The sequence below is a fragment of the Pezoporus flaviventris genome, unplaced genomic scaffold (genome assembly GCF_033815535.1).
Source record: "Pezoporus flaviventris isolate CSIRO_AGI_PZ_B2104156 unplaced genomic scaffold, CSIRO_AGI_Pfla_v1 ptg000001l, whole genome shotgun sequence".
Lineage (NCBI taxonomy): Eukaryota > Metazoa > Chordata > Aves > Psittaciformes > Psittacidae > Pezoporus > Pezoporus flaviventris.
In genome coordinates this window covers 35,701,984-35,774,072 of record NW_026892549.1, presented here as the reverse complement: position 1 = coordinate 35,774,072, position 72,089 = coordinate 35,701,984, and the positions used below count along the sequence as shown (strand labels likewise).

The 72,089-nt window shown below is 37.9% G+C and overlaps 1 protein-coding gene across 4 annotated transcripts; it reads right to left on the bottom strand.

The window, feature by feature from the left end:
- Nucleotides 1–24,707: 24,707 nt before the first annotated feature.
- Nucleotides 24,708–53,707, bottom strand: TANK (TRAF family member associated NFKB activator). Of its 4 annotated transcripts, XM_061451757.1 has the most exons (11): nt 53,589–53,707; nt 52,858–52,991; nt 49,300–49,473; nt 48,603–48,676; nt 46,179–46,287; nt 45,220–45,332; nt 36,908–37,087; nt 35,968–36,044; nt 33,697–33,815; nt 31,210–31,793; nt 24,708–26,927 (listed from the first exon to the last, which is right to left on the bottom strand). In XM_061451757.1, exons 4-11 carry the CDS (start codon nt 48,672–48,674, stop codon nt 26,760–26,762), a joined length of 1,422 nt encoding a protein of 473 aa, XP_061307741.1. In that variant the 5' UTR covers nt 48,675–48,676; nt 49,300–49,473; nt 52,858–52,991; nt 53,589–53,707; the 3' UTR covers nt 24,708–26,759. The 4 variants fall into 4 exon arrangements, with proteins under 4 accessions (XP_061307741.1, XP_061307760.1, XP_061307750.1 ...); XM_061451776.1 differs by lacking the exon at nt 48,603–48,676; XM_061451766.1 differs by lacking the exon at nt 52,858–52,991 and having other exon boundaries at nt 53,589–53,700.
- Between the last annotated feature and the right edge of the window lie 18,382 nt (nt 53,708–72,089).

Here is a 72,089-nt window from a genome sequence, read left to right as displayed (position 1 = left end):
ACATAATCTTCCTCTTCATAATTATGCAAGCTATTGATCAGAAGGTGTTGACTCTTCCCTTTAGGATGGTTTCAGTTCTTGCAGTCCACCAAGATACATCCCACGGCATTTTTTCCTTTCACTGTCCTGACTCTTTCTTCCAGCTCCTCCTTAGTAGAATTCTGTGCTATGCTTATAAACATTAAAGCGTGATGGAGCCTTATTGTGTTTGGAAATTTTCTGAGATAATACAAATTGTAAACAGCTAGCTAGATAGATATTTCTCTGTCTTGGTTGGTTTAGAAAATACCTATTTTATTGATCAAACATATACATCAGACTTCAGTTGGTTCAGCTCTTTGTAACATAAGGCACTATTAGAAGGAAAAGGAAAATAAAATACAGCATAATTTTTTCTTGACTATGCATTATTCGTACAGTTGTGATCATGTTTTTTTCTCTGCATTGATCAGAATAAAAATATTAGAAGCAGCAGAAAAGGTTTTTTTTATACTTGTAGCATCTGAATTGTCAGAAATATGATTTTTCAGGGTTTTATTCTACTGAATAGGCAAGCTCCTTACAAACATTGATAAAATTGTAATTTGGATAGGCAGAGTACTTGCAATTGGCAATGAACTATTACAGGTAAGCCAAGATCCTTATTTTAGTTATATTGGCCGTGTGCCATAAAATCATAGAATACCATAAATAAATACAGTAGCAATTTATCTCATCTCACTAGCTATCTTGATTCAGTTGATTTAAGGTTATAAACTGACTTTAATTATATGTTGTAACAGTTGGTATTTGGAGACCTAAATATTTGGAACCATGTGGTAGCTGTTTGAATCTCCATTGCAGAAATGATCTGAAGAAGCTCTTAATACTGCCCAGATATTTAATTTCAGTGATTTTTTTAAAAAATCATATGCTTCCAGATTTTTTTCTTCATCTAGGGAGTTCTGATTCTTTTAGCTTGAGCAACTAAGCACTTTCCCCCCCTCCTCCCCACCCCCATCTTATTCCAGGTCCTGAGTTCAGTCCAAGCACCAACTGAACCTGAGTTTTCATTGCAAAGGTAAATGTGGAAATATGATCCATTTCAGCTATTTTTTGCTAAGATAATAAAACAGTAAGACATCTCTATCTCTTGCAGAGAAGGCAGATGTAAATATTACACTTGCACATACTACTTTTTATTGAAATATTTGCATATTTGTCATTTGAGTTCCTGATAACTAATGAAGCAGCACTCAGTATCAGTTAAGGCATTATTAATGTGTTCCATGAAAAGTTCATGTTAATTTTAAATTAAATTAAATTTAACTAAATTTAGTTTATTTTAAACCATATTTTATGATTGTATTTCAGATTTAGTTATTCTGCTAAAAAATAGGACTTGCTCATTTATTCTTGCTTTTAAAGTGTTGTCACAGCACTGTCTAAATGACTAAAATTTTGTTTCACTGATAAAAAATGTATCTAAATCCAGATAAGCAGAATATCACACAGATAAGCAAAATGTTTGAGGCAAAAGTAAATACAAAAAAGCTGGTTGTAATTAAACAAAAATATTGAAACTAGAAGATGAAAAATTGATATTCATTAAGTTTTTCAAACTATTGTATTGCTGGTATCTAAGTTGTTGGGTTGTTAAACGTAATACAATACACAATATGTAGATGTGGTTTTGAGCCTTTTGAAGATCATGGATTTTAGTTAATATAGCAGAGAAACTTTTCCATAGTCTGCAGTTCACAAAGTTGACTCTAGTGCTTTAAAAATGCTTTAGAGTTTTTGAGTAGTTTTGAGCACTGTTTAAAATATCCGAAATACAGTATGATGATTCATATGGTATTCGTGCAATAGAGAATTTTGGGTGTAATAAATGCAATTGTTAGTCTCAATAATCTTTTCCTTACAGTAACTGCACTCTGTAGAAACTACCTGAGGGCATTCAGGGCCTTATTATGTTTGTGTATTTTGGAAGCTTGGGGATTTTGACTAGTGTTTGTAGATTTAGAACTCCCACTGTGTTGTCCTTTCTGTAGTACCCTGTTCAGCACCTGTCCAACAAGCTAACATAATTACTTGCTTCTTTCAGTTTAGTTTTATGCTCTGTATTGTGAAGAAGTTTCCCTTCTCCACAAAAATTGGATATAGAAATTAATTGACATATTTCCAAGTAACCTGAAAGAATCAGTTTAAGGAAGAGTGATAATCTCATCTAGCTAACAATCAATCATTTTTTGTATTCAACATCCTTCACTTGCTGTTTTCAGCAACTCTGGACAGCCTCTGAAAGATCATCAGTCCTTTGTTGCATATTTCTTTATGAGCACAGATGCTTACAACTTCTATTGAGTGACTGTAAATAACGTCATTTTTAATTAGAAATGCGTTGATTTAAAACTGCCTGCTCATCTTAGCTCCATCTTTCAGGTAACTGGAGCTGCTAATTACTTTCAAAAAACCTGGTCAAATGGTCACTATCTGAATTTATTAACCACTAAGCAAAATATGTTTCTCTCTCTAAAACCCAGGAAAACTTTAAAAATATTTTTAAAGGTCAAATTTTGTGCTTTACTTTACCCATTGACTTTGTTCTTGGTAATAGACATAGGATTTTGTAATAGCAGTAATACATGAATAGTTAATATTCTTTAAATGAGTGGTAGGTAAACTAGCTCTGTTCTTTTGTAATGGAAGATGGCAAAATGTGTTCTTAATGGTATACATAAACAGTAACCTTAAGGATCTCCATCCCACTCAAAAACTTTCCAAAACAGTTCATTCAGATTTTCTCCTTACAATCTTTTATGGTTTTGTTTCTCAAGTAAGTAAAGAGAAAAATAATCCCCACTAGTGATCATCACATGTAGGCTGCCAAATAATCTGTTAAAATAACCACCAAAATCGTGTATACAGGCCAGGTCTTTTAACTATGTCTTCTGACACTCTGCATGGGACACAATTTTTAAGGAAATATTTTCTAGCTTTAATTTTGAGAAAACAAATCAAATAGTGTGAATGTTGTCCAGTCTAGATCTATACTTTTTGTAACTGCTACTGTTATACACACAGATACTTAAGTGACAAAATTTTATAAATGCAAACCACCTTTACTGTCTTGAAGCACAAGAATAGGTTGCCTGCTGCATGAAAAGTAACCATGCTTCTAATTATTTGAGGATATCTTTGATATTGCAGTCATTTTTTAAACAACCAGTAGACTTAAAAGTTGGTGAGCTATTTACAATATTAACATGGTGTAAGCCTTTTATTTTATAGTATTTCTTTCAGCTCTTCTTCATTTTCTGAATATTTGTTAAATTTTAGTCACTGCTTACCAGTAAAATTCTATCTAGCTTTGATATTTCCATTATAATTTAAAATTGGCTTCAGACTTGACTGATGTGGATTACATTAATGTAATGAATGAAGCAGTGTAATGTTTTCACACTCATGTGTTGTTACAATTATTATGTGTTGTTACAATGCAGGTAAGTTTTGTTCCTTGTTACTTTTAGCATTATGCTTTACTATACAAATAGAAAAATCCCTTAAATAATATCAAGTCTTTCTTATGACAGAGAAAGCAGCTGCCTCTTATACATTTTGAACAAAGTGGTATTTTTAGGGAAGAAGAATCCACTCTGCTTAAATTTGGGCACACAGATCTATAGCCTCTTGAGGTCTTTGTCATTTTGCCAGTTGAATAAGCAGGGTGGGATTTTTTTTTTTTTGTGGAAGCAGCTAAGAGTGCTAAATATGCTGTTTCATAAAGCTTACTAAAGAACGATGGGTTTATTTTATTTTTTACATCAACTGATGCAAGTAGGAGGGGAAGACATATTATCAAGTAGGATTGCACACATTTTTTTCATGTTTGCATGGAGTATATACTTATTATTTCTTTAGAAAAATATGGTTAAGATAGATCTTCAAACACAAGGAAATGTTGTGAATAATGCTGTCTTTCCCTTTTAAGAGTTGCAAACATGTTCTGTATGACTGGAGGCATCTTGGCATAAACCATTCTACTATGACCAAGGAATAAGATGAGTGTTTGGTTTTATTGGTCTGTATTTGGTCAGTATTTGTCTTTAAAGCTCAGAAATTCCAGAGTGGCATTGTCAACTCATTTGGCAGTCCACTTATTTTAGACCAGAACTGCTGTTACCTTTAAGAACTGCATATAGTAAAGGTCCTGACTATAAACAGTCATCACAATTCTATGGTATGTTCTGTAATAGCTAAATGCTAATTTTTCTTTTAGTTAATTCTTCATCTAAATCATGATATTACAGTCAATGGGAATACTATTGCTAGTATCAGCTAACAGCAAGAACTTTTTTTTTGGATCCTCTTTGTGTATTAAACTATTACAGCTAATGTCTGTTTAGCAGGTATGCCTCAATGTAGACAATACCATTCCTCTGTAGAGCAGTATGTTAAAAAATGAAGTGATGAACTTTATCTTTTATTTAGATGGAAAAAAAAAAAAATCACAAGATTATTAGTATTTATTACCATTTACATTAAATATCTATGCTACTTCATGCATTTGTTCTGCAAATGTTGGTGAAAAATAAGGCCATGCATATTCCTACAACAAAGCTGTTCATTGTATAATTTAGTTTTCAGCTGAGTCTGAACTTACTGCAGGTGAAAATAAGATGATCCAGATCTGTCAGCACTGATATACATGTAGGTGGTTCCATTATTATAATTTGTGAAATGCTCACAAGCTGTCTTTGTGAGGGTGCTTATATGGAGTAATGTATTAAAAAGAAGCAAGATGTTCAACCTTATGATGGCATTGCAGTTGTGCAGTTTGTGTAAAGTGATTAAATGTTCCTGAAATACACATGAAAAGTTTTTGAAGAGGAAAATTGAGTGTTGTTATTGTATGATTTTGTGTGGAAGGTAATACTACATACTTTTAGAAGGAATTTTCTGCTTTTTATTTGACAGATATGTTTCAATCAAATGGAACTTATAAGTATTTATAAGCCAGATGCTCTTTTCATGAGCTGTAAGTTACTATAACACTGTTGTTCTTAGATGGAACACTGGCATTAGTTGCAGAACTGTCACTCTTGAATAAAGAGTCAGAGTTATTGCATTAATACTAATAGAGTTTCAGGACTTTTTTTACTGTTTTGAGAAGACCACTCTTCTTTTTTCCATTTTTTCTTATATTTTACTTTCAGCTGTGGTTTAAATTTGCAGTGATGAGCATGTGTAATATGTGTAATAGGTGTTAGAACCAGTCCACAACTCTGATTAAAATAAATGATTGGGAAAAAAACCCAAACCTTACTTAAAATACCTACTTTTGAGAAGCTTATTAAAAATAAGTTTAAAAAGTATAATATGATAATGTAAGTGGGTATAAACCAGTACTTTATAAGCTGAATTTCAGTCCTCTCCCCTTCTCCCATGTTCAGAACAGTAGCAAAATGATGCTTTTATTAAGAAGTTTTATTAAGACTGGCTGATACACTTAGAAAAAGAAAAAATACATGAGGTTTTGGACTCATGGCCTTTTCGTAGAGTCATTCGGTTTCATTTACTTCCAGTGAAGCAAAAAGGAAACAATTATTTTTGAAATTACACCAGTTTAAGTTTGCGCTCTTGTAACTGTATGGATATGCCATTTCAGAGCTCTGCTTGGGATGTTTAGTCCACATATGAATCTATGTTTGAGCTTGAATAAGGAAAAGGGCCAGCTCCACGTACATTCTTTATGAAAAGAGAATGAGCTGTAGTCATGTAAAATGCGCCAATCCTGTGAATGCTTAACCATATATCCTACTTCAGTTTTGGATTAACAGAATATTCCTCATCTGTAAAAAATAGCTTAATGGGCACCTAAACAAGCAGGGTATTCCTCATCATGTGAAACTAAGGGCAAAGAATGTATTATCTATCCCTGAAAACAAAATTTGTGCAGTGAAGTGTAATCAACTGTATTGATTAAAATAAGGTATTGAAAAAATAGCTTCCAATTGTGTAGCCCTTTTTATCTACCTGAAATGTGAATATTGGAACCATCAATTTTTTATAGAAATAGCAGCTCTGCTTTTCTCCTCTACAGTTCTGGCCAGTGTGCCATTTTTGAAATATTCAAACAAAGAAACCACAAACCGCTAGTCACACCACAATACCAGCTTGTGTTTACATTTTCAGCTCTCCAGATCATGATCCTATTGAGTGCACATAGAGCGAGTGCGTGTACACGCGCCCATCCACCATCAGGAGAAACGAAACTGTAAACACAAGCTGGTATTTTGGTAGGGGCACACTAATATGGCGGTTGGTGGGGTCAGAAGGTGGAGGGTGAATTATGGATCCAGAATTCCCTTGTATTTTTCTCTTTAAGTCAGGCTGCTTGCACAGTAGTTGCTTTTCAAACTGAAATGTTTAGTTGTTTAAAAAAAGTAGGACCTACTTTCATTAATTTTAAACTACGTATTCAGACTCGAAAGAAGATGGATGGAAGCACTAATACTGGACATATTTAAACTAGACAATGAGTTAGAAACTATTACAGGAAGTTCTGCTTGCATGAGTGAAGGGTGGGCAAGAATGATCTCCCAGATTTTACCATTTATGGAATTCTTTGCTGAACTCCTTAGCGAATCATATTGCTTATTATTAAGCTAAATGCTAAAGGAATTCTTAAAAATAGTATGGTAAGAGAAAAGTGACTTGTCTTTACATTTGGAGGATCTACGATATATATTTGAATATAAACTCTTAAGGTATAGAGCATTTGAGGGATAGACTGAAGAGATTAAATGCATTTAATTAGTTATCTCTGAGAACTTCTTATGTTATCTATTGCCTAATTGAAACATGCCTGCAAGATTTTTTTTTTGTTTGTTTATTGTTTGTGGTTTTTTTTAATCAATTAAATAGTATTATTTAACTAAAGCTAGAAGCTAGAGTGCCTGAAAAAACACTTTTACCTGGAGAATATTTGCTGGTTACAGATCATCTGTTGCCATTAATCTTAATGGAAATCTCATATTTGCAGCTATTTGAAACTGATAAAACTTCCTTACTGACCATTTGTAGCCATTTTATCCTGCCTTCTCCAGGAAAAAGGAGTATTGCTGCAAGAAGGGGTATATTGCTATTTTGAGATAACAGAACACTGGAATGCATGATCAAGCCATGGCTTTAAGGAGCAGAACAGAATATGAACAAAAGGGAGGCTGTTGTCTTCAAAGGGTAAATAGTCTTCCACTAAAACCTAACTAGTCTGATAGCTTCTCCTAGGGTGACAGCAGCATGTCCTAATTTTCAGTCCCATCATATTAGCATGTTGTGTTAACAACAGCATTTCTGAGCTTTAAAAGCTACCTTTAAAAGCTACATGTTGTTCTTAGTTCCATAGTAGACATTTAAAGCATTGCAAAATAAATCAGATTATAGATACTAAAATAGCTGGTTTATAAATTGTTAAAAAATAAATAGCCTTAAAAATAGTAAAAAGCAGAAATCTTTTTTCTTTCTCAAAAATTATAAATGCATTTTATTAGTTGCAAGTTTGGTTACTTAGCACACAATGCCCATATTTACCTTATCCCTTTTTAAAAAACAAATTGTACATTAGAGGGAGCACAGGACTTTAAAAAAAAGCCAACAGACCAACCAACCAAGCACAAGCTAACACAAACCAAAACAAAAACCCCACAACAATAGGCTTTGTTGTGAACTGTCTACAATTTATGGAAATTACATAACATCTTAGTTCTTAGTACATGTCTGGTTAAATAGAGTGAAGAAGTCTGTTCACCTGCAATTAAAGGACTTGTGAAATTTGATATGTATCTCTTTTGAGCATTTGGAATTGCTAACTGAAGAGACTAAATATAGTAATTGCTTATGCTTATAATTATGGTGATCCTTTTGAAACAATAATATTCAGGAGACTGTAATTCAGCCACAGGATCTGAAAAGATATCACAAAGTTTTAAAAACAAACAACAAACCCAAACAGGCTCTTAATGTAATTTAGCAAGTCTGAAACCAACATATCTTCATCTGCACCTTGAGATAGTTCATAGAATATCAGAGAAAGATTGGAGAAAGTGCCAAAGAGGGATACATTTTCTTTCTTACTGCTGTCACATTTGTGCTATTAAATCACTGATATTTTTTTTCAGGTAAACTTTAAGTTATTTGTGTGAAAAATCATTTTTAAAATTTTATTTAATGGAAGTTGAGATTCTCAATGTAATCCATCACACAATATTGGGAAATTTTCAGTAAAATCATGACCAACTGCTGACAAACAGCAAACTGTTGAAAGCTTAGTGAACTAAAGCTTTAGTAGAACAAGTTGGTAGTCGGAGGGAGGTCCCATCTTACCCTCTCATATAAATAAATGGTTGATGTTCTTTTGTTTCATCAAGTTTCTTGTCTGTCATTTTTTGAAATGTAGATCCCCTTCTCGCTGGTACGTACTAAGGTATACCTTGTTTTAGGGGTGACTTCCATCCATCTAGACTTGCTACTTATTTCTGTGGACCTTTCATCTCACTTTGATCTCTCTATTCATAGCCCGAGAACCCATTTGACAGCAAAAAAGAGCTAACCTATCAAAGACTTATCTAGCCTTAAGATAACAAGTTCCTGTAGGGCAGAGAAATAGAGATCCACCAGGCAACCCATCAGTACACAAAGATATGTAGTTGTCAGAGATCTGCTCAGTGTTTTTCCCAGACCTTAAGGGAGAACTAGATTGCGAGAAATGATGAATGTTTCCCCCATATGCATGTTTTCTACTAGTAGCCACTTTACTATATTTTACTCTAAAACATTGTGTTTCTATGAAATCTTGTCCATCCAATCCATAATCTTCTGATTTATGGCTTCATAATTTTCTTTTACAGAATTCCCACAGAATTCTTATGGTATCATATGAATGAACATTAGATATTACTAACCAGTAAAGACAGTGTAGCTGCAGTAGTAACTATAGCTGTATAGCTATTAGTAATACAAAGCTACAGCCCTGTTTTGTAGCATAAATTCCTTCTTTAATACAGAGCAGGAAAAGAAAATTGGGAAGATTATATTTCTGAATGCCACAGCCAAGGGAATTAGCAAAGATCAGTCACTCTTCAATTCCAGTTTAAAATGCACCAAAGATTAAAAAAAACCCAAACAACTAAACTAATGAGAAGAAAATTTCTAGAGTTGGTATGTGATTGAATCATTGGTGTGAATAGAAACCATGTAGCCAGATCCCACCTATGCACACTTTTGCATTCTGCCAACACACTGCAATGACAATTACACTGTATTTATTATTATTAGCATAATTTTTAACTGTCAAACTGCGGATTGTCTTTCATATTTACTATGTGTCCATTGCATATGTTTTAATGTAGTACATGGAAGAAAATTGCTTTGAAGTTATCTACATAATTTCAGATTTGATATTCAAATTTAGAAGTAGGACTGAAAATGTGCATGAAGTATATAAATAGTAGATAATAAATAACTTCATAATCATAATATATAAACTGATTTTAACAGCATAGCACTCAATAGAGGATTACTTTCATAATTATTTAACTGAAAAATTTCTTCCACAAGAGCTATTCTTTTAAAAGGCTTTTACTGACATTTCAAAGTAATATGATGTATATTTGCATATAGTAAACAGTTAAACACTTTACAAAATGTACCACATTAAATTTACAATTGTTTTTTTAAATATTCTTTCAAGGGTCAGATTAAATCTTGCATGGGTAAAACTCTGTTCAGCATCAAGTATAATAAACTGGTGGACTCACACGCCGTATGCCAAATGGTTGAAAATACATTAGATGAAGTAAGTTATAACTACTATTACTATCACTGTAATTGCTGCAGTTTTGGGGTATTTTTCTTGGGGGAGGAGTATGGAATGACTTGCCTTATGTTTGTTTTGAGGAAGTTCCTTCAGAATTGGTTCTTATTTACAGTAAATCCAAGGCTGTGGTTCCACTAAAGCTGAAGCCAATCTAAATGTTGATTGCTGCAAACCCTACTTTTGGCCATATGTTACCACCGCTTTCCCTTGAGCTCTCTTTGCTGTGCTCTTCTCTAGCATTTTCATTGGCACCTTCATTCATCTGACTTTAAACTGAATCTCTTTTAGCTCAATGTCATGCTACTAACCCAAAGTAGTATATTTATAATACTGGCTTTCTGTCTCTTTGGCTTCCCTATGGGGTCAGATCAATATTTATGCCAGGAAGGCATGCAACCAGGTTCAGAAACAAAAAAGGATCTCTTTTGATAGTGGCTTGTTTTTAAACCAGCCTAGTTGTATTGTCAGGCTGCATTCTGAATAGTATTCTGCCATGAAACAACTCACCTCTGTGGGAAGGCGGTGGGGGGACGGAGTCATCCAAACAGTACTGCTAATGCAAGGGAGTAGGCAAACATGCTTGGGAGAAAGCACACTAGCAGCTCTGATGCAGAGTGGTTCAAAGTGTCATGAAACTGCAGCTTTACCTAATAAAATTGGATACTTGGCTATGTGTTGCTTGGAAATTGTCAGGATATGTTAGCTTTTAATTTCAAACAATGTCATGCTTCTATTTAAAATGAAGCAGTGTAGTAGTAGGTTAAATGTGTTGGTTTAGGTGGCACATTGGATGAGTTTGACATTAGTCTTGTAACATTTTTCAGTTACTAAATTATGGTACACTAATTGTTGTGTAATTAATGGGTTTAAAATATTTAAGAGTGGGAATCTGAACCTGATTTCTTCACATCCATAGAAGTTCTGTTTCTCAGGATTAGACATACTCTCAAACTCCCTAACACTCAGGAGTGACAGCATCTTACCACAGAATTGGTCACTCAGCTGTGTGTTATAGCAGTAGACCCCAGCAGATTTTAAACATTTAGATCTGTCTGCCATCAAGGCTTTCTTCTTATGTAAGAAAGGTCCTGTTACTGCATTAGTTGTTCCAAGACTACTAGTACTTCTAAAGTGAGACAGAGAGTCTTTTTAAAGTATAATACATAAAGACTTATTTTCAAAGTATTTACAGAAACTCAGTAACTTCAATTGTGCCATATTAGATGTGCAATATTGCATCATTTTAATTATCTTGAAGCGTTGTTTCTAAATAGTATTAATGAGGTTAATATCCATAAGAAGACAGATTTAGAATCTCATTGCTAAAACTGGTCAAATAATTCATAATGAATTATTCACCTTGTTTTTTTCATGAACTCTTGGTGAACAGATTGTGATTTTCTCAGAATGATTAATTATTCAAAGTTATTCACCAAAAAACTTGAAATTCTTGGGCTCAGTTTCTTGGTGAGCAATATATTGTGAACATCTGACCAGCCTCAGTATTACAGATCTTACAAAAGTGGGCTTTTTTCCCATTGTGACCTTTCCCGATTAGTCCAGGTCTCCCTGAGATTAAATACTTCTAACTTTTTCTCTCATTCCCTTTAAGGAATATACCTTTAAATCAGACAGATACATCCAGTAGCAGTCCTAAAACTAATACAGTATTGTCTCTGCCTCTAAGTTATTGAATATTGTATTCTGTACTACACATTTACCTTGTTTTCCATTCTTATCTTCAAGAGATGACTCATCATCAGTTATATACAGATGATGTGGGTTTATATATTGAATTATACATTCAAAAGTTCCTTAGAATTAATGCTGAAAACATTCTGTATAAGTGAATATTATTGTAAATTGCTTATCTAAATGAAGTGAATTAAATTTAACATGTTTTAATATTATCTAATTTGTGCACTATTAAGAACAAGGCTTTTTTTTTTTTTTTCTGTAGTAGTTTATATCCATAGGCACATTGCTTTCTCCAGCTCTCAAACATGGAAGTTATCAATCGCCACTGTGATTTCTTCAATTTCTACAAAAACATCTCCAGTGGAATGGCTACGGTTGCTGAAACAGCCATGGATTAGCCAAGGTTTTGCAAATATTATCCAGAAATGTTGGTTCAGTCCCACCTTCTACTACTTTCCTGATAGTTCTTCCTTTCTTTCTCCAGGAAAATCCAATTCTAAAGTTCACTCTCACTGAGGAGCAATTCTGTCTTCCAATGATGCAGTGTTCTGGAGATTCTTCTTGTGGCTCTTGTTTCCTGTAATTCTCCTTTCTTTTTATTTCTAACTTTCATAAGCAATTTGTTCTAGAATGTTCAAATCGTGTCCTTCAAATGCAATAATACAGAATCATCTTTTAACACTGGAAGACTCCATCTCACTAAAAGTGCTTAAACACTATGAGGAAAACAAAAGGAAGAAAACAAAGCCTTTTTTTTTTTTGTGGTTCTTATTAATCAAATGGAAATAACCAACACAGACAGCCTTACTGCCACAGTGACTCTTCTATTACTATCACATTTAACTGACTTGTTCTTCTTCAACCTTTGCTGTTTATAGCTTCTCTTTAGTAACGTCAGGAGAATGTACTTGTAAAAGTGCATCAAATTATCTTTTGCCCAACTGTACTGACGTAAAAATTAAAGGACTGCTTTCTACAATACAAAAACTGGTGGACAAAGTTCTGAAATTAATTGTGAGTGATTTGTCATTCATATCTTTTGTCTCAGAAACATGGAGAAGAATACAGTAATGATAGAATACCCGGGTAAAGCTTTCCAATTAACATCAAAATTGATTTCTTGTAGTTGTTTCCTATATCCCCCTATATTCTTTACTTGTGTCTACTCCTATCCCCTCAGTATCCCACGTAATCCTTAGATTACCCCTCTATCTTAAAACCTCTGAGATATCCTCTGTTTCTTTGATGGGACATCCCCAGGATATTTCTGATTTTTCCCATAACCTCTAGTTTTGAGTTCTGGCCTGCCAGGTTGGTAAGAGATATCACATGGTGAGAATGGTTCAGGAGCTGATGAAGGCTTTTGAGTCAACAAAATGGTGCCGTATAAAGCAAATAATGGTTGGCTTTTTTGTGCCTTTTCCCTAGTATTAATAGTCTTATTTATAACATTGAAAACAAGCAAACAAACCAGTATCTTAATGTATATTTCTAAGTAAAAAATGGTTGCACTTTGCCAACATACTTCCAAATTATTAAGAGATAGGCCAAAACACACGCACCCTTTTTCCTTATTTTATGGAGACCAGAATTTAAAAAAAAAACAACCACCACCACCTCATCTCCTAAAGCAGGATAAATGCACACATAAAAATGCCTGAGTAACATGGTACTGTTAAAAAAATAATACTGTTAAAAGGGGAAATATATATGTATACATACTATTTGCATAACTGTACATATAGCTGTATCTGATGCAAATGTTGTCCCAGATGATGCAAACCATACCCAAAGCTGGGAGAGAACAGAACTCTCCATGCCATGCATGCAGTTGTATAGCACTACATGTTTTCCAGTGTGATGCTTTAATTAAGTGAACTGAGCATGAAGGCCCAACCCCTGTTCTCCTTAATTGTAAAAATAATCCCATTATTTTTGTTCTGAATTTCCTGGATACAGTTGATTCCCATGAAACTGTAATCATCAGGATTATTTTTATTAGGTTGTTCCTTACATTATTTGAGATTATATGTTCAACATTGTCTAAGGTGTTCTTTAAATTTAACTGATTAAGCAGATTTATGCCATCATTAGAACAGAAGAAGCAAAGTTACATGACTGCAAAGCATTTTATTTTTATGGATTCATATATATATATTTACAAGAAGGCTTGAAGGCCATTCCTTGTCCAAAGTAAAACTTGAACAGCAAATTCTTGAATGGGAGAAATTATCAAGATATTTTATATAAACATTGGGGTACTGATTTGCGTAATTGGTATGAAACTTTAAAACACAACTTAAACTACAGCAGTTTTAAAGATTAATTATGTTTTGTGTGTTTATGAGACCCTGGAAGAAAATAAAAGAGTGGCTCAACGAAGGTATTAAATAAGTGTTTGCAGTCTGGAAAAAGGCACTGCAAATAGTAATCCAGACAAGCGCAGAGATGGGAAACTCATGTGACTGTAAGTACTGCTTGTTGGGCAGCCTACAAACAGATTTTCCTGCGTGTGTCCAGTTGAACTAATACTTTAGTCAGGCTGGTCTTCTTTTTGCCGTAGTCGACTTTAGATGAGGATTTATATCATCCTGCCTTTGGGACCCCAGTATTTTGAGGAAGAATATCCCTCCCAAAGATCTGACTTTTTTAGGATCTGTGAAGATAAATGTCTATATATTCCAGTTCTAGATGAAACCCAGAACGTATGGATCTGTTTATATCCCCACTTTTCTCTAACTCGTGTGCGATATTGATTTAATGATGTAACAGGATCGTGAAGAATTACATTCTAGATCTGACTATATTTTCTTTGTCTGACGGGATAGTCGGGTGCTGTTTAGAAAGCCGCCGTTGGACTTGGGTAGGGAGAGCCTCTTTTGGAAACAGAGGGGAGGGGGCCGTCAGATTCCAGGCTGCTGCGTGACTACTGAAGTAGTAGTACGGAGCAATCCCTGGCTGCTGCGGTGGCAGGTGCTGCTCAACAGGGCAGTGCTGCCGCGCCCGCCGCTGCGGCGGGAGCCTCTGCTCCGCGCTGCGCGGAGCTGCTGCATGCTGCCGGCGGGCTCAAGCGGCGCCTGGGCGGGAAGGACACCTCGCTACCCGCCTGCGCCGCCTTCCCAAGCAGCCTCTGTTTGGAGACGAAATATAGCTCAATGATAGCAAGACAAAGGGTTTCAACTCCAAATGTAATTACTGAGTAATAAAATGGAGAGGGATTGGCATAGGAGAGGGAGTGAGAGCGGACAAGGACGGCAGTCGTAGGGAGGTCCGGGGCAGGCTCCCATCGCACGGCCGGCTGCAGTATAGGCGGGCCTGAGGCAGGTCCTGAGGCACCTGCCCCTGGAGAAGAGAGAACTGCCTGGCCTGCCTTCGTGCAGAACCAGCTTTTTCTTCCTAACCCTAAACACTCCAGAATCTTTATTCGTGAAAACAGGACTGTTAAAACCTCACAGATTATCTAGAACGTAGCTAATCACCCCACACCTGTCCTAGAAGAGACACACACTGGGGTAAGCGCTGGGGACGGGCTGCTGTGAAATGCAGCAGCCTTGCAAAGCCTTCCCAGCTCCAGCCTGCTATTACAAGAAAAGGATCATGTGAGGACCCTTTGAAAGGCAATGTTCTGACTAAAGCAAGCAACTGCATTAATTGGGAGTCTTGTATTCATACATGCTGGGCTAAATAAAGCAAGCTGGTTTGCTGCAGCAGGCTGGGGAAAATACGTTAAAAAATACATAAACCTAATCCTTTCAATTACTTTGTCGTTGATTAGAGTATCCACAAATGCACAGTCCTAAGAGTTCCATATAGCAAGGCACATTTTTTCAGGGAACAGGATAGGCATCCTAAACTAAAATTAAAATGATCCCTCCCCCTTTTTGGTGTTGGTTTTTGTTTTGTTTTGTTTGGTTTTTTTTTTAATTATTATTTCTTATGGGGTGGGGGGGGGGGGGGTATTTGGTTTTGGGTTTTTTTTTTTTGGTTCTTTGGGAAGCTGGGGGTGGGAAGGGAAGCGCAAATTGCCATGATTCCCTACTTTCGAGAGCTGAAGCTACAAGGTATCCCCTTTTTTTTCCATCGCCTGAAGTTAACTTTCATGATGGAGACAAACTCGGCAGGACAACAAAGCTTTGATCTTTGTGTGAAGGAAGAAAGTAATAGAGTGAAAGTCTCACCAGAGGGTAATTATTCTTTGGCCGCTCAGGCAAGAAGTTCCCTGTCACTGTTAAGGTTAATATTAAGGTAGCTCCGCTATACTTTCCCATATTAAAAAAAAAAATCCTCCCCAGAATGTTATACTATTAATTGCCAATTTGCATATGTGTGCAGCTGCTGTTTTGGCTCCGATCTTCCATCCGATAAGCTTGCTGGAGGTATCACAGAGCACTTGGCAGCTTTCCTATTTGAAAAGAAAGCCTTCCTAACTACAGAACAGCTGATAGTCTATCAGTGATAGACCCTGATGGCGTGAATTACAATTACACTACTTTTCACACTAAATCTGGGTGATAGCTACTTGGAAAGAAGTTTCATCATTTTTTACCACAAACTGGAAAAAGAATTACATGGTCATGCTGTGCTTTTAAAGGCAGTTTGGTTCACTTTTGTCTATTTAACACCTAATTCCGAGGAGTCCATAGGCATCTGGAGATCTGAACGTCGCGTAATGAATTCACTGTTTAGATGGGAGATTTTTTAAATCTACCTCAAATTACATTTATTAACAAGGCGAGCAGGAAGTGTTAGAGTTGTTAGACGCTTCATTTATTAAATAATTTGTGGATATTTTCAGTTGTCATATCTAGAGTCATGGGGGTTTACTTATTTTTTAATTAGCAATTCCAAAACAATGCTACTGCAATTTAACAATTCATCACGTAATCCGGGGCTGTTCAGTTCAGCCACTAATGCTAGATAATTCAGATTGTTATTTTGATCTGTTTATAACTCATTTTGTTGTGATAAGAGAACTGCTGCCTTGAAATTAAATGGCACGGTTTCCTATGGACCTTGTTGCGACCTAGAAGCTAACTACATCGTCTTTGTCTACCTTTTCACATTATACCTGGTATAGTAAAGCAATAGTAATTTAAAAATTTCTCTTATTTGTTCCCTCACTTCATGAGAGGTCCCTGTTTCACCTTAGTGTGTTTTCATATACCACTGCGGAGGAGGAGGTGGGAAGAAATGCAAGTGTCAAATTTAATTGTAAGAGTAAGTCACCCACATTGCTGCCGAGGTCACGATGTCTAAACTTTTTCCTTTATATGCCAGCAAGTTAATTTAGCAATGTGCTGCCCTGAGAGTTAAATGTAGCTGTTTAAGTATCTTAGAAAGGCATGGTGGAAAGCCTGACTCCTGACGTAGCTAACCTAACAGAAAATAGACTTTGTTTTCCTTTTTTAGTTGCTTGCTTTATTAGATTTCTCACTCTCGCAGATTATCCAAAAACTACCCATTGATTGATCGCCCGTAGAGCTGCATTTGGTGTAAAGAAAAACTTCACAGCTTTATTGGCTCCCAGGAGACAAAACAAACATAACAAGATATTCGTATTAATACAAACAATGCAACAAATGAGAAAATCATCACATTTAGATCAGACGGTAAAGTCAGTCCAGTGTACATCCCAGCCCGTGCTTTACTACGCTTGGCGGCTCACGGAGTCAACAGCGGGCTCAAGCACGGGTCCCCGAGGGAGCTGCGTTGCTGCTCACAGTATCTCAGCACCGCGAGCAGTTAACCTAAGGAAATGCCACCAAATAGAAGTTTAAAAACCCATTTAAACGGCATTTTACTTCAGCTTTGCGACTTTAAATGTGAAGGTTGAGACTAGTCTTTTTCTTCAAAGGTGTTTTGAGTGTTGTTTTTGTGTGTGTGTGTGTGCGCGCGTGCATGGACCTGGAAGCTGTTGCTCATTTTTTAGGGCACCACACATCTAATCGTACCAACGAGTTTATTTTGGGAAGAGAAAGCGAGGAGATTCGGACTTTCTGACATTTCTTCTGAAGACCAGAGGACGTGTCCCTTAACTCTTGTTTAAAAAAAAAAAAAGAAAATCCAAAGAACAGTTTTGTTTTAAAAGAAAGATACTTCCCCTCTCAACACAAACACACCCACACACTCCACGAACTTTTTGTTTTAAAGAAAGCTAATGCCCTCTTAGCTTCGTCTCGACAACATCTCAAGGAAAGGGGCAGATTTTGAGGACAGTGAGACAGTGAGTCCCTCTCTGTGCTATTTTCTACAAAGTCTTCACTAAAAGGGACAACCAGGCTGTTCTACAGTAGCATTTTCTTCACTGGCATTTTCTTACAGTAGACATTTTCTTTACCCTTTGATGGAAAAGTCACTTAGGCCCAGTGGGAAATACGGACCTCCTGAAATGATCATCCTGATCATCTTTTTACCCTCACGCAAAGGGCTGGGTGATTGCTGTTCTTGCCATTCGGGCAATATCTTCACTTTGACAGACTGACTAAAATCAAAGTGAAGCTGGATTTATTTGCTACACGATTCCCTAGAAGCCCGTAAAACATTCGACAGTTCTAAGAACTGCATCCATTTCCAGGTCATTTTCCACAGGATGGTGGCGTCGGGAAAGGCTGAAAGGACAAGACTGCCTTTTCTTCCTGCGCCTGTAGTGGCTGCCGGGCGGGAGGGCATTACTTGTCATTCGTAGTATTCGACATGAAATAAAAAGCCAGGGTAGCTTATAAAGGTTTACTGCACTTACGCCCATTACCTGGTAATGAGTTCGAGAGCTTGAAGGCATGGCTACAACCTCCCTGCTAATACCGGCTGTATCGGCCTTTTCTCACACTGACCGTCGGTCCCTTAAGTCCCCGCTAAGCCGCAGCTTTGCAAGCGCACATGGCGCACAGCGTGGGTCCGCGGTGCGGGTCGCGCTTACAGTGCTGCCTCTGTGGAGAGCAGGTCCGGAAGACTTACGCAAGCCTTTAAACAACAATTAAAAAGCCCCACGTAAAACTGAACTAACTTCAAAATAAACATCTTCTTTTGCAAGAGGCACTGACAGACTACTACTACACATATCTTCGAATAGTTGCAGTTGCGGTCATGGCATATAACTCCAAGTTATCGTTACACAAAGTAAATAATAATAATAATAAAAAAGACAATCTTTTTAAAACCTTGCTAAGGTGTAGGAAGATATTTCCTGACCACCTGATAGAGTATTTCCTATTACTTTCCAGCTACGTATTCTTCTCAGACTTATCTTGCCTGAAATGCGTGCGTGTATACACGCAAAATTACACGAAATAAAAACTTCGGAGAATTGCGGGGAATGGCCTGCTAAAGGAGATTTTAGAAATGATACTAAAGAATGGAAGGAAGTTTTAATGGTAGAAGGAAACCTTAGAAGGAAACCTTAGAAGGAAACCTGCTGTTCCTGTTACCTGGACCAGAGGGTTAAACCTGGCAGCTTTATGCTGGAAGACTTTTATCATTCTTTGAGTACTTGGGGGACACCAAACTCCCTGAATAAAGAAATCAGATGAAACCCTTATAATTAGGGATATTCCTGTCGCGCCTGTCTTGTATCACTTGAGGCAACTGGGAATCTATAAGCAACAAGCTTAGTGGTCTGCATCAACTGCAGTTAAATGGACACATGGATAAGAACTCTATTAAAAAATCAGTGTATGCGATTTTGGCTGCTGAGTCTCCGTGGGCTTTCACATCTCGGATGGCATGAAGCCCGAGGTTTCTCTCCCGTGCTCACATTGAGCTTGGACGTGGCTTTTTTTGCGCCCCCACCCTTATGTCCAGAGTTATGTATATGTTTCCACATATTAAAAATGTAGTCTACACTGCTCGAATTGGCAACACAATCAGAGCCTCTCCAGACGTATCCATCAGCAGGTCTCTGGGCGCTTTGAACAGTATCGCTCACGCCAGCTAGTCCTTGGTCTGGTTCCGTACTGGGAGAGAACTTGCGTTAAGACTACAATGGTATTTTTCTCCTGCTCACTTCTCATTCTGTACCTCCTCCTCCAACTACTGTAAACCCTTTAACCCAACAGAAACCTCCAACGCTCGACTGTTGATAAATTGATGGGTCGGATGGCCTTTCTACCTGTTTTGTCACCGCTGGAAAAAGTGCTAATGGACATTTGTAGATAGGATTCTCGCCCGACCCGGAGGCTCAGTTTCTGCTGTGCAGGCACGGTTTTGTCACACAAAGGCTCGACTCCACACCCCGTCTGTACGTATACTCTTTTGCATGCACACTGACCCTAGGAAGAGTTTGTGTGGGTTTTTAGGGCACCTGTTGTAAGTAGACCTTCTGACAATCTGAACGACTTGTTTCATTCCGTTATCCCGTGTACGTGAGGAGTAACCCGTGTCCATGAGTCTGGTGGTGGCGAGAAGGGCCGTTAATCAATCAGAAAAAAAAAAAAAAAAGAAAGTCACTCTTTGCTGGCGGTCAGCTATAAAGAAGCCACTTCCGATGGCAGCACACCAGCAATGCCGGGAGGGTGGCAGTGCCGCTGAGCGGGCTGCCCTCCGTACACCCAGCACTACCCAGCAAATGAGCCGACGAGCTTGTGGGCAGGTACAGAAGCCCTGGCAGGCGAACAAGAGAAGAGATTATTTTTGCATATCTTCTGTGTATCTCTAGGGAATTCAGTGGCGTTCCTGATCTCGAATGCTTGTAATTAAGAGGGTGGCATCTTTGGGCTGGAGAATTCCGGAGAAAATCATTTTCACAGCACCTAGAGGGCTTGATGTCGCGCTTGCTGACAGATGGGAAACCTTTATGAAGGCTCTATAACCTTTTGCCCTGGGAGACTATACTTTTTGACACTGCAGGATTGGGAAGATATAGATGTTTTTACTCGAGTGATAGTGTGGTGATTTTTTAAAACAACGAGTCATTTATTAAAGTATTTTAATGAACTGTGCAAATAGCGAAAACCTGACAAAGCTTGTGTCACTGCTGAGAGCGAAAACATAACTATTAACCAGAGACTGTTTGCTTATGGGGACTTTTATATTGCACAGAAATAAGATATAGGAAAATACTAGCAGATACGATTTCATGTTTCATCTTTGCAGATCATGACCTCAGGAATGTCATGCCACTTCCATTAATCCTTTTCTCGACTTAAAGAAGCCTGTGAATATGAATAAAGTTGTATTTAAAAAACGATAGAAAGAGAGAAAGAGAAAACAAGACTCATTCACATTCCGAGTCTGCTTTCTGTCTCACACGTATTACATTTCACAAAACAGATAGAAACAATAGAGCTTATTAAGAAAAACTTGTTTTGAATGGCAAATTAAGCATAATGAAAATACACACGTTTTTACAAGTAGTTATTTTGTCACCGATTGAATATTTTAAACCTTTTGAAAGTACGTACTTATCTCTGCAAAATGTTTTTCTTTTAGCTCATTTTCACCATATCACCCTGCTACATATATCTATTTAAAATGTTTAATTCGGTCAGCTCAGAGACCTTGATAAGCACAGCACCATGTCTGCGTCCAGACCTTAACCAATGGGGGTGCCCTACCTCAGCTATTTATGAGCAGTACCAGTGCTGGCTTCCAGGCTGAAGAGGCTGATGTACGGAGCAGTCCACAGTATGGCTGCTTAGGAAAAAAGAAAGTGATTATTATATTCGAGAAGCTATTCGTATTTGACACAAATACATTTTCAGTGCAGCATAAATCATCAAAATAGATATAATAATTTGTTACCTGTTTGGAAAATGATGTGAAATCGAGAAACACTCCAGAAAGCTTTTAATGAAAAGTAAAATTGACCTAGTGAAAAGTCAGCTCCTCCTTTTCACATTTATGTACAGTTTTAAAAAATTATTATAGATAATAGCAAAGAAAGGCAAGTTTTTATCTCCACCCTCCATATTTCTAAATTCAGAAACACGGGAAAAAATAATATACTTAAAACGAGGGCACAGGAGTGATCTTATATTTTGATTTATATTGTAAATCCATTAAATCAGCATTCCAGATTTGCACAAAGTTGTGAATCTAGTGTTATAAAATCTCTTCAGACATAAAGCACTTGGATATGGAGCATTAAGGTGAACTGCATTTTTCTACTTCTTAGGTATTGCAGTGATCTGTGAATTTATTTTTGCAGCCTGAGATGTCAGTATGCCACAGAATCATGAAAATCTCACCATCTGTATGCTCATGGACAATCTCATCAAGTACACTCAACGACAGACTTAGAATAACAAAATATAAATGCTATTACTACCGCCTGGCCATGCACGCACTCAAATCTATTTTGAATAGCATTCAACCTGAGTTATCCTGCTGCTTACCTTAGGCCGAAACCAGTCTAATCCTTTTCAGTGTTTGCTTACTCGCATGAATCTTGTCATAAAACAGGCACATGCTATTTGAAATAACACTTGTTAAATTAAGGAGGTTACAGAGAGACGCATGTAAGCTCATTTTGCCGACTGCTGATCCATAACCCAGTGAAGGTTCAGGAGTCAAGCAATGGCTTCACCTGGCATCTTACCTAATATGCTGGGCAGTGTCCTTCTGGATATGTGTTACTTGTCAGTGCCAGGAAACAAGACTGTTTTAGTTGGAGCTCTGTTATAGCAGACACTACATAGTTTAGATTAACTCCTTTCAGTAGTACAGCATCAATGTGTTATTCCCTTAACATAAAACATACAGATTATGTAAATCTGTAATAAATACTATTTTGAAGTGTATAGTAATCAGAAATCTTTCAGGGCAGGATGGAATGGAAACTGAGAAATATTGGAGAGTAAACATTCCAACGCTCATTCCTCTGCTTCTCCCTGGCAGAGTGGAGCACTCGCTGTAGCTGGGCTGCCAACGCTCCAGCTCGAGGGTTTGCCCGGTGAGGCCCACAGAGCATGGACTTTCTGGGAGAGCTAGAGCCAAAGTGATCCCACGCAAAGCATTTATCCTCTCTCTGCAGACCCTGAAGCCCTGGTTGCAAATGGGAATAGCTGTTCCTTGTCTGAGGGAAGTCGGCCCTTTTCGTATCAACTCAGGAGGTCAAATTTGGTATATGTGGTCATTCAGGCTCGCAAGGCCAAGTGATCCGAGAGGCAAAAGGCAGCGGTGGAAGAGAGGCCATACAACTTGCTTACAATCTATTTAGCGTTCTGGACTCTAGTGACTGTGCAGAGCTAAGCAACGGAGCCCATCACTAATTGGCACAGCTCTGCATTTCCCTCACCTTTCGGGGTGGTCTGGGGTTTTGGCGGAGGTTGTCTCTTACTAGGGAACACTGCTACAGTCCCGGCTGTCCTCTTGCAGGGAAGAGGGAGCCGGGATGACAGCCTAAAGAACCCACAGGACTTGTAGGAATGGCTCATCGCCTCTTCCCCTTGCGGGGCGCACACTGACGGGCTCTTGGAAGCCTGGGCACCAAGGGCGAGATCTGAAATCTACCAGCGGTACCCACAAGCCGGCCGGGTCTCCCGGCGCTGCACGTCCTCCGCGCCGCCCCGCCGGAACTCCCCTGGGTACCAGCCCTGCCGGGTGTGATGCTAGCTGCTGCGAGGGGCCTGGCTGTGCGGGGCTTGCCATGCGGCCACAGAGAAGGAGGGATCGCGGCAGGCAGGCGGAGGGAGGGAAACCAGGGAGGGAGGGAGGGAGGGAAAGAAGGAAGGAAGGAGGCCGGGCTGATTAGCATGCAGCAGCGCTCGCAAGCCCGGCTCCATTGTTTTAACACCTCCCCTCTCCTCCGCGCCAATCTGTCACCGTTCAGCAGGCGAACGCTGCTGCCTCGAATGCTGCTCTTCTCAAATGAGACGGATAATTAGCTGCCCCGCACGAATGGCGCACTCTTCTCACCCCTGATTGCTATCACCTTCTTGCTCCTGGCAGTTTTGACACCTCGTAATCAGCCTGCTGCTTTTTCTCTTTCCCTATTTCTGATTTTTTTCTCCCCCCCCCCCCCTTTTTTTTTTTTTTAAATGCAATCCCAGTTGCCATTTGGATTGAGACTCCTCTGTTGAGTTAACCTTGTATGATTGCGGGGGAAAGGGGAATGTACGGTAGGGAGGGAAAGAAATCGCCTCCTCTGAGTTTCATCTGCTGAGTGAACCATGGGTGGGGGGGTAGGAGCATCTCGGCTTGATCCTCCAGTGCTTTTGTTCGTGAGAGGGAAGAGCCTCTCCTGAGCATCCTCTGAATTAACGTTAGCTCGGGTGAGGAAGGATCATGCGTAGAGACTCCTCTGATCAGTTAATAGAGAAAAACCTGTCTTTCTACTGAGTTGTTTAGTCAAATTCAGAAATACGAGGAGGGGATTTTAAAAGTAAATTCACACTGCCAGGGACCTCCTTTTTTTTTTTCCCCCGGGTAGACAGGGAAGGCAGGTAACTTCTGAACCTCTTAGGATAAATTCATGTGTTTCATGGGAGTCAGAAGAACGCTCTGATTGGAGTGCGAGGTGGCAGAGGGAACTTCTTCCCTTCCAATTCCAGAGAAATAAGAGATCTCAGCTAATGCTCTGGTGATTTCTGAGAAATCTTAAAAAAACAGAGGACTCGTGGAATCTGTCATAGGAGCATTTTCCTCTCCTCTAACAAGCACTGACAGTCTAATTACTGGAGCTACGAGCAGCTGTCGAGTTAGCCGGGGAAACAGAGCAGCTACATGTGTTCTCCCCGGCCGCCGGCACCGAGCTCTTGCACCGGGCTGAGCGGGTCGTAATGCCCCAGCCCGTCCCTGGGCAGCCGGGGGGTGGTTTGCTTCCTTCTGCCTTCCCTTCGGGTCGGAACGAGAGCTCTCGCTAACGGCGGCCGCCGGCCCCGGGAAGGACTCCGCCGGCCCTGAGCGGCAGGAACTCGTCAGTGCCCCTTGGCATAAGTCTGCTGTTCGGTCCTTCCCCTCAAGTATTTAGTAATAATTTAGTATTATTATTTTTAATGAAATCCCACCTCCCGTTTGGATTCAGCCTCCTCTGCTGAGCTGAGCTGGTGAGGAAGGGGGAGCGGCGGGAGGAATGCTGAACCTCCTCTAGTGAGTGTAATAAAGCAGATGTCCCTGCTGGCAGCAGCAGCCTCCTCCAGTAAAGTTGTATGAGTGGGGCCCGCTCAGGGACCGCACTCGCCTCCTACTTCAAGCTGCTCACAACTGCTTAGCTTGGTATTTATTTATTTATTTTTAAACCAGAGTGGTGCCCCTCGCAGTGGTTTGATGGCCCAGCCTAACCGGACACCCTCAGGCAGCAATAGTTTTAAGCATGCAGAATTAAACAGCTTCCTAAGACGCCGCACTAGGCAGGAGCCCTCCTAGCGGGAGAGGGATGGGCTCTGCGTGAGACGAGGCTTTGGACAACTGTCTGTGTCGTCTTGTCGTCCAGCCCCCTTCCCCCGGCCGCAGAAGCGGGGGGGAGCATGGCCCTGCGGGAGGCGCGGAGCTCTGGCAGCCTCCACCAACAAAGACCCGCGGCCCCGCGCGGGGCTCCCTCCGCGCCAGCCGAACAGCGTCCGCGCACGGCGGGGAGAGGAGACACGACGGCGACGGACACACAGAGATGACTTTATTTTCTTTAAAGGTGACTCGCAGTTTGTTCAGTTCTTAATAACGTGAGCTCCTGAGTTCGAATTTCACGGTTGAGAGGACAAGTCGGCTTTGTGTCGGGCTGGCTGGAGATGTGCGAATCCCCATCTCTCCTCCCAATCCTGGAACTTCTGTCTCCCCCAGGAACCACCCCCAGCCGCGCTCGCCTGGGAGGTACTTCACACGCTGCACGGCGAGCCCGGGGATGAACGTATCCTCTTCTGCGCGGGATACCGCCGGGGTTTAGAGCTGTTAATAGTAACAAACTCTTTCTCCAGGTCATGGAGCAGACAAGCCCTGCGCACTGCTGTTTATTACAGTACACTCTGTTGACAGCCAGTCACAAACATGAGGTGTTTAAAATAGAGGAAATAATTTTAGAAAAATCAATTTCTAAAAATGTGCAGGTGTTAATTCTTCCCAGAAAGTGTCACCTGCAAACAAATCTTTAAAACGAGAAACTGTTGTGTTTTGCTGCTATGAAAATATTAATGCTAATTATCAAATATCAGGACTAAAACCTATATGCAGGTCAAATGCAAAAAACTTCTAGTTGCTATGATCAAATGAAATTACTTAGTACCCCCCCTTTTTAATCTGATCCTAATAAACCCAGAAAATGTGCAAACTTTATCAGAATACAGTGTTTCAATTAAACACAAATTTAAATTGCATTGAGAAGGCCATGAAGCTTATTCTAGTTAAAAATTGAGTCATTGAGATTTCGGTGATTATGTTTTTCTTTCTAGGCTGTAACAGACTTCAGCAATCCTTCATACCAGGCCAGAAGGAAAGGTAAATAATCTTTGGTATTCTTAGTTTTAGGGAAAGTTTAATCCTTTCTCACTTTATCCCTCATAGTAATACAACTTTTTCCGTGGGTGTATTTTCACAGATTATTGATAGAAAGGTACACAAAATAATATTTCTTTTTTTTTTTTATAACATGTAACAGATATCCATAAAATTGCTACTGATAGATTTTGGCAAATGGGTAATTTATGTGCTGTGTTTGATTACTCTCTCTAGTAAACAATTCATCTGGGAGAGTCAACCATTCATTTATGTTACTAATGAACAAGCCTACTCTAATTTTGACATACCTGGCATTCAGTTACTGAGATGATTTTACAAGAATCTCAATTAAGAGGTTCGCTACTGTAAGTTAAATTTGGAATTTTTGTAAGAGAAATGAAAAATGGGAGTCTACTTCTCTTCCTGTTTACTTCAAGGAGAACATAATCACATCACTGGATAGTGAGAAAAAACATCCTAGCATTACACCGGTTTCCCCAGCCAGATTAAGGCATTAATTCTGCAAATCTACACTCATAAATTAAAAGGAAAAAAAAAAAAAAAGGAAAAAGGAGAAAAAAAAAAGAAAAAGGTGTTTAACATCACTCTTGAAGGCAATACTGAAGCAAAACAAGCAATAATGTGAATTACAATATTGAAGTGACTGACAGTTTCATGTTACCTTGTCAAAGGACAATTAAGAACTTGCTTATCTGACACACCGTTTCAGTCATGAGTTCTTGTTACAAGAAGTCTTAATTCTTCAATTCTTAGCGTATCTATTGAATAAAAAAAAAAATCAAAATATATGCAAAACAGTGAACCATTGAATTCTCATACATTAAGACTGTACTTTAAAGTGGGAATTCAGATGCCGAAGAAAATCTTCCTTAGATGTCATAGATGGTGGGAAAACTTCTTGACAGAATTCGCATATTCCACACTGATTCAGTTCAGAGGCTGTATAAGATTGTGCCAGCAAATCATTGTCTTCAGGCTGCCAAATGAGCTAAAAGAAACAAAATGATTATTGCTGTGGTTTACTATGTGGTCTACATGATGCTGTGGTTTGTATTTATATAGGTGCTCTTTACACCTGTCTGGCCAGAGACATAAACTAGAGAGTTCTCATTTAAGAAAAACAAGATAGGACTTAGATTTTTTTTTTGTTTTTAAGTTCTATAAACATACTATCCTTGCAAACAATTAAAATGCCTTGGTATATATTGTTGACAAATACTGCTATGAGCAAAAGTCTGTAATACCAGCCTATCTTTAACTTTGCATTTCAGTATTTTACTGTAGAAGTCACAGTACATAACAGCCATTTAAAAGAAATGAAAACCCACATTTTTACCTTAGGAAAAAAATGTTTCATGTAAGAGTTAATGTGAATCATATTTTATTTCTATTCTTACTGACACCTAATTAGTTTTCAGCTTACTTACAAAATGACTAGAGCAATGTCACACAGCCTCAGTTACTTATTTGCTCTGACTGCCTGTTAAATATATATTTGTCTAAAAATTGTCTAAAAAAATCTCTTTAGGAATTCCTTCTGCCATAACATCATCATACTCATTGGGACCACCTGAATATCTATCCATGTATTCAGGCAATTCTGTAAACTATACTAAATTTGGTTCAGCAGCTGTACTGCTCTTGGTCCCCGAGCTAGTTAAAGTCAGCAAGCAAGTCTGTTTACCCGACATTGGAGTTCAAGAGACTTCAGCCTGATACATACTCCTAAGTTATAGTGTGCACTAATTATTTAGCATCATATCAACGAGGAATCAAAAAGTCTTTTATCAGTTTTCAGGGTAAAGTTAAAAATTAAGTTTCACTAGTATTAGCAAACCAAGATAAAATTGTTATGTTATATGGCCAGGATGATTAAGTTTTGAGTAAACTGGAAACTAAATGCATACTACTGTGATGACAAAGTAGACAGAATGGAACCAAGCTGGTTTGAGCTCTATGTGGGGATGGAAACTAGAAGAGAAGAGCACCCTACAGTTTCTTTTGGCTCAGTTCTCTCTTGCTTCAGTCACACATGGCAAAGCAAACAAGAATACTTCAGAGAATAGTTTCTTTAGAAGTTTTAAATTTCTTGCTATTGATACTTACCTACGAGTTTCACTTTTTAGCTCCTACTCAAATTTCATCAAGCCAAGTAGTTAGAATATATTGTTTATTCCTCCTGTGATAACTCACTGTACAACTAACCTGGCATTCATTACGGTTAAACCTTCTTTTTAAACCAGCTGAACTTCCTGAAATTAATTTCCTGCCCATTCCCTATTTAAACAGTGTTTAGCTTATCAGATAGCAATAGCAGATTTACTGTCTTTCATTATGGTCAGCAATCCATATAATTAAATTGACTAATTAGTAATTAAGTGCAATCACACCACTTTTTTTAGCTCAAAGAGTCTACTTATTGTATGTTGCTGGTGTAAATTGCATACTAAATCTATCTAGACACTGACACACTTAAACATCCCTACAGAAATGTGTTTAGAATTACTTGTTTCTAATACCTTATGATGTAAAGCACAATTTGAAAGAAAATAAAATAGTATTGTAAAAACCCCACAAAGGACAAAGTTAGATTTCTAATCTTGAAAGCACAACAAGGGGAGGTACTCTTAGAGCAACCCACTGAGGCAGGCACTTAACTTCTGTTCCTTTCTTTGAGTGTACTTAATATGCTTTTCAGAACAGGGATATATTTAAGCAGATGTTCCATTTCAAAAACATTAATATTCAGATTAACATCAATAGACTATAAATCTGCTTTAAAAATCATGAACATTCTTAGAACAATTTTTCGTGGTAACAACCCCCTCAAACTGTGAATACCGATAAACATATGCATCTATATGCAAGTCTCAGTTAAATGTAGTCTGTAAAATCCTAGGTCCACTAATATCCATGTTTATTTTAATCTGCTGCTCTTTTCAGTCACGTTTTTTTTTTTTTTTTAAAGTTACATCCTGAGAAAACAGGACTGAGTTTTCACATTTAGTATCCACATAGAAGGAAAGAGCTAAATTTATTATAGCAACTGAGAGCAGTTCCAAGAACTTACTGTTGCCAAATCTATTTCATTTATGGGGTTTTCCATTTTATAAGTTAACATATGTAGTAAATACTTGAAACTTTTTTCCATAGTAGTTAAAAAAAAAAAATCAGGTATGTAATTCCTCCCTATTGGAGCCTCACCAGCAGCAGGGATGACAGAAGCAGTAAGCAGTGTAACTAACCCTTAGAAAGATGGTAAAAATACTAAGAACAAGTTTATGAATAAGTTTTGCTAAGACTAATATAGTTGAAAGGGCATGTATGCAAGTAACTTTTAAACAACATTATTATTTTGAATTCCATATATATTACCTGTGAATCAAACCTTTAACACAATTAACAGTCAAAAAACTAAAGCTGAATCCAATTCACTCAGAAAAATACTTAAAAGCCTCTTCAGAAGGCAGCTGAATAAAGGCGAGGGATGTTTAAATATACTGACATATGCAGACATATATTTATGAATTCTAAAGTAATACTGGCTCATTTCAAGCAAGCTTCTCGATAAGGTATAACATTCTAATCAATGTCCTGTATGTGCTACAGTACTATTGTAGATCTGACTTACAAATACTGAAATGGTTCACCATTAGGTTTCTCTTCTCCAAGTGTTAGCATTAATACATTTTCCTTAAAAAAAATACATCATCAAACCCAAGGCTTATTGCTATTCAACCACAATTCTCTACTTTTTAAGCTGTATACTCCCCTCTCAATTTATAATCACATACCAGCTGTTTCACTTTCTGTAATACACAATGCAGGGTGCCATCTATTGAAAACTGAATACACAGACTAACTAGTAAAAGAATTAGCTGGAGAGGGAATACATAAAAAGAGGACAGTAACAAGCAATGGAGTGAATGCTTCACAGCTCCACAGGAATTCTACCAGTGATAAAATAAATGGTTTGATTTGTTTAATTCAGTCATAACTTTAACTAAGGACCCAACGGAAAATAAAGCACAATAAAATCTGTGATTAATAAGTTGGCATAGAATTGAGATCTTCCATATTACAAACAAATATTTAAAGTACATTCTGAAAAATCAGGCTTATAGTTTAAAATACAATAATGAAGAACAGCAAACATTACATGCTATAAAGTTTTCATCCAGAACTGGTTTGCAGTAGAAATCTAAACTGCACTATGTTTTAGGAGATGAAAACATCAAAGCTATCATGTCCTACAAATAGCTTTCCAAATGCTAGTTTTGCATGTCATGCAGCGGCAAAATCAAGAGGTAAAGCACTTCTGCTGCATGTGCCTTGTCATGACAAAGAACACAAAACTACATTAATGTAAATAGTAAAAATCTGCCAAATCCATCCTCTCAGAATTTCTAAGTATCGCTGTTTGCTTATACCTGAAAACCTTTCCTCTCACAAGATGTGAGAAAAGCCACAGAAATGTAAAAAAAAACCCCAGTCTGCAAGGGTCCATTATCATTTTGCCAGCAATTTCATTTGAGAAAGGATTACAAAAAAGCAGCAAAGTATTCAGAGATGTGATTGTCAGAACCTGCTGAAACGTTTTTCTGCATTACAGCAGGTGGACATTGCTTTCAGAAGTTCCCATGGACTTCAAGTAGGTATAAGTGAAATTCAAGCCTGAAGTACATACATAAACCTAAAACAAAGTATTTTAGTGAACTTTCCTTCATTTGAAAAAATAAATAGGCTTTCCTCCTTCTAAAGTATGAAGGAAAGAGTTAAGTTTTCTTAAAGGGAGGAATAAGGTGCTGTTTATACCTCACAGAGATAAACAGTAGATCATTTTCCGACAGTGAAGTATTTAACTGTTCAGCTTTTTAATAGTCCATATTCTCTGCTGTACACTAAGAACAGTTAAAACAACTATGTGCCCTATTCAACTGAGATCAAGGGTAGAAAGAAAGCAATCTAGGGGGCAATTTCCGATTAACGACAGCTTTGAAATATATAGAAGCAATTAATATCTAAATGAACTGAAATTTGTGCCAGCATATCCAGTGTCTACACCTGTTTAAATTCCTGCCCTTTCACAGGAGAAGTGCCTTGTGCACATTCCACAGTATCAGGAAGAAAAACTGACAAGAGAGAATGTCTTAAAAAAGACTGATGAGATACCCCATCGAATATATTAATCCTGTCTCAAAGATCTTTGCAAAGTGGTTGACTGAATCATTACAATTCTTTGGAACGTACAGTACTTATTAGAAAGATACCTGATGAGGACCTCTGATGACTGTCCCAGCAGCTTCTGAAGATGAAAGAATTACTTCAGGTACACCCTGGTCTGTGTGCTTAGGTACAAATGTGAAACCAGTGTCTGTTGTTTTTAAACATGTTTTGTCATGGGTATTTTCTATGGACATGTTTGCATAATCTGTGCGATTTGTTTTGTCAACAGTAGTTAAACTTTGTAAAGCTGAGGTCATGAGATCAACTCCATGAGCTTCAAATGAGTTAGGTTCCAGTTTACTGAGGTTAACAGCACGGTCTCTAAGCTCCAGGTTAAAATGATGATCTTGAAGCATGTTTTCAGCTATACCAGTACAAGGAATTGCTGGTTTTTCCTGAGTGCTCTGCAAGAAAGCAGAGTCATTGTCTGTAGGTGGAAGCTTGACATTAAATTTAGAAAGTGATTCTATAGAGGAGTTGTCCTCATCTTGGCCCACTCCTCTTGGTGTGATAGATGTGATGCATGATGCACCTCTATTTATATCCTTTATAACCCGAGGCTTAAAAAGCTCTTCTGCTTGTTCATCAGTTTTATCAGTACACTGTATCGGCATGGAAAACTGTATTTCTGCAAAGAAAGAATGAAGAAAAAATTAAATAGTCCACTGAAGTATAGTTATTAAAGGCATGGTGTTGGGGTATTTTTCCTGAGAGGTTCTTGATAGTCCTTACTGGCTTTCTAAGCTTTACTTTTTCTCTTTGAAATCAGCTTGAGGCATAGCTCTCTTTCACAAACATTAGCTCTGACACAAAACTATCATAACAGAAATAAAAGGAGGTAATTCTGTTCTAATAATTGTATTTCTCTTTGACTTATCACTGTAAACATTTTCCTTTTATTGAAAATTATGTTGTCCCATACTCTTTAACACATACTTGCATATATTTACTGAAGTGTTCTGGCAGAAATAGAAGCTGGAACCAAAACCATTTCACATGGTGCCAAGAACATGCTAAGCACCATAAGCACAATTTTAGAAGGTATTCAGGTACCAAAATCCCACTGGTTTCCAAATTTGATAAATACTTAAAACTCGGTAACTATTCAGAACTGGGACCAAATTTTCCCTTTGAGAACTCAATTTTGTAATGACAGGACAAGGGGGAATAGCTTTAAACTGAAAGAGGTTAGATTTAGACTAGATATAAGGAAGAAATTCTTCACTGTGAGGGTGGTGAGGCACCGGAACATCTTGCCCAGAGAAGCTGTGGCTGCCCCATCCCTGGCAGTGTTCAAGGCCAGGTTGGATGGGGCTTTGAGCACCCTGGTCTAGTGGAGAGTGTCCCTGTCTGTGCCAAGGGGCTGGAGCTGGATGTGCTTTAAAGTCCCTTTCAACCCAAACCATTCTGTGATTCTATGATTTTCAGCACTTTATTAAGAAAAATGGTAATAATACACATGGTTACTCCTAATCAGGTGAGAGAATAACTTCAGTACACATTTACTGTACAGCAGCCTTCTGACATCACTCAGATATTGTAGTAAAGTGGGCCACAGAATAATAGAAATCAAGCAGATTGAATCTTTATCATGTATAGCTTTTCACACTGTTGAGGTTAGGCACTTATTTAAGGAAAATAAATCCATTCTGAAATAAGTTGCCAAGCACTCACCCCCCCAGATTCCCACCCCTAAATAATAAATAAAGTTTAGTACTGTACAATCAGAATATAACCATACAGTTCAGACATAGCAATCTGAAGCCACAAACTCTACATGAGCACTTAAGGTAAAAAAAGTTTAGTAATTATATAACCTAAATAAGAAGCAAGTACTGAAATCAGCATCTCTTGCTTCAACCATGTAAGTTTGGCAGGTGTTTCTTGAGATCACCTAAGCATCTGATCCTGCTAGCTTGTAAGGAATACCAATAATAGCTTACATTCAATATAACGTAAGCATTAGCAAAACTCGACATTCAGGATCTCTTCCAGTTGCAATAAAAATCAAGCCTTTCTTTTGTTTTCAGGAAGTGTTGGATTAAACTCCTGTCCCATATAACAAAACAGCATTCAAAAGTCTGCACAAGGAAGTCCAGAAAATAAGTCCTCCAGCTCTCCTCAGTCCAGCAGTTTTCCTCTAACAGACATGGGGCTAGAGACATTCATAACAGACATCTTTTGAACTGACAGCTAAATTAAAAGCAAGCAAGTGCTGTCATTCACACAGTATGATGGAATATCACATGTAGTAAGTGCTTGCCTCTCACTCCAAGGGACAAAACAATTACAAGAGCCATTGATGTGATGACTGTCTTTTATAGCATGTGATTTGGAGCATTCGTCATAGAATGCCAAAACTGGCGGTGCGTTTTCTTGGTGAAATACTGAGCACCATGTGAACAGACTTGAAAAAGGCAGATGGTAAACAGTGGAAGTACTTCTATGTATGTGTAATTTACAGTATTTTCAAATATAAAGCAAAGCTTTCAAACAGTTGAATCACAATAAGAGCTTAAGTATGATATTACCAGTTTCAGGTTCTGGCTTTATCTTAAATTTACTCAGTTGGTCTGTTTGTTCTCTGGCTAGCATACATATTCGATGCCACTCTTCTTTCATGTCCTGGAAAATAGTCTCCACATTCTCCCTGGAAGATCAAAATTGTAAATCAGTCAACCAATTCAGGTTGTTGTGACCTTAATCTAGTCACACCCACAAACCAGAGAAAAACAATAGTGTAAGCTACTTTTCTTGGATACCTTGTTTCTCGACATATGTATACATATTTTTGTTTTCCTCAGTAAAAGCAAGCAGAAAAGGGAAAAGAAAATCTCATCAAAGAGCTGTTTAGTCATATCACATACACATACATTTGAACTTAGGGCCTGACTCTTCAACGACCCCCCCTCAGAAAATCCAGCCTTTACATTTCCTTCAGTTCTCTCAGGTATTTTGTGGAACAGCTTATCTTTCACAAGGATACTGTTTCCATCTCATTATAGGGAAAATAAGCTGCTGATACTTCTGCAAACATTAATTGTTTACCATTCTTTTCTGTGCATTTCAGACTTTGCAGGACAAGGAATACACAAGCATTTATTACTGCTTCTTCCTTCTCTGTCTACCTGACATTTTGAAGAGGGACTTGTGAACTCATTACTTCTTTATTTTATGCAATATCACATGACTTTCCCTTTTATTTTGATTTTTTTTTATTATATCTTTTCCAGAGTATCATATGGACATCCCGTATTTAGTTATCTGCACTGAGAATAGAAAAATAGTTCTTCATGCTAGTGTGAGTTTTATTTGCCTAAAGGCACTAGGTTATTCAGTTATTGATGCATCCATAAAATTCCATTGCAAAATTTTGATAAACTTGCTGAGTGATTTATATTTCTAAGCACAATATAATGGATGATATAAAATGGAACTTCAAGGATGAAAAAGTGAAGTTGGATTTGAGTTCTTGTTTGCATCTTTGTACCAGAAGAGCTCAAAAGGGATTTTTCTTTGATTCAGTGAATTGTTTTCCTCTTTATTGCCTATTCATATATATCAGGAGTGTCATGGCTGTGTTCTTACTTCCATTGTGTTTCTCTTTCTGAGGACATAAATGTCTATTTGTAATTCATTTGAAAAAAATCCCAAATCTACAGAAGGAGTTAAAGTTGCTACTGTTACCACTTACATTCTGACCCTTTTTCAGGTGTTTGATAAATAAAGAATTAAAAAAGATTCTTGTCACAAGTTCCTAATCAGAGCTTTAAAATATACATATGATTAGATGAATCAATCTTAATTTGCTAGACTTTTGTGATACTATAATCTTACTAGTGTAAGATTACCAGTAATCTTACCAGTCACATACCTCTTTCCAAGCAAACAGTAAAGTAAGGGAGTTACTGGAGAGCAGGGAGACAGAAGACAGGTAAAGGTTTTTTATTTTTAAATCAGTATGAAGACAAAAAGTCTTTAAGGACAAAAAAGTCTTTATCACATCACAATCTTATTCCTCTCTTTCTTATCATAAAGCAGTAGTGACTCAGACTAAAGATCATGTAGTTCATCTGCCAAAAGCAGATGGCTAGTCAAGAGTATAAGAAGACAGCAAGAACTGGTGATACTTTTCCCTAATACTCTCCTAGCTGCACCTTAAAGAATCTTCAACTTGACCTCAGCAAAATTGTGAAAAGTGGTATTACTGCCTATCCTGTGAAAAATGCAAACTTTAGACTTTGGTCAATACTTTCCCCAAAACACAGGCAGAAGAGGGAATACTGGCTTAGGAAATACACTGCTTTTGGTCCCTTGGTCATAGCAAGGGCTGGCTGGCTTCAGCTTACAGATAAACCTGATTTTAAACTCTCTCACTTAGGATGGCTCATGCTGACTATTGTACTTCCTCCTGGCAGCGCAGCAGGCTCCTCTGCTGTGCTGCCATCAGTTAATCTGTTACAGTTGTACCTTCCTGCTCTGAAGAGAGTTAATGCTTACCCAAAACCCAGCTTTAACATCCACTGCCGTTTCCCAGAGAGTTTAACCTCCTGCTGAACCAAGTGGCTATTTTTCTTCCTCTCAACTTATCCCTACATACTTGCAAAGCCTCAGCTATGATTCCATATAGTTGCCGGCTTTAACACCTTCCCACATTGGCTCTTTGACCTCTACTCCTCCCCCGCCCCACCTCCCCATTCATTTTTTAAGGTGCTGTATAGAAAACAGGGAAATAGCTGGTCTTATTTAATAGCAGAAAAGACAAAAGCAAATTTCAAAAACCGTGCTACAAAAGCATTTACCTTTCAGACACAGGTGAAACACCAGAGATCCCTAGAGATAATTCAGGCTTATCTGGAACAACTTTCTTACTTTTCACCTTGAAGTAAAATATGAAAATATTGATCAGCGGTAAGCATATTAATTTTGCTCTTCACCCTGATCTGAATAAAAATATAGTGGGATCCCTCACCTGGTCCTGGAACCTCTCAAAACTTTCACAGAATTACAAAAGCATTTTTTTACAGTTTCTGTGAAATTCCTATTTTTAGTTTAACTCAGCAACTCATTGTGGCATTCTTCTGCTCACATTTCCCTGAAAGGAAACTGGTTCTAAGAATATTGCTTGACTGTAATTCCATTTCAGTCACATATAAGTTAAGATTATGTATTGTGTATAAGCTTGCTAGTGAGGTATTTAGCTACTTTAGCTCTGAAAAACCAATATATTCACTGAAATTTTCAATGAGCACATCACAAGCCGGTATGTCAAGAGTTCTAGATGTTTTTTAAGTAAGTTATTAACTTTGACTACCACCTTGTGGCTCATTCTAGTATTACATAGTTTAAAATCCAGCTATCCCACAAGGACAGAATAGCACTCTGGATGCTATTCTGTAACCAAAAATAGAGTGGCATAAAAACGAAAAAAACAACTCAATCTTGGTGAAAACTCCCAATGGAAAATTACAAAACAGAAATGCTAATCTGGTGTTTTCACAAATACTAAATTTTGAGGACATAACATGAAATAATTAACACACAAAGCAGCCAATATGTACTTAATAGTTTGGTGTTCCCTATGTGCTTTACATACTTTAACGATTTCCAAGTAATTATATGATGCTTAAATTTAAAATGATTTCTTATAATAACTAGTATAAACATGTTTGAAAGAAGAAATAATTTAAAAATTGTTGGGTTTTTTTTTTCATTTTATCTCTATATGGTTTTGTATCTTACCTCCCTTTTATCTTCTGGCATCTGTATATCCTTTTGTGCTTCACTTAATTCTTTCAATTTGCTTTTCAGACTTCTTATTGTATTTTCTTGGTTGGAAATAATAGATATCAGCTTCCTTTCCTTTTGATTATTTTTGTCTTCAAGTTGCTTCAATTTCATGCTCTCAATTTCTAACTGTTCCTAAACAAACAATTTTAGAAGCACCAGTACAATTAACAGAACTGAGTCTTGTGGAATAGCACTGTTCAGCAGTGTAGAATAAGCTAAATTAAGCTTTTGCAACATAAATGTCAGTCTTATTTATGACATTAATAATTTTAAACTCATAGTAAAGACCTTCTACCACTACACATAGTGGTAACTCATCATAGATAATTACTCAAAAGAACTGTATGTTCTGAATTTCTGAAAGTCATATTAGTGTTTATAAGAAATAAAGACACTCACTTGGTTTACTTACTGTATGATTTACATTAACATTTTATGTACAAGATATTGTATGTACAATATATAAAATAGCATTTAATTAATTTCAATCTTAAACAATTTTGAAGAAGGTTATATTCTGCTTAATTTTTGAGCAGACCCAATAACAGAATCATAGAACCACAGAATCACAGAATATTGCAAGTTTGAAGTGACCCAGAAGGGTCATTGAGTTCAAGTCTCTGCTCCTTGCAGGACCACCTAACACTAAACCATGTAACCAGGAACACTGTCCAGAAGCTCTTTGAACTCTGACAGGCTTGGTGCCATCACCACTTCCCTGGGAACCCTGTTCCAGTGACTGACCACCCTCTGGTGAAGAACCTTTTCCTAATGTCCAGCCTGAACTGAACTTCCCCTGACACAGCTTCATTCCACTTCCTTGTGTCCAATTGCTGGTCACAGAGAAGAGATGAACACTTCCCCTTCTCCAAGCTGAACAAAGCAAGTGACCTCAGCTGCTCCCCATGAACTGCTGCCCTTGAGCCCTTTCTCCATCTTGGTTACCCTCCTCTGAACACGCTCTAATAGTTTGACATCTTTATCTTTCACTGAGGTGCCCAAAATAGCACACAGTACTCAAAGTAGGGCTTCAGTGTAAAGTGAAATAAAAAGCAATGGCTGACCCCAGTTTAACTATCCATATAATTAATGGAACTTTTATGTATGTGGGCTTTTTGGTGGAATGAAGAATATAGCGTATTTTTTTTTAATATGAACAAAGATAGTCCTTGGATAATTTTCAAGAAACAACTTATGATAAAAAACTGTAGCTATGAAAACCTTATAGTTGTCAGTTTATGAAATCTATAGAAGTACTCATCTTGATTTGTATCAAATGTTATAAAATGTGGCCTGAAGCCTAATGTCTGTCTCTGAAAGAGAAGTAAGCCCAGGGGGTTAACTCTGCAAGAACTATAAATAAAAAGCAGTGATAAACACTCTAGGCAGGTAGGGCAAGTTAAAAAGGAAAGCAAATCAAGTGTTTTTTCAGGAGCACTTGCTTTATTTACAAATGGGACCTAAACTGGGTGAGGTTGTGCATTTGGCAGTTAGGTAGGTAAGGACTACTCTTCTAGACAATGACAGCCATGTAGGGATGTGTCCAGAGCTGGTCTACAGAGACACTGACTGGGTGGTTAAGCATGGATGTGTATATGCAGCTGATATAATAGTTTAGCCTCAAAAAGTTATACTAGCTGGATGGAAAAAAAACCCAACCCTACAGAAAATGAGCTTTGAAGGCATTGGTTTTTTTATTTCAGTCTCATTTGTGACTTTGAATAGTAAACCTATAGTAAGAGCTTCAAAGCAGCTCCAGACTTGGATGATATCTCAAGGGTCCATATTAAGTCTCTTCTGCTCAGTAGGTTCAAAATTGTCTAAAAACGGGATGTTTGTATCCCAGCAACTCCTTAATCTTAACCCTTTTTCCATGCTTTGCAATTCCAGCAGGTGGTGTAGGGAATATATGTATAGATCATGAAACGCTTTCTACACTCTTGTAGTGTAGAATCTATATACATCATAGTAGGTAAGAATCCAGGGAAGCAGTTAAAAAAGAAAATTCAAAGAACAAAGGAGAGAAAAAGGAGAAAGACTTTTTTTTTTTTTTACATATAGTTCTGGATAAAAACCAAGCATAGATGACTAAAGATTTTAGGCTAAACAATCATAGAATCATAGAATGGTTTAGGTTGGAAAGGACCACAAGATCATCTAGCTCTAACCCTCCTACCATGGGCTGGAATGCCTCACCCTAGACCATGTTGCCGAAGGCTCTGTCCAACCTGGCCCTGAACACTGCCAGGATAGAGCATTTACTACTTCTCTGGGCAACCTCTTCCAGTGCTTCACCACTCTCACAGTGAAGAACTTCTTCCTTATATCTAGCCTGAACTTCCTCTGTTTAAGTTTGAACCCATTATGCCTTGTCCTATCACTACAGTCCCTGATGAAGAGTCCCTGTTCACCATCCTTATAGGCCCCCTTCAGACACTGGAAGGCTGCTATGAGGTCTTCATGGAGACTTCTCTTCTCCAGGCAGAACAGCCCCAACTTTCTCAGCCTGGCTTGGTATGGGAGGTGCTCCAGCCCCCAGTCATCCTTGTGGCCCTCATCTGGACTTGCTCCAATAGCTCCATGTCCTTCTTATGTTGAGGACACCAGAACTGCACACAGTTGTCATATGTCATCATCTATAACTGATGCTAAAGCAGACAGATTTCTGAAATGGCACAAGAAGAACACTATGAAGAATTACAATACTATGAGGCACAGAAAGTTGAAAGCAAGTTAAGGAAGTATCTGATCCATGAGAACAGACAATCATATCAAGTGCTGTGGAAAAAAAATACAATCTGTGTTAAGAGAAGATGGAGACATGCATAAAAGTATGCTTAACAAATCTGAAGAAAATTATAGCAAGGCCATATGCTGAACATAGTTTTATAAGTATACCTTTTCCATGTTCTTTAAAGACTACATTATAGTATGGGGAACTGCTTTTTGCCACTCCAGGAATGGGCAGCGATATAGTGTGGGTTCACAGACCCCAAGCTACCTCTCAGCAGTTATTTGGTCACAGGGTTCCCAAACATTAGAATCAAAGAATAGTTTGTGTTGGAAGGGACTTTCAAAAGTCATCTAGTCCAACCTCTCCCTGCAATGAGCAGGGACATCTTCAACTAGATCAGGTTGCTCAAGAGCCCCATCCAGCCTGATCTTGAATGCTTCTGGGGATGGGGCATCTACTACCTCTCTGGGCAACTTATGCTAGTGTTTCACCACTTCATTGTAAAGAATTTCTTTCTTATATCTATGGCCATTCGATGGTCAAATTTGATTTCCTGTTTAAAAAGCCAATGGGATGCAGTTTGTCCTTTGAAAATGATTTGCTGGAAATCCAAACACCCAGGAAAAAGCTTATGTCAAAGATGACACTTGCCCTTGAAGAACAACTCTGCCTTAAAGACAGTAAAATAACTCACTGAGCCTGTGACACAGCATTAGTCTGCACACACATAATTTATCTATTTGTGACTATTACAGCTCCAAGTAACGTGAGCTTCTAAAACCTTTCAAATAATTGGATGGACTGCAGTAATGGTTCTCTTTCCTTTCTCCTACATTCTCCTGCAGGAAGTTGGAACAAGAAACAACGTGAGAAGAGCCATGCAACATGTTGTAATGAAGATATAGCAGTACCTAACTGATGTAAATCATCATTCTCACGCACTGTCAGGGTACACCACCAGGAGAAACACTAGAGAAATGACTGCACTTTTTAGGATCTTTCAATAATATAGCCCTTCATAGCTTGATGATCCTACAGTTTCTAGTACTGATTGAGTTTGGATATTTGCAACAATGTGGTAAGATTTATAAACCGGCTGAAGTTTATAAAGTGAATGCCATAATGATTAAGTATACCACACACACTATACCTGCTCAGTTAAGTACTTGATCATACAATGGATTTTTTAAACATGATCAGGTTACTCAGTTTGGCCTTGAATTCTCTAAGGATAGAGACTACACAACCTCTATGGTCAACTCTTTCCAATGCCTGGCTGTCCTCATGATGAAAAGTTTTCACGTAGGTCAAGTCTGAACCCTTCATGTTTCAACTACCCATTGTCTCTCATCCTTTTGCCATGCACCACGGCTAAGACCCTGGCTCCATCTGCCTGTTAACCTCAGCACAGTTATTAGAACACTACTAGCTTCCCCTGAAGCCCTATCTGCTCCAGGTTGGACAAGTCCAGTTTCTGCATCTTCTTCTCACAGGGTATGTACTCAAGCTCCCAACTACCTCAGTGGGGCTTCTGCTGAATTCACTCTAGTTTATCAATGTTTTTCCTGTACTGGAGGTTCCAAACTGCATGTAATGTTCTAGATGCAGTCCAATGAATGCTGAATAAAGTGAGATATACATTTCCCTGGGTGTGCTACCTGTGCTCCTGTTAACACAGTCCAGGAAGCTGTTGCCCTTCTTTTCTGCCAGGACACACTGCTGGCTCATGTTCAGCTTGCTGTCTAACAAGACCTCAGCTCCATTTCCAACAGAGCTTGTCCACAGCCAGTCAGTCCCCAGAGTGTACTGCTGCAAAGACAGGTCCTTTTATTTTTAGTGTTTCAATGGCTTCCCAGAATAAACAAATTGTCAGATAGCTTCAAGAATACTATTCAACTGATGTACTGCAAGTAGTCTCAAGGAATATTAACTGTAGCTTTTAACAGTTTAACCACAAACTCTTATTATTTGTATTAAACAGATGAAGCAGTAAGAAAAAAGCTATCAATCCAGAATTTCTTATACTGGGTAGCAGGGTCTAATTAGTTCTACATGAACATGTTTTCTTGTCATAACTACTGACTTTAGTTTCATGTTTTATGGAGTTTACAAGGATTCTGATGTCTGATTTTGTACTAAAAATAGCATACAGAAGAAGATTTACTTTACATTGTCTAATCTTGCTTACTAAGGTTTTCTGTTCGCTGTGTAGCTTCAGGTCCGAAACAGTAACCAGATCTATATTCTACTTACTTAATAAAGTTTGGCCAGGCTGTACTCAAAATGAGACAGCAATTTAGGTCTCTTTGGTCTCCTCAAGCAGGTGACTGAAAAAAATCTGATAATCTTGTATATGGTTTGGTACTGAACACTAAGCCAATCTGGTCCACTCACCTATTTCAGTGAACACGAATGTGAATAAAAAAAAAAACCCACAACCCAACCCCCCCACCAAAACATTTTATAACACACTGGCAACAGTTTGACAACAGCAGGTAAAATACACAACTATGGCCACCTACTAGAGAACAGAAAAGCTGACCCTTCCCTCATTTTAAACTTCTAAAATTTAAGCTCTAACCATGCACTTATTACATTAAATCCAGGATTTCTATTAACTTCACTGGAGGACAGTCCACTGAGAAATCCCATTAAACTCAGCAAAAGGCAGTTTTGAAAGGTATTGATAAACCCAGGCACTTCCAGCCATGGGAGAGACTCTGAGTTTTAAGGAAGAACATGAAGAAACAGCAACATTTTAACTTAAAGACTGCAATCACAATTTATTATCTGGAGCTATAATTTTTTTAAGTCTGAAATTTTTGGTGGAGAAGCAGAATAAAGCAGTTAATGCAGTAGAGGACAAGCTATAGACAAAACTTATTTTAGAGCAGAATGTGGATAGAATGTTATAAGAAGAATACAGGATTTCAAAAGAGCTTCCAAATTTCAATAGCTGAAAATGGCCACTACTTTATTGAATTAGATAAAAGACAACTATACTGTGTCAGTGAGAGGATGACGGATTTCTGGACTAACAGATATCAAAATATGTCTGGGGAGAGAGTATGAGGAAACATGAGGCATTGATGGTAGAGCCTTTAATAAATTCCCAGACCTTCTTAGTAATAGTTTCTATGTATTTATTAACTTTCAAGAGCTTTCTCTTCCATGAAGTTGTCCAATTTTCCCTTGAAGCAGGAAGTTCCACTTGACTAATTAGCCTGTGAAGAAGCTGTTTTTATTTATTTTACTTTTACTTCATTTATTCAGAAAGAGAAATGGGTACTCTCAAATTATCTTGATGTGGTCCTGGTGATTTGCTACTTGTTCGTGTTTCCCAGCTTGTTCTGTACATTTATTCCATGCAGTTTACCTTTTTATCCATCATATGTAAAAAATTATACATTGAAAAAGCGCAAAAAGTTGGCAGCTGCCATAAGTGCATATAAAGCATTTATAACAATGCAATTATGTTTCCACCATCTTCAACAGGGATTATATGGTTCTCCTCTCCTGAGTTTATTGAGTAACACAAGGACTTGGGTACAGAGTCTGCTGTATATCTCCATAGCCAGCTCACAAATGGCATGGCCAAGACACAGCCAGAGCTAACAGAAGTGTGTGTACCTCTGCTGTGCTGTCTGGACATCTTTGTATCACTCTTACCAGGTTAGCAGAAGCTTACTAGTCACAACACCAAACATTAGGATCCTCCTTATATCAGAAGGATGTTGCAAAGATATCCACATGCCTCTGCAAGAAGCCAGCCTTGATCCAGTCAAACATATTTTCCCTCAAAGCCCCATGTTCTCAACACTTACGAGTAAGAGAGCTCCTACATTCTGAGTAACAAGAACATAGAGGAGGCTGGGGCAACCTGACTTTGCATGGGTTTAGATCTCTACTGATCCCCTCTGAAAAGACCTTATTTTTATAGCACTATGTTATAAACTGTGGGTTTAATTGCAGACAGACTGTATGGTTGATTCTGTATCAGAAATATTTCTGTTCATGGTACACATGAAGCAAAATCCAGATGAACTACCTGTTGCTGAGAGGTAACTGCAGTAACTGACTACACAAAGAAATGCAGATAAAAACAAATAACCTACATTCCATTATGAAAAAGCCCTTGAAATAATGATTCCAGATTCTCATGCATTGCTTTAATCTTGTGTATAGATCATATAATTTCTGAGTGTTTTCCCATGAGAAGAGCAGATAATACAGCTTATTTTCTCCTATTCATTATATAACTAAGTTATTTAAAACTATTGTTCTTGAGCAAGCATTCAGAAACAAGAGTATGAAATACCAGACTTGGTCAGGTCTGCATGTGCAATTGTAAGACATAATTATTATCCAACTAAAGACACAGAAATACGAAACTAGGCAAAGGTGATTCATCAAAGAATTAACCCTTCAGCTGTGTTGTATGCCAAATAAACGCAGAGACTGGGAAAGAAATTGTATCTGTTGATTACAGATTTTAGTGTGGAAAAATTATATAATACCTTTTTTGTTTTTTTTTTATAAAAAGGAGTGTATATAAATCTTTGGTAACAGTATGTTTAACATGTTTGCAGAGGCTTAGTCTCAAATGAGATTCCTTCAAGACAATTAAGCAAGCATCAGCAATCCAATGAAATTACTTTTAAATTAATATTTCTGATAAAAAAATAATTTCTATGAATTTAGCATAATTAATTTGTTTATAGCTTGGGTTTAGGAAACAAATCCTGAAATGAATTCTTTTTAAATCTAATGCCCGATTTCCTATAAGGGTCTTTTTATGACTCTTACAGGGTCTCCGTTATGCAGATTCATATTAAAACATCAGAGATTTGGTGTTACAAGACAATTCTTAAACAACACAGCAGGATGACCTAGGATAAGAAAAATGCAACTTAGTGCATCTCTGTCCCTGTCTTTTTTCAATATGCAAAATCCATTCAAGGCATTTCCCATCTATTCTGCACTACTGCTTTACTCTCATGCCTGTTACTCTCAACAGGCTGTAGTGACAGTATTAGTGCAGGGAAGAGGGGCAGAAGAGAAATTGTACTAAAACTGGTTATTTAAAAAAACCCCAAACAAATCATTAGCATCACCAGAACAATGGCTACTTCATTTTTCTCTCTACCACTTTTTGAGTGCAGATTCTCCATTCCTTGCAAAAACACACAGGCTGGTTGCAATGTGAAGAGCTCTTTTGAGAGAAAGAGAAGGCCCCATCTTGACCATTGGTTTTGGCAGGTTAAGAAATAAATGAGCAAGTAAGTTCCTACTTTATGATCAAAACTATTCTAGGGAGCTTGATGGCCAAGCAGTGATTGCCCCGGGAAAGATTAAAGGTAGATGCTTAGTTCACCTAAGGAGACTGAAGTGGCACAACACTTGTGCACTTCAGGTGAGGATCTTGTACTAGAAAACGTGCAGTAAAAATCTCACTTCTCTCCTTAGGTTCTCATAGTATAATCACAGCACAAATGTGATCTTATGTTAAACACACTGCAGGCAACCATACCTTCAAGAGTTTTTCTCTTTGCTTTGCTGCATTCAGCTTTTCAGAGAGCTGCCTTACAGACAAGTTGGAGGTTTCAACGTCTTCATGCATTGGAATGTAGGGGTGTACATTACCTTAAAAAAAGAAACAAAAGCAGCTGATTGAGCTGACTGACACTACATTTTTCCCCAGCCAGCTTCTATCTAAGCAAAATTAAAAGAAGCTAGGCTTATATTGTTCTCTATTTTCTTTGAGCAAGCTTTCATATCAAACGAGCAAGAGAAGTCCAATTCTGTGCTAATAGACAATGCAAGATTAAACCAGCAATAAAGAATGTACATATACGCTTGAAAATAAAAGCCAACCACTTTGCTAGTATTTATGAAAACCATGAGTGTTAGGCTAGTGTGAATAAATATTTAATGAGCATGGCAGATTAACACATGGTTACTTTGACTCTTTTCTCTTATTTGTGTAATACAGTCAAATAGTGGAAAATTATCCATCAATGACTATTTGATTTGAAAGAGAATTACTTGTTTGTAAAGCTTGGCTATCCAGTAAGATTAGCATCACAAGACTTGTCAAACAGGAAAACATATAATCACAGCACTCACATCTAGAATAACCTGAGCTAAGCTTAGTAACAGAAAATTGTAGAATATGTAACAAATTTGGTTCTCATTCTAGTGAACAATTTGAACCCATATTTTCATAATTTTTATTGTCTTCAGTGTAAGCAGGTTCTACCTCTGAAGAAAATCTCACAATTTCCTGAAGAGGATAAAGAGAGACCTCAGAAGTGTTGCATTTTATAAATAGATTTTGAAACTGCACATTTGTGTTAACTCTCATGTTCACAGAAAAGTACGATACTGCTTTGAGAGATGTATATTGTAAAAACTGAAGCAACAAAGTCAGAACTACTCATCAATGCAACACAGCATAAAAAGAAAGAACATGCAAACTGGAGTACATACCTCTATTAGCATTCAGAGCAGCTAACTGTGATTTCAGTTTTGCAATAATGTTGCTTTGAAGCTCTATCCTTTCCTGCTGTTCACGTATTTGCTGCATGTAGTTTTCTGTCTGCAAATATAATTTAATTAGCATTAATCTTATTCTGTTTTGACTAGGGGTCTCCTATTTGGCATATAAAAATCAGCTCTGATTTTTGAAGATAACTGTAATTGTGTGAAAGCCCAACTACAGTCACCTTTGACGAGTCCATATTTTTGAGACTACACTTATTAGAAAAGTTATCATAGGAAATAAATCCTGATTTCAGTAACTGCTTCAACTGTGGCAATTGTAAAGGATAGGGTAACTTTTAAGTCAGGATTCTTCACGTAGCCACAGAATACATCAGGTTTAAAATTGGAATTTTAGTATGCTTCAGAATGCTGGTCAGTTAGTTTACCTACAGAAAGATGCAATTCTCTTCCCCCATATCTTCTAACAAATAAATTACATAAAAGTAGGCTTTCAAAAAGATAATTTTAAATGGAAAACAATCGTGCTTATTCCATGCCACAAATATTTTGTAATTAACTTTAACTGCCTATGAATGAGTTTTGCCTGTTCCTTTGAATGTAGTAACTTTTTTTTCTAACCTAGAAAATGGGGGGGGGAAGCAAGCAAGCAGCCCATTCTTCATCTAGCTATACTCCATCTCATGCTATAAACAGGCCACACAGAGCCTAGTAAGACTGCTCACATTCCATCGAAGTGTACAAATACTGTTAGACAGCCAGTGAATTGAACAAATAGTCAGGTGGCAGGAAGATACTAGTATTCAAAACCTATTATTTCATTAGCACATGCCTAATGTTGCAGTTATAGTAGTGCCAAAAACAAGCAAGAAAACTTGTGAAGTCCCAGGAAGGAAACTTACAGGAATCCACTGAATTTTCCTGAAATTAAGAATATGTCTATTACTGAACAGGTCGTGACCTGGGACAAGACTTGGCATTATTTTCATGTCTATTCATAGTTTATCCATACTACTGTCTAATTCTCAAATCTCAGTCACATTTAAATACCACAGCCCCTTACTGCCCAATGTGTTTGTCTGTAAAGCAGGAAGGAAAAAAAAAATCTAGAAGCAAATTGTATTTTAGAAGGCCAGGTAGGAGCTGTGCTGTGAGATTTTATTAAAAAAAAGAGAAAAAAAGTGATCAAAGAGCAGTACACTCCAGCAGCTACAAGAGACCTCATGAAGCAGAAAAATCACTGAGAAGCAAATTGAAAATGTACAACAGCAATGTCTTGTCAACACTTCTGTACAGAGCACAGACATGACAGCTAAAACAGATAGAAGAGAAGATGCTTTTGACAGCCAGTGTGCACAAATTATTCCTTGAGTCAGATGGCAGCAACAAGTTACCAACTAGAAGATCTGCATGACAACCAACCATCCATCTGTATCAAACACCATCTGGCCGAGATGACTCTGGCTTCTGTGTGCTTGACATGGCTCCCAGCTCTAGAGACTGGCAAAACAAGTGGCCTATTGGTAACTTAAGTAGTAAACTGTTAACAACAGAATTGTGGACAATCCAACAGTGTGTGAAGGCCACACAATGAACAGAGAAAGTTACTAGAGTAAAGCACTGTACAAAGGTAATTAAAAAACCAGGGCTTTGGATAAAAAAAACCTGAAAAACACCACAAAAAAATTGTCCAACTAATCATAGAATCAATGCTTGAAAAACTACTTTTGTTCTCTTTTGAAGTTATAAAATCCAGCTAGTGAAAGTTTGATTAGGACAAAGATTTGAACTTGTAGTAATATTTTATGAAAGGCTTTAGTTCCTGATTTTTGAACCAGAGAAAATGCAGAGAAAGATCTTGCAAGCATTTCACTTAACACTGCTTATCTCATACATCTCCAGTTTTCTTCTGTAGACGTTAGAATGGCTGACATTGTACTTCTTAGGCAGAAGTTTCTTTCATGTACTGTTAGATGACCCAGGTGTATTAATTTGACTGGTTTTCCTTTAAATAATTAATAATTCATCATAAGAGACAGAGTTTAAAAGATTCCCAAACATTCTAAAATATGTTGCCTTTGATTAAGTTAGTTGCAATTTTCAGCAGAAAACATATTGGTATGCTACTTGTACTTGTTAAGTACAGAAAATGCTACAGATTTGCACCAGCACTGCTCCAAGAGACTATGAACATAGAAAGACTGCACACTGGCTGACTGCACACAGGACTGATTTCATAATTGTTCTGCAGTGCCTCGGCTAGTTTATTTTGCCATGCAAGGGGATAGCAAGATTGTGCCCAAATATCAGAATATTTTCTAGTAGACCTTTTCCTGCTCCCAGTTTTACTACTGCTTCCATAACTTGACACTCAGTATGGCTCATCTGCCCCTGAACAAAAGGCCAACCTACCAGTTCTATGGAAGTATCAGAAAGTCCTGCAGCATTAAAAACGTTCGAGCCTTCCTGCAGCAGAGGTTCCATTGCTGAGCAGAATACACATGATCAAATGAGTATGACAAAGCCCAAAAATGACAGCTCTGCATTATGCTGGCATACATGATGAGAAGTTCTAGAAGATTTTCTGCCTGAAGTAATGTATTCCACAACAGACAAAGTAAAAATTCAGAAGTGTTCCTTAGTGGTCAGAATGCCTCTAGAATCTTTCTACTACTTCACAGTTAAAGAATAACTGTTCAGATGATTATTTTTAAAAATCAATACTTATAATAATTTTAAGGTGAATTTGCTGTAAATGTTTCAACACACAAACTCTGTTCTCCTAATAGCTTGCACAGTGCTTAACCCATTAGAGTCTTTGACCTTCACATCAAGTAAACTAATAGTTCATATGGCATATCTTCCCATTAACACAAAAATGATTTAATATAAGCTATTTAATATTTTTTAAAGTAATTTTTTATTAAAACAAATGAAAATTTAAAAAAATACTTCATTAAAGTTAGGTAAAGTTATATACATCATTGCTGTTCATATTAGACTTCATTAATCCTCCAAAACAGACAACACTTTTCTTACCTTTAAAACAAACAAACAAATCCCAAACCCATAAATTAAATAAATTAAATGTCAAAAACCTGAAACCCACCTACTACATTCACAGCCTAAGGAGTCACCCTGCAGTATACTGGCCTGCTTTCAGAACAGCAATTTCCAGATGCACTTGTGAATGGGCTTCATAAGCTTTATTAAGTTGCTCTCCAATTTTGTCCACAATTCCCAATGTTGTTTCATCACTGAAAAGATGGTCAAGTTCATAGACCTGAAAAGTAACCAGAAAGAAAAAGAAAGAATGCTAAAACCCACAAATGCATAACTAAAAGCATATATAACATGATTTGTATCAATATCAAATTCAAGTAGTATGTGCAGTATGTCTGCACATTAACTCATGTAACAGTTTGAACTATAGCTCTGCTCACCTCAAAAATTTCACTTTAAGTCCAGGTATAGATTTAACCAAAAGCTAAATAAAAGCAGATTAATTTTGGATGTACAAAATGTGTAAATGTATGTGTGGTTACAGTATTTGAGCACTGAGACTTAAAATTGATGTAGATCACTGATTACCTGATTTTATGGCATTTCCAACAATTTCATGCTTACTCAATTCTGAAAAAATGGCACTAAAAAAACCCCCCAAACTCAGCTTTTGGCATTAAGTCATAAAAAGATAAAAGCTCAATAACATTACATCACATGGACCTAAACTATTCTATGCCATATTTGAAAATGGCAATACAAGCAACACTACAAGGTGAATGAAGACATCTTTTATCTAAAAATTGGTAGTACAAACCAGTAAGAATTAGCAAGACTTCAGAACTTTTCACACAATACTATCCACTTTTTACATTTTATGAACAATTTCAGTAACAATTCCTGAAGCTACAGCTCATGAACTTTGACACGTAAGACTACAACACTGTTAAATGTCATGGACTTCAAGTCAGAGTGAACTTTGCAAACACAGGTCCTTTGCTTCTACAGTAATGTTACATGAATGTTAAGATTAAAATTTATCATAAGTACAAGAGAGGATAGGTTAAGTGAAGTCTCAAAAAAACCCAAACCCTAAACCCCCCAGGTGTCAGCATTAAGGAAAAAAAGAATTAAAAATAAAACATTAACCAAAAAAACCCAACCAACCGCCCCCCTCCGCAATTCACATCACCTCCCCTGATATTTAAAGATGGTTATCTCACAGTACACAAGTATGGACAGCGACTATCATCTTTCACTATCCTCTGGGATTATTCATAAACCACAGATAATGTTAAAGTGGTGCACTCAGAAAAAGATAAGCCAAGCAAGAAGGGATGAAGATAACTTTTCTTGGACCCTGGTCAAAATTTTAAGGATTGCAGCTTGGAGGATTTTTCACGTTTCCTTGCTCTTGAACATCTTCCATATCATAATGCCTGAATACAGAAATGTGGTTTGACTTTGCTAAAAGGTGCAACAGACTGCTGTATGGATGTTGCACCATTTTGTCCTGCAAACTTCAGTCTGATGTGTGTGTACTGCAAAAGCAATTACATCTCACCTCCAGTGTGGCTGTACTTTTAACAGTGGCAAAGTGAATTCTTTAACAGCTTGGAATCATCTAGGGATCCTGGCACTTGTAAAAATTTACCTAGTAAATGCTGATATCCTGTATGTATAAAAGGTAACTTGAAAAAATTGTTGCAATGGAACTTAAAAGACTCTGTTCAGCTTCTAGCATGGGGAACAGGGTTCAGCTCCATATAACTCATAGAAAATGAAGGCATTACCTTCATTCATGCAAATTCAAATATCAATTTGAAAAACAGTATTTAAAATTTATACTTAACTTCCGGCCTTTTACTTATGGATTGATTAAGACTATGAGTATTAACAAAGAGTTCTGCTCTTATCTGGCCTGCTGGCACCATGGGTAATTGATCCAACAGGCAGACTTGTAGCACTGCACCCGATTTTCTGCTTTGTCAGGGAAAATAAAGAGAATGGTAGCTCCCTGAAATCCAGACCCGATGCAGTTGCAAAGGGGCAGTAAAAATCATTACTAGTGACACTTTTAGATGGAATTGTAACTGGGAGAATTGGTCCTATATTCCCTCATAACCTAGACATTCATTTCTGCTTCCACCTCACCCTCCCCTTTGTTCCAGCACAAGCAGCTTTACTGCAAACCGTATCAGCAAACTAATCCGTTTAAAACTAAATGCTAGAGGTATTTTTGCTGTTAGTTTTAATGCAGATCAGTTCCACAGACCACTTCAAAAGGCATGGTAATGCACGGAAGAAGCACAGGTGCAAAAACATTAGCAAAAAGTGAACACAGTGTTCAATGTTCAAAAAAAAAAAAAAAAGCTGTGTTCAATGGCAGCACTGGCTTCAAAACTGTAACATGAAGTCACAATTATATAACAGTGATGCAAATCTGCCTTGCCACAGCGAGGGATACTCCTGCCTTACCTCATCTCTGGCCATGTATTTTTGCCACTTACTTGTACTGGTATTAGTATTCCTATGCTTACACAGCTGAGTATGCCAAAGTAACTTCCTCAAAAAAGCAGCAAAAATACCCCTAAAAAAAAATCCAATCCCAGAAGTAAAACTGGATCTTGCTCACTGCGCAGCTGCTGGAGCACTACTATCAACACAAGCAGGCAGTGGGAACAGGAGCCTAACCATGGGCAGGACTGCAGTAGTCTAGATTTAGATTGGATTAAACTACTCTGTAGTCACACCCTGAACTGCCTGCTGCTGGAATAAATAACTGCTATCTATCTCACATCCAGAACTCCTTGCAGTTAGAAAAACTGGCTCCTTTTCCTGCTTTTCCTTCACAGGCATCAATATTTATCAGGGAATTTGCCAACTGTTCCTTGTCATTTACCCTTCTCCCTACATCCATCCAAACCAAAACCAACAAACAACCCCAACAACCCTAAAATAAAACAACACCCAAAACAAATATCCCGACTATTTTAATGAGGCTTAATTATGCGGTATCCATAAAGCAGCTGGAACATATTCAGGCCAAAGTTAACAACTCTGATCTTTAGACACTGACACTCTAGATCCTACTCATTAGATCCTAAAGACTTTCACAATTTAACAGCAATATGTAGTCAGAACAGATGCAGCAATACAAAATGTTGCATTTATTGTAACAGGGACAGAATTAGAGAGAGATTAGCTCCAGAGTTTGTTTGGTGAGGGGGGGCAAATGTGAGTACCTGTGAATGTTGAGTTGCCAGAGCTATGGCAGTAAGAACTAGAATTTCATCTCTGAGTGAACACTTTAAAGCAACTGGTTATAATGAACATTGTAAGACAAACTTTTAAGTAAACAAATCCAATGAAACCTGCAGATGCTTGTGAAATGCTTGCTTCAAATGAGAAACATTTTGCTGACATAGGTGGAAAAAAAACCCCAACAAACAGTAATATGAATTTTTCTGTGAGTCAAATGCCAAAAGAGCCCCAACACAAAGATTAGCAACATACTGCTGCATACATCCTGAAATCCCAGCTCCACAGATCATTGAAGAGGCACATTCTGAGTTTTTCATAGTGCCTCAAAAAACACCTTAAATTCCAAAGAAAGAAAGTTTTAGCTAACCATGTGTATATACACATTCATACACATGCCTACCTCTCATAGGTTTACATGAGAACACAAATGTCATCCAGAAGCAACTACTTCGCTACATATTTCTGCTTTCAAAACAGCTTCTTCGATGGAAATATTTTGCAAGTTACACTGCCATCATCTCGGGACCTGGAAACCTGTTGAGGTAATAATTTGTGAGAGACTGAGCGCTCACTGCACTTCGGTATTTGGTGTTTCAGTTTTGGTTTGTTTTTTTGTGTTTTTTTTTTTTTTTCTCCGTCTAATGGACGACTTTCCCGCTTTGCCCGGCTTCGGGAAGATCCGGAAACCCCTAAAGCCGGCAAGAGCCCCTACTGCCGCCCCAGAGTTACGGCTCAGAGGGCGGGTAGCCCCCACACCCGGGGAAGCAGCCGGTGATAGCAGCGGCGCTGGAGTTACCCCCCGCTCCGCCGCTGCCATCCCTGCAGGCATCACACCGCTTCCTGCTCCGCCGCCTGCCGCCAATCGCCCCCGCTGCCCTCCCGGAGCGGCGCCGGGAGGGTCCTATTCCTGCCCCGGCCCTCCCGCGGGCACCGACAGCACCTACGCGCGCAAACTACGCGACCCCTGCCCCGCTCCCGAAGCCGAGCGGAACAGCGCCAAAGGGGGAATCGGCGTCGGGAACGGGCGGGGAATCCGCCGCCAGCGCCACGGCCCGCACTCCATCACCTGGGCCGAGCTCCCGCCACCCCCGCGGGACGGAGAAGAGCGGTTTAAAAGGGGATCAGACTTACGAGCGCCTCACGAAGCCCTCGGCCTCCTGCTCCTGCCTGAGCACCCTAACCCAGGAACCAGAACCAACTTCCTGTTATGCCACTCCCCGCCCTGTGACGGGGCCACGGTGCTGCCCGCGAGCCGGTCAGGTCAGGTCAGGTCAGGTCAGGTCACATAGGGTCAGGGCAGCGGCAGGGGCAGCGGCAGCACCGGGCTGCCCGGCCAGGCCCGGCGCTGCCCGGCGCTCCCCGCCGCCGAGGCAGCACAACGCCAGCCTCTCCTGCTCCGCGCAAGGATGAGCGTCTCGGCTCTCCTCATCTGTCCTGCAGTGCCTTTTCTGACTTGCTGCAGCCGAGCACCCCCCTCAGGCAGGGGCTGTACTGCTGATTCCTAAAGACCCTTTCCTATTCCAGGCTTTCCCTGATTCAGCGTGATTTGTAAATAACAATGTTTATGTTTGTAACATAATTACGCTTTTCATGCCCGGAGTACTTTCTGATTAAAGGGTCTTTTGTAGGTTACTAAGGTGGCATTTCTCCCTTCACTGCATTTAATTCGTGTAGGCAATGGATTTTATATATAAGAATGTAATGGAAACGCAGAGTTTTAATTTTTCTCCTGCTACAAGCCCTTCTCTCTTTAGGTCACATGTATGAGTACAACGTTTTTCCTGAAGGTGTGTAGGAGGTGGGAGTTGGTGGGAGAAAATGAGGCGTTTCTTACGTACTTGCACAGGGTGCAGTCACAGAGCTAGTGGCAGAGAAGCATTACAGATTTTGAATTGGCCTCAGCCATCTCTGAACCCTGGTGAACATACCCACGCAGCCAGGCTGTGGTGTTCCTTCTGCTAGAGCAGAACTTTCCCCTTTGCACACTCACAGATCAGAACCTGCATTTCAACCTTACCTACCCTGGGTGTGTGCCCTTTGAAGCCCGTGGACTGAGCCTGAACATAGCCACAGGAAGGCCAGGCATTGTTCTCTGTACTCTTTTGAAAGTTATTTCTATTATAATTTAGCTTTCCTGCTAAGTCTTTAACAACCTTTTTGGTCCGTTTTGGTCTGTACTAAGATTAAAGAGACTTACAGGCAGGTAGTTTGATGGGCCAATAAACATACTTCCTGGTTAGCCACTGTCAAGAGCTTCAGGTGAGGTTTCTATGAACTGTTAAGGTTTGGAGAGGGTTTACTGTGTTAGCGTGTCTACAAAAAAGGAGGGATTCAATTTCCGCTTTTAGAGACAGAGTGTTTGAGACATTCAGGTTTCATTCAATCAGTTTTTAGGTTTTTTTTTTTTTTTTTTGTGTGTATGTTTTTTTTTAAGGTAAAAAGAAGCTATTGCTGCTTCTTTTTTAATTTTTACATTTTAAATTCTTATTCAATCCTGTCAAGAAGTTCTGTGCTTAAAATGGTAATGGCTATCTCAGTAATTGAAATAAAATGTGCAATTCTTAAATTCTTAAATTCAGGTCAATGCGTGTAAATATAATTTAACTGTGCATTTAAAAAGGGATAATATGCAGAAAAGTACAAGTAGGTGTTATCTGCTGATAAACATTTATCAACTAAGATTATGGCTACCTGAATTTGAGTAGAGCCATAACACAAATGCCAACTCCAAAACACTATAATTGCATGCTATAAGAAACAAAAGTTTGTTTATTAAATTCTAGAAATGTACTTAATGTAAATTTGCAGTGAAAGTCTCAAACCTGACAAAACAAAACTGGCAACAATATATAAACATGACTTTTCAAATCACATGTATTATTCTCTTAGTACTTTATCCGTAATATTCCTTCACAATAAAGAACAAGAGAATCTGGTCGTTTCTCTATCTTCACTATTTAGAGTGTTTTTATTTACACTTCCTTCCCAAATACAAAAAGACGTATGCTACAAGCTTTACAGTAACCCACCCTGACATTCTTAGAGACTTCCAACCCTTTGAATAAATTGTTACATAGAAGAAAAGAAAAATACCTGTGAAAATAATATAAACTTTATATTGTGTAGCTAACCCGATCTCTAAACTCTTAGAGTGGTTTCCGCTTTACAATCAGTTACTTTTTGTCCTTATCTTCCTCATTTTGCTTTCTTTTTCTTTGTTTTTCTGCTCTCACCTTTTTAGCTTTCCTTCCCTACAGCTATTCCAGTAATGACTTTCTGTCTCACATCAGTATTTCACATTTTTATGTCATTGTTAAGGCAGAATTGCTTTTCTGTATGTAGTCTTCACAAGATAACTGGGAAGAACAGGTATGTATCAGCATAGTTAAAAATTATTTATAGTTAGGAATCTAGTAATCTTAAAAACAGCTGCAAACCAGCTGAGTTCGGGAGTGAAGGCATACATTATTTTATTTCACTTTATCTTCAGACTATGAGAGAGTCTTATTTTGATAAGTATAATTAGAAACTTTTTTCTTTTTTTTTTGGGGGGGGGGGGTGTGGGGGGAGAAGTAACGAGTTGGTACCTTTACAGAGTGAAAATGTGAAAGTTTGCTCTGAGTGAGTCAAACAGTTATTTAAATACATCATCTGTACAGTTTACTGATTGACTTTACTCCTGAAATGGTATTTTAACGGGAATTTTGCCTAGTCTTTACTGACGTGTTAATCAGTGTGCTGATTGCTCTTAAGGTAGGCTTGAGCCTAGCAGCTCCCAGAAGGCTGTGTTTCAGTAAAGCTTTGAATCTGATCCCTGTCTCTACAATTTTAAGCTCATAGATACAAATTGGCTTCTACCAGCTGTCAGAAAGGTTAAAATGTTTCCTTTAACTTCTTAATGTCGCCATTCGTTCAGACACTAGGTGGCTCACGTCAGATGTTCAATCCTTTTCCAGAACTTTTAAACCGTGGTCCCAAGGGACTGTGTGGCAGGGTGCTGGATCCTGAAAGAGTCTGTACTACTTTATGGCGTACACAAGATACACCATAAAGTGTCTCTGTTCTTTCAAGATCTTGTTGTTGCTGTTGTTTCAACGAAATAAAAAGCATATTTTTCTCTTGAAATGCCTTTTCTGGTCAGAAAAGGAGAATTGTGTATTAATTTAGACCAAATGTCTCTGTCCCCATGGTAAGAAGGAAGGTGAGGCTGTGAGGCTGAATCTTCTTTCTTTTTCTCCAACAGCAAGAACAGTTAGTTGATGAGTCTGCAAAAACCTTAGTACATGCAGTGCAAATCAGGCATGTATTTTGCCTGTCGTTTGTAATAACAGACAAAACCTGGGTTCCAGAAGCTAACTAAAGAATATGAAATCAAAATGCAGATATACAGACTTGGTGCATTATAAGCAGCATAAAGTAGTGTTAGCAAAATCATGAAGTTTTTAGCTCATCTTGTAATTTTTATATATCTGAATGCTGAAGTTTATAATTTGCTCTTTCCAAAATGTAGAAACCAAAGGTTTGGATTTTCTTTTCTCATCTCTTTAGTAACAGTATAGGCAATTTTTATGTTGCCTGGGAAGAATTTCAACAGTATTATGAAATGCGGTTCTGTACTTGAGTACCACTTACGACTAATATTAGCTGGGAACTTCCACTCAGAAATACCCAACTGAGGAACTTCCTTAAATGCAACTGCAAGCAGACAATCATTCTCTGAAGCAGAGACTTTAGCAGAAACAGGCTGCAAACTGGCTTTGGATCCAGTGCAGCATTCCTTATTTTTGTAAGTGATACCCATGATTTCTGGAGGCTCATTACCCTGGGAAAAGGTTACCCTCCATGAAAAGGGATTAATGTATAAAAAGGCAACTCTGCATGCTTGGATACATAGCAACTATTGTACTGAATATAATACATACTTTTTAAGTATGTGAAGAAAAAGCCTGTGTTGGTAATGACACCAACAGAAAGCAGCAACAGCTTTGTAGAACTAATGCTATTCATCTATATAGAACATAATCTGTGTTACATATAGAGAGAGTGCTACAAGATGGAGGGTGAAATACTTCTGAGAGAAGAATAGTCAACCGACTGATTCTTAGCTAAGCTCCAAAGGAACTTAATTGTGCAGACCCTTGAGCTCTGTTTGAGTTTTATCCTTATAGTGTATTTTCCCCTTTTCCCCCAAACCACTGTGTAGTGAAACTGAATTTCTGTAGAAAAACATAGGGAAAACACTTACCTTGGAAATTCATTTTCTCTAAAATCGGTGCCTTTTTTTTTGCCATAGAGACAAGTGCTCAGGAGATTTTACACATAAGCATTGATTCGTTAGACCTGTCAGTGTGAAAAAGTGAGATATTTTGATATCAAGTACGTTACACGGGCCTTCTCCTTCTGTTCCTTGCTAAATTCAGTAAATCCTGGTAGGTGATTTAGATAGAGCTATATTATATTCAGTTTCTAATTTAAGAAAACATGATTGATATAAGGAGCCTTTGCAGTATTTGTTGAATGTTGTTTGATTTCAAGCCTTTATTCAGGCTGCTAGTGTGGAGTAAGAGCGGATGAAGGCAAAGAGGAGATGCATTTGAAATAACACATTTAATTTCTAGGGTCTTATGACCTCTTTTCCTCTTCTGCAAAAAGGGGAGCTCTGTGGTGCAGGATTGTCACAGATGCAATGGTATTATTTTTGTTTCTGTAGTCTCATAAAATTCCAAAGTTTGGGGAAAAGGAAGAGATGTGTTGATGCAAAGTCATTAAGTTAACGGACCTGTGTCAATATACCTATGGAACCTCTTGTCAAAACTGCTTAGGATGTGAACATCTGGGATGTGTTCAAGGGGAGATTGGACAAGTTAATACTTGAGAGATTCACTGTGGGAAACTAAGAAGACAGGCAGCACCAATCTCAGGAATTTCTCTGACCTGAAAATAGCTGGCAGCTGGAAGAAGATTCTGAGGAAGTATTACATATGCTTGCCCTGTTCTTATTCTTCCCAGGGCATTGATTTCTAGCCACTGCTGAAGAGAAGATGGGTCTGAACCAATGTGGCATATGTTCTTATGTTAATGACTTCATGCTGATAAAAATGTGTAGGAATTCCTCTATGTTAAACAATCTCCTGTAAAAGACAGGATACTGTAGAAGGATAAGGAACATTAGTAATGCAGAAGCTCCAAGAGATCTTGGAACATCCATTCAGAATTATTTCTTATTGTTTTAGAATATTCATTTGAAATATAAAACCCTTGAGCAGGTTTATTAAAGGTAACCGGTGAATTTTATCTGGTTCCTGAAAAGGCACTGTGAATAGTTCAACTATATTTACAGTTAAATTCTGATGATCTGAAGATCAGCTGCATAATATCATGGCTTTCATTGTTAGAAATCAATCTAACTGCACAGAAAGTTTAACAGAAGATATGCCTGTGTAAATACACAGCAAGGCAATCTTCTTCATTAGTGGATTGTAAACAGCTCTTGAGAAAAAGGCCTCACAAAGAGTAATGGTTAGAGATTGGTGCTGGTGACAGCATCTAACCATTTAATGCAGTTACATTTAGTGCAGAAGTTTTGAACTGGGTCTCCATATACACCAGTAAATGTTACCCTAGTTAAAACCTGTACAAGGAAATAAACTTTCCATGCTTCCTCCTGAAGTAAAATTTATAGGGAAAGCTAGTAAAATGCTTTGAATCTGTTTCACTTTTTAAGGAAAACAAAACTTCCCTTTAATTATTTTTACAAGATGATAAAGCAACTGAAAATACATCTGTAAATTCCTCAACACGTGGAGTTGGTATACTTCCTTTCAACATTTTTTGGTTGTATGTTATAGTAGAATTTGGAAAGAAATAGCTCTGTTTCCCTGCACAGTGAAAAAAATACTTTGGAATTATTCAACCCTGCAGTCTTGCTGATACAGTTGTTTCAGCTCTCTGTGTTAATTTTAAAGTTATTTTATAAGTGAAAAGATACCTTTGTGACTTCAACAGGGTGCTTTTCTTGATTCTTACTCATGGTCATCCTATGAGAGTTTGGTGGGTCTAAGGCTTGACTAACTAGGCTGTGTAAGACAAAATAAGATGTTCAGATGAGCGTTTATGTGAATTTTACCATGTACAATTACAGTTACTTTCTGTAACCACGTAAACAAAAAAGATTTAAGCCATCATTGAGCAGTCAGGCTACTCAAGTTTTAGCTAAAATTTCTTGATATCTACATGTACCAAAGATAAATCAGCAGCTGTGCCTGCTGAATTTTATGGAAAATCTTTCCCACCTTTAAGCAAATAAAGCTCGAAGCTATGTGTTGTGTAGAGGCTTACTGCGGATTGACACTGTGCTTGGTTGAGTACAGCATCATTGCCTAAGAGGACTAAATGATAAACAAAAATACCAGGCATCTTCTTGCAAGTGATATTTATTCTTACCATGCTGTAAACAGGAATATGTGTACTAAAAATAAAAGAAAAAAAAGAATAAAAAAAAAAGGATAATTTATTGTGTGCTCTCAGTTCTAATACAGAAAGTACATCACTGGTAATAGCTCTGACTTTCTGAAAGAGCTGTCACACTTCAAGATTTATTCCTGGTAAAGCAGGGAGAGAAACACATGATCAATGGGTTTGGGCCTTTTTGCATAATTAGTGGCAAAACGTGTGCGTGCACGCACACACACACACACACACACACACACACACACACTAACTTACTTTTTCTGGCACAGCTTCAGTCATCTTTTACACCAGCTGCTAAGTCATTTTCAAATCTGTAGCTGCTTCCTCTGACTGAAAACACACCTGCTCTTCTAGCATTGTACCCATTTATTGTTGGCTTCCTGGAAGCAAAAGATGTAAGAGAATTTTGGCTTGTATTAGAGATCTGAATAAGCATGGGATAACTCCAAACTGCCATACTCCTGTAGTGCTATTGTATGTTACTTTGTCTGTATTAATTACCACTTCCCTTCAGTAGATACACATTGAAGGCCTAGAAAAAAATGTTCTAAGCGGCATTTTTCTCATATTATTTTCTGTCTATACCATTCAGAAATATTCTTATTTGAGTAGGTTTTGACCATTGCTATACTGTTAGCATACACCTGCCACTGCTCTTATATTGCACTGCAACCAGTTCATTGTGTGTTGAATCCAATGGTAGAATTCTACACAGAAAAACTGAAAAATTCTTTCCTGCAACAGCGAGTAACAACTGCACTTCAGATCACAAAAGGGAGATCAGGAAAGAAATTAAAAAAGGCAGCTCTTCATATGGGTAATAAACCCAGGAAAGATAAAGTGTTAGATGTCATGTTGGGAATAAGAAAACAAAGTACCAGAGGCCCTCCTTCCCTAGTGCCTGGCTTTACCTTCCCATCCATACTCTGAAGTACAGCCAAACTGGTAGCTGTCTCTAAAGCTCTCTTTTAGACTATTTGATCTACACTATAGCCTGCGCCTTTTCATAAGGGACCTTAAACTTCTTCAAATTCTTCAGAGGCAATGGGCTGATAAAGTATTTTTCTACCAGTACAACCTCTGATAGATTTGTGTCTTCTATACACTCCTGCTTTGTTGAACAGACAGTAGAGTAGCTACAGACAAGAATCACAAACAGAATTTAGTGTCCATGGTACCAGTGTACCATACTTACAGCCTCTGGTACATAACTTCTTTCCTACACAGAGGATTTAGGTTGTTGAAAAGCTTTAAGTAGAGCTGCTGCCTCTGGGTAATACTCTGTAGTCCTAAATCCTTTCTAGTCGTGTCTCTTGGAGATGAAAATTCAATTTTGCATGGACTATTTAGGGCAGAAGACATAGATTATAATTCTCCAGTCTCAGAGCTATAACAAACCTTGGGTTCTAGCCTCCATTCTAACAATGTTTATATGTTTTATGGCACAGTAAGTAGTAGGTCATTCCCACGTTGCTTTTGACAATCGCCTTTACTGACTGATTTTCTATTTTACTGATGCCTAGAACCAGCCCTCTGAAGATACCATCCTTGCCAAAGGCAGCATCAGCTTTACCTAAACCATTTCTAACATATGTTTGCCTGTTTTGAAGATCTATATTGGTGATAAAGATTTCACAGCCTCCCAAGGGACCTTCTGTTCTTTCTTACAGATTTTTTTTTCTAAATCTCTAATTATTCTTCAGTTGAACCACATTTTCCACAAGGTACAATGAACAAACTGGACAATATGCTCCAGCTGAGATTTTCCACCATAGTTTTCAAGAAATATATGCTGCCTGTTTTATGTCCTTGAAACAGGACAAAACCTTAGGCTTTTAGACAAACTTGTTCAATTATTTGCTTCAGTGTTTTTCTCAGAATGGAAGTAAAACAGAACAGTATGTAATTCCCTAGTTTCTTCTGTTCTTTCCTCTTAAGATAGACATGATGTCTGTCCATTTTCATTCTTTTAGAAGTTCTCCACAAGTTCTCAAAGATCGCTGCTAATGGCTCCAAAATGTCTTTATTCTCTTCTCGAAGTTTTCTGAGAGGGATTTCTTCAAGCCCAGCTCATTTGAAAATGTTTTATGCAAGCTATAATTCTAGCCTGTATTCTCTCCTTTTGTCACTGATACTAATTATTTTAGCCAGCTGACTGAGGTTGACCCTTCCAGTGAAGAAAAACTGAAAAAGGTATCAGCCTTTTCAGCATCATCTAATAGTTTCTCTCCACTGACTAGCAGAGTTATTCCCTTTGACTTTGTCTTGCGACAGATGTATTACCAGAATACATCTTTATTCTGCCTTACTCTTGATCTCATTTTGTGCCTTGCCTTTTTTGATTTTGCATCTTTTTTACATTGTTTTATTATTCTTTTACATTCTTCAGAATTTAACTGAGAGCATAGAAAGTAGAACCTTTAATGAGCTTAAGGTAGTTAAAAAAAACTCACTGTTGTTTAGCATGTTGGGATTTTTTTAAAGCACATTTCTTATTTTGTCCCAAGCACTGGGGTGGTTTGAGTTATCTCCTCTTTTTCTAAAGGAGACAGAAAATCTCCTGATCTTCCCCCCCCCCCCCCCCGAGCATACTGGATTTAGACACTTAAAATGTCTGTATAGATCTAGTCCTGGCCAATTTGCAAGGCGTCACACTGTACATTTATGTTAGAGATGGGTCTGAAGCACAGAAATATCTTGTTCACATCAGTGGCTTCTGATTCCTGGCTGATTTTTGATCTGATTAAAGCAGGATGATTTGGTTACTATCTGATTCGGGTAAGTTTATTTTATGCTAGCAAATTGCCTTACTTACCAGTCCTTCTTTGCATGCCCTTTATTATTCTTGTTTATTTCTACATTGTCTTGGGGAATAAAAAAAAAAAAGGAATAAAGAAAAAAGTTTCAGTATGTATTTTTCCCATCTGGTTAGTCCAGCACTCTTCTTAATTAGTAAAATGCCATCCTGTCAGATTCTCTCCTGCCAGGAAGTCATTCAGCTACCAAATCACTTCTTCACCTCCATCATATATTTTAACATTTGAAAACAGCAAAACTGTAAGATATCATACTTTTCCTTGCAACAGAAAAAGCAAAGTCAACTACAGCAATGCTAATTAAGTGTAGCTTAGGATTAATTTGAATTTAAACCAGGCCTCATGGGATTTCAGAGCGTGTACCCAGAGTATCATAAAATATGTAACAGCACTTCTCAATTAACATTCATTTAGTTGTGAACAATAAAAAGCAGCATAAATAGGCACAACCTGTTCCTTACTCTTTCCCCAGTAGTTTATGCTCTGCCCAGACAGCTTTCATTATTCCAAAGGCCAGTCTACAGTAGCAGATCAAGTATCACAGTATTCCATTTCTTGAGTCTTCAACATCTTTCTCCATTATAAAGCCACTTCATGACAATGTACTATTAGTTCATAAGGCTGATATTTGAATACACCAATTATGTTGCAAAACCACAATTGCTGTGTTTTTTTTTCCATTGTGCCAAATGGAATCCCAGCCATTTTAAGATTTCTGCATGGTTTAATTAATTTATTTTTTAAAATTCAACACAAATATTTGTCAGTCAATACCATTGTAGTGATTTTGAATAACAAGGTTAATAAAATTGTAAAATTAAGTGTTCTTTCAAGAGGACAGTCTCAAGGAGAAACCTGAACTACATCTATATTTGCAATATATGAACATAATGTGACTAGTTTGTAAGCAATTAGGAAATAGGAGAAAAATACAAAGTTACAAACTTTCATGGACAATTTTTGCAGAATTTGATGAAAAGGAATTCAATAGGAGAAAATTCTGTATATTCATATCATTTATCAGGTATAACATTTTTCTACCTTTGTTACTTTTTTGGTAACTGCCACAGTATATGTCATATAAATCTGTTTCTCTTAGATACTGTAGGAATTTTTGCTTTTACATAGAAGTAATTTGAAAATAAATATTATCTATAATTACTCCAGCTGGTTATTTCTCCCAGGATATTTCTGCGTTATTCTGACTCTCCTGCAGTGTGGGCTTTTCTACATTTTCTGGCCACCTGACAGGTGTGCTGAGGTGAGCTTTAAATAAAATGGAGCAGAATTAAGAAGGGTGAATCTTCTGTGCATAGAACTTGCTTCCTTAGGCATCCATTTCTAGTTGCTGTTGGAGTCTCTGAATCAATAAGGGCATTCTTACGCAGCAACTCCTACTTATGTGGAAATAAGCAAGGAAAGACTAGGTGATTGTGGCTTAGCACTGGGTACCATTGGCTCTATAGATGTGACTGTTCCAAGGTATGAGAAAGCTGGGTAAGCTCACCATATAGAGATATCAGGTTTTAGGTTTTACCACTAGAGGCCCATGAGAGAATGAAAGCAATTATGGGTTTTCTTCCATCATGTTAGCTTGTGAGAAGTGTTTTGTGCTAGTTGAACAATACAAATTCTCTTTGAGTAAAGACTATGTCCATAGTGTGCAGCCAGGCTAAAATGTTTTGCAAATCTAATACAAAATGTAATAATAGTTCACCATAATTCTTATTTATGCTTAAACCCCAACTAAAGAAACTGAATATACACAGGCATCACTTCAGTACTCCAGCAAATCTTTCTTCTTGCTCCCAGCAACATAGCTGTACAAGGTTTCAGCATTTCAGCCAGTAGCAGAAATGCTGTAGATATTCCTCGGTTCCCTGAAGCTCACCCCAGCATACTTACACTGTTCTCTCAGACTGGATTCACTCCAAGAAAGAAGTATAGCAAAGCCAGTATTTTAGAACATGGAAACAACCTCTGCCCAATTGGTCTTTACTAATCACTGTCTCTTTGGACAGCATTTTGCTTCCCTAAGTGTTTGTCAAATATGTGCCCCAGGCATGCATATTTGAACAATACAGTTTTATTTGGGTATTGAATAACATACTACATCTCATTAGCAATAAGCTGCTTTTTCTGACAGAACATAAGACTTATTAAACATGACTGTTGGGTTCATTCAGTGTCTAAACAGGACCTTGCTGCAAATCCCAATCTACTTGAGAAGACATACAGTAAAATGCCATGGGTAATACCTCATTATATCATTTGGAATAATGTTAATAAACAGCAATAATGAATTTTTTGGCCTCTTTTCTATGAAAAAAATAAGACCGTAATGTCTCACACTACAGGAAAAAAACAGTAACTGACAAGAGGTTAAGATGGGTTTACAGTATGATGAAAAACGTTAATTATGGAGAGATGTCAGACACCAATTATTTCATCTATAATAGTACTGTTCTGTTACATTGTAAATACAGCTTTCACTCCTATTCCTGTCTTTGGCAGCCAATTAATATGCAAAGTATCTTAGGAAGGGTCCTGTGTATTCAGAATTCTTTTCCAGCCGAACTGAGGAATGCAAGGTAAAGCTTCCTTTCTCTTAGCCAGACACTGATTGCCTTTCAGCATGCATTGGTCTCTCTGTTTGTTCTTTCTCCCCCAGAATTATTTCCATTCCTTCTAGATCCTCCTGTCTTCATTCTCTGCTGCATCTGCATGGCTTGCAAAGTTTTGCAGTTTTTGCTCTGCCTTTGCCCAGGTTCCACCAACTCTCTCTAACTCAGCTACTCTTTCCTATGTCTTTTCTTATACCTCAGAAACCTTCCATCCTTTCAATTCTATGGCCACCATGACTTTTCGCAGTTAAATACTTGTTCACAATGGCTTGCATGTGTCTCTAGCATAGGTACTCCGTCGTGACAAACACCAGCCCCACAGACTAGTAGCAAAAAGAATCCTCAGCAGTTTTGATAAGGAAACAAGAAGATCTTCTCATTTTGCTACTTCATTAGAAAAATACATGAAGAGGAAGACTGGTAGAAAAAGTAATATGGAAAGCAGGAATTCATCTGCCCTGAAAGAGGTGACCAAGGATGAAGAAAACGTTGCTATAACAAGGGATTCATAGGTACAGACTGAGATATATGTGGTGAGATGATCTGTACTTAGATGATGAATCTGAGTTTTCAACAGCAACCTGGAATGAGCCATGGCTGTTGTCAGCTTTGAGTTATTTCTAAAGAGCAGCTGCAGTTGTAAAAAATACTATTTGCCAAGATGCAGGCTTGCTCATGACTAAGAATAACAAAGGACACTGGATTATGGAAAATTAAACCAGAAGAGTCTTAAAGCAAATTCTAGCAGTATTTAGAAGGTAAAAGAGAGGACTACTTGGATTCCAGCCTGTGTAGTCCTAGTTACCTGTCTGCTTGTCCTTATCTTTTCCATGGCATGCAAATTTTTCACTGTCCAAATCTCACCCTCTTCGCAAAATTCAGGGTAACGTTCAGACTGAATCTTTAAAACCATACTGCATTCAGAGTAGATTGGGTTTTTAACCAAATTGTTCTTGTTGTTTAAACCAGTGAGTTTTCAAAACAAACTGACTTGAAAGCAAACATCTATCTGCAGTCTTTGGATGTCTGAAGGCCCTACAAATGTCAGCCTGGCAGAAAGGGGGTAGTGAATATACAATAATTATATTACCAGATTTATTTATTTTATCAGATTTATTTCTCTTCCTTATCTCCATCCCTATTTCATTTTGACATCTGAAAGTGTTTGGCATCAGGGTAATGTTAACCCCCCCCCCCCCCAACAAACAGCTTGCATAAGATTGATTGAACTGCTTCTGAGAAAACAAGAACTGACTTGAACTTTTTTTTCTGATTGAAAAATATGGCATTTACCGGAAGCTTATCCAGCTCTTCTGGGATTTCTCCCATCTGTGCTGCAGGTACCATTTCCCTATTATTTTTATCTTTCTGTTGCTAACGCTTGAAGATGAGCATGCATACGTTGCTAGTAAGCATGTCTCAGCTAGCAGCTACATAAATAATACAAAGAATAAAAATAGGTTACTGGAAAATAACTAGTATTTAAAAGATTTGAAATGCTGTGAAATGCAAAAGGTGTTTTGGGAAATTATTAAAAATGCTGTCCTCTCATGACCTTCATTTTACTATTTTTCATACGTGTGTTTCATAAAACAGCATGATTCATTAAATGCATAGTTTGGCATTTGGGTTCACCTTATGTTTTTGAATATCAAAATGACAGAGATTCCACCTCAGCAGTTTTTTCTTATAACATACTTTGGATAGAAGCTTACAGATGGTGCTTCTTGATTGCTCACAAATTCAGGTTTGTAGTTTTCCAAATAATTCTCTGAAGTCATCTAATGGATGATTTCAAGATTTTGTGTCTGGTCATTGAGGCGATGGTGAACTTCCAGATGAATCACAGAGTTGTTTAATCATAAGGAATAATGCAGAGCCCTGTAAGTTTTATTTGTGGAATCTCTTCTCAAATTAATCAGATTTTGCAACTTTACGGTTTTGTAACTGGGATTATCCCTTATCTATTAATAAATTTACAGATCATAGCTACCCATTTACAATCCCATAACTTTGGCAATTCAAGCACAAAAAAGAAAGTGTGTTGGAGCTGTGAGCATGGAGAGGCTATCAAGGACTATTGAAACATTGCTTGGACATGCAAGGATGCAATTAAGAAGACCAGAGCTGAGCTACAGCTGAAACTGAAAGGGATGGGAACAAGAAAAAAAAAAACACAAGCCAAACAAACTTGTGTGAGTGTGCTAGCAGCAGAAGGAAGACATGGGAAAATACTGCCCTTTGATGAATGGGGCAAGAAAGCTAATAATAAAGATGAAGTTCAACACCACTGCTGTCTTTGCTTCTGTCGTTATTGCAAGGTCTGCTGTCAGGCCTCACATGTCCCTGTTCCTAGCAGCAAAGTTCGAGGGAGAAAATTTGTGTCCACAGCAGACAATTAAATCAGAATCAGGTTGAGTAAATGTGGCATACATAAATCCATGGGACAGATGGGATTTATCTGGTGGTGCTAAAGCGGTTATTGTTTTCAGTGTAAGGCCTCTCAAAAAATCTTTTGTAAAAGTTGTGATGATTAGGGAAAGTTTCTGATGACTAGCAAAAAGACTAGTATTATGCCCATTTTTTGAAAGGCAAGGAGGAGGATCTGGTGAAATACAGACCCACATTTCTGCCCAAGGTATAGGCACAAGATATTTATAAACATGTAATTTCTAAAGAGATAGGATGATCTAAGCCATAGATATTCATAATTCTTTATTAGTGCATTTGAGTAAGTTGGTTTGGGCTCTTGATTTTCTTTCTATCATACTTCTGCAAAAATTCCTTTGAAAATGTCTTCACACAACAGCTGACTTCCACACTGAGTCCTTTCCGCACAATATTGATGGCCAGGTGTCCTGAGTTCAGCAGTTGCAGTCATTTTTCTCCTTCTTAGTAGCTGGTGCAGTGCTGTGTTTTTGACTTTCAGCGTGGGAACAGTGCTGATAACACCGATGTTTTTAGTTGGTGCTCAGTAATGCTTACTCTGACCAAGGACTTTCTGAGTCTCATGCTCTGCCATGGGGGAGGGGAAGCCAGGAGGAAGCAGAGACAGGACACCTGACCCAAACTGACCAAAGAGGTATTCCATACCACAGCACGTCATGCCCAGTATATAAAGTGGAGGCAGTTACCTGGAAGGGTGGGATCACTGCTTGGGTTGGACTGAGTATCGGTTGGTGGGTGGTGAGCGGTTGTATTCTCTTCCCTTGTTGTTTCTTTTATCATTATTATTATTGGTGGTGGCAGCAGTGATTTGTGTTATACCTTAGTTACTGGACTGTTCTTATCTCAACCCGTGGGAGTTACATTCTTTCGATTCTCCTCCCCATCCCTCCGGGAGTTGGGGGAGGAAGGTGGGGGGGGAGTGAGTGAGCAGCTGAGAGGTTCTGGGTTGCCAGCTGGGCTTAAACCATGGCACCAGGGGCTACAAACTGGTTACTAGGTGGGCATCAATGTCGATATAATTTGTCCTTGGAACTATGGACTTAATACCTGTCATTGTTCAGTGAATAATTTGCCTGGCATTCTATTCACTATTTGTCATTGGCTTTTTTTTCCCTTTCAAAAAGAAATGGTTTTAAACAAGTTCTTCTATCATCACTATCATCTGACCTGCACCTTTGGTACTACCCGGGAAACCTTCAGGCAGATGACTTTCTGATTTGTTCAGGTCTTTTTCCCCTGTACCAGTGAAGTCTACTCAAATGACTTCTCATCAAAATAGTGCTGTAAATAATTGTCCAAGCTAGAAAGACTGACTACACAAGATAGGTGATAATGGTGGTATGAATTTATTGTATGATAAGTTTGCCTGCTATAAGCAATCTCTTTTGCAAGGTCTATTGCTGACTAATTCAAGTGCTTTTGAAAACATTTCCTTCACACTCACGCCGCAGACTCATCTGTTAAATATGAATTATGTTGTAGAGAAAATTCTACATGTCAATTTATAATTTCTCCTCAATACAGCAATTCATCATATAATTTTTATTAAGATAACTTTTTTGTTATTTGCAAATACCTTTCTATGCACATTACAATGCAGGCTCTTACTGATTATTCATTACATACCATGTATGCTGCTCTACTTCTGCTACTCTTGAAGTCTAAAGTTACTTCAGTTACTTAGAAGCCATGGAGATTCTGACGTTAATTTAAATACTAAAAGGTCTAGTCTTATGAAGTGCCTGATCCTGTGATCTTTCCCAGATGGGTCATTCTTATTTATATGGTTAAGCTAAATGTAAGGAAAGGGTGCTACCTTTACAAAGCTGTGAGCAGTACATCTATATTTCTTTTAAAAGAGAAAAACACATGGATCACAAAACATATAGTATTGTTTTCTCTTCTGTCATTCAGTAGATTGTGCTTATAATGTTAAAACTTTATGTATGACTTCTATTTCAGCTTCAATTAATTAGAGATTTTTAGGGCCTCTGTATTAGAACAGTCATACAGGATGTTTTACATCTACATTTGCGTGTTCTAATTCAGGGAACTCTAATGTATCAGTATGTCAGAGACTGAGTATCATCTTTCTTATTTGAAGTTATACTTTTGCCATGAATTTGACTTTGCTGAAGCATATGTCCAGCTGCAGCAATATTCATATTTCAGATGAAAAAATATTACTAGAAAATTATTGTTGAGATTTTAATTATATTTCTATGTTATTTTATAACTAGAAATAGGAAGAACCATTTACGATATGCTGCATTATGATAAATTATGAATAAAATAATTTATTGGATCGGTCACAAATCTGAATGTTTTTGAGAAGAATAAAGAGAGTTTTATGATTTGAAGTTAGTAAATACGGCCAGTAAAGTTTAGCTGTTGAAAATTCGTAAGTGATGCAACGCAGAAATGCCTCAGCTGTGCTTCAGCAGTTTTTTAAATTTTTTTTTTCCCCTCAGTCTGACACAGTGGCTTAGAGGCAGTGAGTGAAAGAATATTACTAGCATCGCAAAAGTACCTTTCTTCAGCACGAGTCACAGAGGGTGACTACTGCAGGAAGTCAGATGTGTGGCTGTATGCTGAAAGCACTTCTGCGGGAGGAAGTGCAATAGAAGATTTATAATACAACCTATTTGCACAAAGGCAGTAATTAATAGAGAAAGGTTCTATTATAAACCGTGGATATTCATAATAAGCCGTACTATTTCTTCTGAAATGGCTTGTCTTTAAGTACCTTTATTTCTGTACTTGAAAAAAAAAGCTATTGTCTTGAATGAAAATAGTAAATAAATAAATAAAAACAAACAGAGCAAAAAGAACTAAGGTATCCTGTAAGATACAAGAAGGAAAAGGTTTCATGTCTGACAATAGAAGTAAAGTCTAAAAAATGATACATGGTTTGGTCAAGTTTTGGTCAATGACGGTGAAGATTTTTACGGTCAGGGTCACTTTTTTCCCAGGGATGTGCTCAGGTCCGGCCAAAATAGCTACATTTCTTGGCATTTCACTTGATATAATAAAATGCTGCAGGATCTCCCTCTCATTTCTCCCATAGCACACTTACTAGATTAGTCCAAACTCCTCAGATCTGGCAGATCTGGCAATTAGGCTAGCAGCTGTCTATAAAACACCACTGCAATTAATCTAATTTTGAGAAATGAGTTATCTTCATTCTACAGCAGGAAAAAAGCCTTTTATAGTTAAGCATTACATATATATTTATATATTCTGTCAGCATACCTATTTGAGTTTCTCTGTTATTTCTCAACATATTTAGATTTTAGATTATGAGTTTTGAACTCTTTTGAACTAAGCAAACAGAAATGTCTTTGCAGCAGTCTGCTGCTTAAGATGATACCATGTTCTGTCCTGTGAGTGAGAGAGGAGGAGAAGGTCATACCTATCCCATAGCATTCATCTGAGGCAACTAAGGGATGTTTGTCATAAACTGAGTAAGGATGGAGTAAGTTCACTAAAAGCTGGCTGACCAGAAGAATTAGCAGAAGCTGAGGAATATGGGTTACTATTTTCACAATGCTTTAAAGCCAGGTAGCCATGAGAGATTTAAACTTCCAGCATAGTTTTTCCTATTTCTTGCTGATGTTTTTTTCTGGCTTCTTCAGTGACGACCATCCATAGAGTCACTTAGAAGGCTGCCACCATTTCTAGAACATATCTAACAGAATACTACTAATATATTTTCACTCTTCCAGGATTACAGAAATCTATATGCAACACTCTATATACAAATCTATGTATATAAATCTGGAAAGCTTTGTCTTATTTGGTACTGTGATGCTATCATTTGTGCTATTGGATATAAAATTTTTAGTACGTTTCCTGTCCAGAGACTGTTGAAAGTTTCAGAATGGCAGATGGGTGCTTTTTTAGCCTTACAATAAGAAGTAATAATCAGCAGTACAACACTCATTAACAGGTTTCTGTATTTTTTAACCAAAATAACTACTATTGAAATATCAATATCTCTTCATTGGATTAGCTCATCTGCATCTCCACAGGCCATAGATGTCCTTGGCCTCTTTTTTTTTCTTTAAGCAGATGGCAGTCACAACTGCTTTTTCATCCACTTGTTCTGTATTTATATATTTCAAACAGATTTTTAAATGGTTCTCATGGCCTAGTGTGATAATTTAAAACATTTATATAAAAAAACATTTCTCCCTCATGTTTTGAATAAATAGAAATAAAACATTCTTCCTTAGCTAAAACATTCTTATACTTTTTTCTCTGTAATTCTCTGG

Coding starts and splice junctions, on each gene's coding strand:
- TANK (XM_061451747.1), bottom strand. CDS start 47,179: ATGAAAATAATGCCAAGTCTTGTCCCAGGTCACGACCTGTTCAGTAAT. Junction 46,288..47,092: donor GGAAAATTCAGTGGATTCCT/GTAAGTTTCCTT, acceptor TTATATTTGCAG/ACAGAAAACTACATGCAGCA. Junction 31,794..33,696: donor AAAGCCAGAACCTGAAACTG/GTAATATCATAC, acceptor CTTTCTTTGCAG/AAATACAGTTTTCCATGCCG.